The 71,712-nt window shown below is 46.1% G+C and overlaps 3 protein-coding genes across 4 annotated transcripts; 1 reads left to right on the forward strand and 2 right to left on the reverse strand.

The window, feature by feature from the left end:
• Window positions 1-9,194: 9,194 nt before the first annotated feature.
• LOC135260244 (atrial natriuretic peptide receptor 1-like) lies at window positions 9,195-37,399 on the reverse strand. 2 transcript variants are annotated; one of them, XM_064345483.1, is made up of 5 exons: window positions 36,214-37,399; window positions 33,173-33,966; window positions 14,931-15,118; window positions 13,017-13,130; window positions 9,195-9,368 (listed from the first exon to the last, which is right to left on the reverse strand). In XM_064345483.1, the coding sequence occupies exons 2-5, from the start codon at window positions 33,918-33,920 to the stop codon at window positions 9,222-9,224; spliced, it is 1,197 nt and encodes a 398-aa protein (XP_064201553.1). In that variant the 5' UTR covers window positions 33,921-33,966; window positions 36,214-37,399; the 3' UTR covers window positions 9,195-9,221. The 2 variants fall into 2 exon arrangements, with proteins under 2 accessions (XP_064201553.1, XP_064201554.1); XM_064345484.1 differs by lacking the exon at window positions 36,214-37,399 and adding an exon at window positions 35,626-36,027.
• Window positions 37,400-53,939: 16,540 nt separating this feature from the next.
• Window positions 53,940-62,412, reverse strand: chtopa (chromatin target of PRMT1a). Its single transcript, XM_064348535.1, has 6 exons — window positions 62,262-62,412; window positions 61,216-61,306; window positions 59,484-59,634; window positions 58,494-58,680; window positions 56,840-56,983; window positions 53,940-55,667 (listed from the first exon to the last, which is right to left on the reverse strand). The coding sequence occupies exons 2-6, from the start codon at window positions 61,278-61,280 to the stop codon at window positions 55,468-55,470; spliced, it is 747 nt and encodes a 248-aa protein (XP_064204605.1). The 5' UTR covers window positions 61,281-61,306; window positions 62,262-62,412; the 3' UTR covers window positions 53,940-55,467.
• A 238-nt stretch (window positions 62,413-62,650) lies between these two features.
• Window positions 62,651-68,241, forward strand: snapin (SNAP associated protein). The gene is made up of 4 exons (XM_064348536.1): window positions 62,651-62,786; window positions 63,939-63,985; window positions 64,152-64,270; window positions 66,848-68,241. The coding sequence occupies exons 1-4, from the start codon at window positions 62,671-62,673 to the stop codon at window positions 66,953-66,955; spliced, it is 390 nt and encodes a 129-aa protein (XP_064204606.1). The 5' UTR covers window positions 62,651-62,670; the 3' UTR covers window positions 66,956-68,241.
• The last annotated feature ends 3,471 nt before the right edge of the window (window positions 68,242-71,712 follow it).

Here is a 71,712-nt window from a genome sequence, read left to right on the forward strand (position 1 = left end):
AGAATCTCAGGCAATATCCTTCCTACTACACTTTGTGTTCTACCCTGTAGCCAGTTCCGAGTCCACTCTGAAATACGTCCTCTGATTCCTACTGTCTTCATTTTGCTAAGTCTCTCATTACATTACATTCATTACATTACATTCATTTAGCAGACGCTTTTATCCAAAGCGACGTACAAAAGTGCATTTTCATGATCGTAGACAACTGCTGAACACGGGTTCAGTAAGGTACAATTACTTATTTTGTAAAGCTATTTCTAGCCGAGAACAAAGAACACTATCCTGGTCTAACATCTGCAAAGCCAAACTAGGCAGAAGAATAAGCTAGAGTATTAGGACAAATACAATTTACCAAGAAGTGCAGGGATGGGGCAACATGTAACAAGTGACAGGAAAAAGGGTTTTTTTTTTTTTTTTTTTTTTAAATATATATACACAGTGTGGTGTTGGTTATTCTAGGTATAGTCTGAAGAGATGAGTCTTCAGGCCACGGCGGAAGATGGATAGTGAGGGGGAGGTTCGGAGAGGGACGGGGAGTTCGTTCCACCACTGGGGAGCTAGGGTGGAGAAGCTCTGTGATCCCTTTGGGCGGGTGGGAGGGGTTGCAAGACGCCCTGCTGCCGCAGAGCGGAGTGGTCGAGCAGGCACATAGAATTGAGTCATGTCCTGCAAGTAGATAGGGGCTGTCCTGTTGGAATAACCCTCTCATGTGGTACCTTATCAAATGCCTTTTGAAAATTTACGTAGAAGAATAGAATATCATAAGCCTTGTGACACTTGGTAGCTTCTTCAAAGAATACCAGAAGATTTGTCAGGCATGACCTTCCCTTGCGAAAACCATGCTGGCTATCCCTTAGGACGTTGTTATTTTCAAGAAACACGTATAACTGGTCTCTAATGACAGATTCCAGTATTTTATATGAGATGCAAGCTAAACGGACAGGCCTATAGTTTCCTGGATCAGTATGGTTCCCTTTCTTATGTGTTGGTATTATCGAGCCTTGCTTCCAGTATACCTAAGGTATTTCTCCAGTTTCTAAAGACTGTCTAAAAATACCTGCCAGTAGTTCAAAGATGATCTTGCCTAACTCTTTGAGTACACTTGGGTATACAGTATGCTGTCAGTGCCTGCTGCCTTATTTGTCTTTAGTTTATGTAATTTACCCAGTACTTCTTCACCTTCTATCTCAATATCTGCTAAAACATTCTGTACTGAATATGCCTTCCAGTCTATTAGCAACCTCTTCTCTAGTAAAACTTTCAACAAAGTAACTATTTAAGGCATCAGAAATATCTTTATTCCTATAAAGAAATGGTCGTTCTTCATTCGTGATGCACTGGATATCCTCCTTCACTTTCCTTTTCCTACTATAGTATTGAAAGAAATGTTTAGGATTACTTTAAGCATCATGGGGAATTTGCCTTTCAAAGAGCCTCGTAGCTTCCTGTAGTTCTTTTTTAACTTTAACACACATATTACAATATTCAGCCCTATTACTCTCAGTGTTGTCGTTTTTATATATCTTGTACAGTTTTTTTTCTCAAACTGGCCCATATGGCTTTGTTCATCCGCTGGGGAGACTGCTTCTTCAGTGTATCTCTCCTTACCTTTGGAATAAATTTACATTGTGCCTCAAGAATAACCCTGTTAAACCTGCCCCACTTTACATTCACAATCTTGCAGTCAAGAAATTGCACCCAGTCAATATTACTTAAATTGCTCGCATCTTGTTAAAATTGGCTTGTCTAAAATTCATTGTTAATTTCCCAAAATACATCAAAACAAACTGCAGACTGATCACTAGTCCCAAGTGGCTCAATTAACTCTATGCTACAAATTCCATCATCATTACATAGCACCAGATCCAGAATTGATTTCCCTCTTGTGGGCTGATTGGCATACCGTGCAAAAACTGTGAATTATTGTAACTCTGTATTATTTTATGTTCCACGATTTCTGTCTAGTCTTATTAATGTTTTAAATGTAATGTTGATGTGTACTATATTTTGTATAATAAATGAAAGAGAAAAAAAGAACAATTTCATCATCAGAAATCCCACGCATTGAGTTTGACAATGCAGCATTGATTCCAGACAGTTTTTTAAGACAAGGGTACGTATTTTTTCTGCAAGGGTTGGGGACAAACGGAGAGGTGGGAGTTGGGGTGGGGGTGTGGACTTGAATGGAAGGGGGAAATGGACAGGAAGCAGAAAGAACTCAGATGTGCGTGTGACTCATTGCTCACACTGCATATAGCAAACAGAAATAAAAAGAAACAGAGAGGACTTTAGGCGATGAGGCACTGTTCAGGCAATGTGCACTGAGCTTTCAGCCCCGTTTCAACTACTTTAATCTTATCTGTCTGAAATGTTTCTGCTTGATGGCCAGATGCACTCTGGCAATAGGTAATAGCACAGGGGAATGGATCATATATATGTATATACAGTGAACTCCATAATGTTTAGGATAAATACATATTTTTTCTTGATTTTAACATTTTTTAAAAAGTCTTTGTCCCAAACAATAATGAGCTCAGTATACAGTGCAGTGGAAAAAGTATTTGCCCGCTTCCTGATTTCCTCTTTTATTGCGTATTTGACACTGAATAGTTTCAGATCATTATCATTTCATTAATTTAATGAAAAAGCACCCATGGGAAAAAGTAATTGCCCCCTTAAACAGTCTGAACTGTTCAGTCAGCCAAATCTAATTATCAAATAAATTTGGCTAATTGGTTGATTGAGTAACTATGTGGGTGATTGATCAAATAAATGAAATTAGAATTTTAAAAATGTGTTCTGTGTGTTTACTGAGTTTCCTTTTGTCTGATATTACATTTTGTCCAATGACCTGAAACCATTCAGTGCGACAAATATGCGATAATACAGGAAATCAGGAAATGGGGAAAATATTTTTTCACCACGCATATCTGAAACTGGAGCCGGACCGGACGGAAAAAGACACTCGGTTTGCGGTTGGAAGCGGAGGCTGGGGAGACGAGGGCCCTCAGGATGCCAGGAGGCGGAAAAGACAAAAATCAGGGAAGATGAAAGGACCCCACAGACCTGAGAGCAACACCGCGGCCAGCATGAGGCTGTTTCAGGAGAACGTTCCAAATGGAGAACAGAACGCCATCTACTAAATACAGCACACACTGAGTGCCCTCCGACACACACAAACACACACACACACACGCATGCATACACATGCACACTCACATACATGCTCTCTCTCTCACACACATACTCACACAAATGCTCACACACACTCTGACTCTCTCTCACACACACACATGCTCACACACTCTATGTCTCTCACTAACACATACACACTCACATACATACTCTCTCTCTCACTCACACACACATACACACGCTCACACATACATACACACACACACATGGTCACACACACTCTCTCTCTGTCTCACACACACACACAATCTCACACACACTCTGTCTCTCTCTCTCTCACACACACACACACACACACACACACAAATGCAAGCAGTGAAGGAAGGGTATGTTATCGCTTGTCCTTCAGCTTTGAGGTCCTGAGAGGTCAACTGCTGGAGAAACAGGTTCAAAAATAACCAAATTTAGAGCACACTCAATAATTAATCATTACTCTCAAGGATAATGGCAGTAACAAAAAGAAAAACATGATGGGGTAAATCAATATCACTGACAAAAGAATGATTTTGGAAAATTGAATATTCCAGATTCAATATTTGTCTAAATTCCAAAGAAAGAATTCCGAGAACACAATTTTCCAAATATTCCAAGGAGTCCTGAGGAAGCAACAATTTTCCTGAGAATTTGTTCTCACAATACAGCTCACAACATTTTGACATTCAAAGAAAGAGGTTTATATTTATACTTATATTTAATTTAAGAGTTTTTTTGACAGGGTCAATATACATTAACATTTCTGTTATTGGGCCTGTGTTAGCCAGAGAGGCTCATTTTCATGTGCAGTCCCTGAGATACATGCCTTGCATCGTTATCTTGAAGTTGCAGCTCGATGTCATGCCTCCTAGTTTGACTTGCCATTACTTTCTGACCTAGCCTATGCTTACGGTGCGAACTGGACTTGCTGTGGCCATGGCTATGAATGACTGCTACATAATGAGTGTTGTACCTTATCGTACCTGCGTTTTGTAGTTGTTCCAATGACTTTGGTATGCACTTGTACGTCGCTTTGGATAAAAGCGTCTGCCAGATAAATGCAATGTAATGTTGTCGGACTGTAGGAGGAAACCCGCGCGAACACGGGGAGAACATGTAGTCCATGCAGAAAGGATCCCAGCCCACTGGGACTCGAGTCCAACAGTGCAGAGCACAGCGCAACCATGCCCCCCACCTCTGTGAGTATTCACCTCTGTGAGTGTTTACCTCTGTGAGTATTCACCTCTGAGAGTGTTTATCTCTGTGAGTGTTCACCTCTGTCAGTATTTCTGTGAGTGTTCACCTCTGAGAGTGTTTATCTCTGTGAGTGTTCACCTCTGTCAGTATTTCTGTGAGTGTTCACCTCTGAGTATTCACCTCTGTGAGAGTTCACTTCTCTGAGTATCTCTGTGAGTGTTGCCTCTGTGAGTATCTCTGTGAGTGTTCACCTCTGTGAGTATTTACCTCTGTGAGTATCTCTGTGAGTGTTCACCTCTGTGAGTATTCACCTCTGTGAGTATTTCTGTGAGTTTTCACCTCTCTGAGTATCTCTGTGAGTATTCACCTCTGAGAGTATCTCTGTGAGTGTTCACCTCTGTGAGTATTTCTGTGAGTATTCACCTCTGTGAGTATCTCTGTGAGTGTTCACCTCTGTGAGTATTTACCTCTGTGAGTATCTCTGTGAGTGTTCACTTCTCTGAGTATCTCTGTGAGTGTTTACCGCTGTGAGTATCTCTGTGAGTGTTCACCTCTGTGAGTATCTCTGTGAGTGTTCACCTCTGTGAGAGTTTACCTCTGTGAGTATTCACCTCTGTGAGAGTTTACCTCTGTGAGTGTTCACCACTATGAGTATTTCTGTGAGTGTTCACCTCTGTGAGCATCTCTGTGAGTGTTCACCTCTGTGAGTATTTCTGTGAGCGTTCACTTCTGTGAGTATTTCTGTGAGTGTTCATCTCTGTGAGTATTTCTGTGAGTATTCACCTCTGTGAGTATTTCTGTGAATGTTCACCTCTGTGAGTATCTCTGTGAGTATTCACCTCTCTGAGAATCTCTGTGACTATTCACCTCTGTGAGTATCTCTGTGAGTATCCACCTCAGTGAGTAGTCTTCACCTCTGTGAGTATCTCTGTGAGTGTTCACCTCTGTGAGTATCTGTGTGAGTGGTCACCTCTGTGAGTATTTCTGTGAGTTTTCACCTCTGTGAGTATCTCTGTGAGTGTTCACCTCTGTGAGTATTTCTCTGAGTTTTCACCTCTGTGAGTATCTCTGTGAGTGTTCACCTCTGTGAGTATTCACCTCTGTGAGTATTTCTGTGAGTTTTCACCTCTCTGAGTATCTCTGTGAGTATTCACCTCTGAGAGTATCTCTGTGAGTGTTCACCTCTGTGAGTATTTCTGTGAGTATTCACCTCTGTGAGTATCTCTGTGAGTGTTCACCTCTGTGAGTATTTACCTCTGTGAGTATCTCTGTGAGTGTTCACTTCTCTGAGTATCTCTGTGAGTGTTTACCGCTGTGAGTATCTCTGTGAGTGTTCACCTCTGTGAGTATCTCTGTGAGTGTTCACCTCTGTGAGAGTTTACCTCTGTGAGTATTCACCTCTGTGAGAGTTTACCTCTGTGAGTGTTCACCACTATGAGTATTTCTGTGAGTGTTCACCTCTGTGAGCATCTCTGTGAGTGTTCACCTCTGTGAGTATTTCTGTGAGCGTTCACTTCTGTGAGTATTTCTGTGAGTGTTCATCTCTGTGAGTATTTCTGTGAGTATTCACCTCTGTGAGTATTTCTGTGAATGTTCACCTCTGTGAGTATCTCTGTGAGTATTCACCTCTCTGAGAATCTCTGTGACTATTCACCTCTGTGAGTATCTCTGTGAGTATCCACCTCAGTGAGTAGTCTTCACCTCTGTGAGTATCTCTGTGAGTGTTCACCTCTGTGAGTATCTGTGTGAGTGGTCACCTCTGTGAGTATTTCTGTGAGTTTTCACCTCTGTGAGTATCTCTGTGAGTGTTCACCTCTGTGAGTATTTCTCTGAGTTTTCACCTCTGTGAGTATCTCTGTGAGTGTTCACCTCTGTGAGTATTTCTGTGAGTATTCACTTCGGTGAGTATCTCGGTGAGTGTTCACCTCTGTGGTAGAAATTCCGTTTAGAAGTTTAGATTTAAGCCATTTACATGGAGACAGGCATGAATGCTCATATCAAAACGTGTACTCTCTGTCCAGTTCATCAGAAAGGCTGATATTCTTCTTTCAAAAAACAGCGCTGCAGCTATTGGTTCCTCTGAAACGCAATCTATCAATAAATTTTCATTAACAAATGTAAAAATATATCTAAAAATACAGATGCACAAAAGATGACTGGATGACTAGGTCCAGATAACTACATTTTTTTAACATGCAGTTACACAAAAAACAAGGTACTCATGAGGAGTTGAAAGTAAAAATCTTTTCATTTGATGGGCAAATCGGAACTTTTTAAATGTCCGTGATCAAAGCATCATGGAAATTGTTGTCAGGGTCACATTTATTATTATTATTATTTTTTTAAAATTTGTATTATTATTATTATTTTTATAATAATTATTATCATTATTATTACTATAATTATTTATAATTATTACATAAAAAAAGCAGAGTGCTTTGTCTCTTCAAACCCCCTGTTCAAATCACCCGGGCAACCATTTTGAGTGCAGGGCCATTTGAGGCAGGATACTGCCAAGCTTTCCAACTCACTTAAATCACCTGAAACGCTCCCGAAATTACAGACTTTCAGGGAAAATTACCGACAATTGTCAGGAAATGGAGGCCCGCGGACCTGCGGCTTCCTCTGAGCCGCGGGGAATAACAGCTAGCCCTGTTCCGCTAGCGTCACGCCGCGGCAGTTTCTTTCGCGCCAGAGCGGGAGCTCCGCGGCTCCTTCCCGGCGGAACGGCACCGCCTCCCGCCCCCGCCGAACCTCGCGGCGTGGGCGTCGAACCGCCGTTCCTGCGGGGGGGGGGGGGCGCCGCGGGGCTCCCGCTGGCTTTCCGCGCGCTCGCGGCGCCGGCGGCTCCTTCGGGTCACCGATTGGCTAATGAGTCGCCGAGGCCTCCGCTGGCGGCCGGCCGAGGGGGAGGTCGCGAGAGCCCACGGACGCTGCGGCCCCCTGGGAATTCCGTTCGGCGCGCCGGTTCTGGGCGACCAGGGCCAACGCCCGTCTCTGCTTTTCAGTCCAACTTCTGGCCTCGATTGGCCCCAACATTTATTTATACCACCTGACATGTTAGCTGCATTTTTTCATAAGTGCACGGATGCCAGCCGAAGACTACTGTTGTTGTTGTGTCCCTGTATGAAATGTTTTGCTGTGATCTAATGCAAAAGTGGACCCGCGTTGGTGTAAACAAACAATTAGCTCATTTAGCCAGGAAATTGGTCGAAACAAAAAACCTGCATACACACCGGCCCTCCAGGATTGGAATTGCTAGAAGTACAGGTGCCATACTGTCCATTACCGGGGAGTGACTGATTGATCCGGTGAATTAATGTAATGTAATTATAGCACATTTGGAAATCTGATGCACTGTGGACTGTTGAAGATGAGCACATGGGCATGCCCCTCATCCGTACCTCCAAATGGAAAATGGTTCTGAGTGCAAAGCACGCTGCACTCTGCAACACAACATGAGACTGAGCGGGACGTTTATAGTTCCCTTTCCCAGGGTGGCACAGAATGAACACTGGATATTGGGGTGCACATGCAGACCTACAGACACACAAATGCCAGGAGACACACACATGCATATGCACACACATACACACGTGCGTGTGCACACTCTCTCTCTTACACACATGCACACACACACTTGCTCACATTCACTCACTCATTTACTCACCCACTCACTCACCTGCCGCTTCACTCATTCACTCACTCACTTGCACCCACTCACTCGCTCACTCACTCACTTACTTACCCACTCACTCACCCACCCAATCACTCACTCACTCACTCACAACCACTCACTCACTCACTCACTCATTCACTCACTCCACTCACACACTCACTCACTCACTTACTCACCCACTCACTCACTCACTCACTTGCTAGCTCACTCACTTACTCACACCCATTCACTCACTCACTCAATCACTCACTCATACTTACTCATTCACTCACTCACTCACTCTACTCACTCACTCACTCACTCACTCGCACCCACTCACTCGCTCACTCACTCACTTACTCACTCAGTCACTCACCCACCCAATCACTCACTCACTCACTCACAACCACTCACTCACTCACTCTACTCACTCACTCACTCTACTCACTCACTCACTCACTCACTCACTCACTCTACTCACTCACTCACTCACTCACTCGCACCCACTCACTCGCTCACTCACTCACTCACTCACTCACTCACTCACTCACTCACTCACTCTACTCACTCACTCACTCACTCACTCACTCGCACCCACTCACTCGCTCACTCACTCACTTACTCACTCAGTCACTCACCCACCCAATCACTCACTCACTCACTCACTCACAACCACTCACTCACTCACTCGCTCATTCACTCACTCCACTCACTCACTCACTCACTCACTCACGACCACTCACTCAGTCACTCACTCACTCACTTACTTCCAACTACTCACTCACTCACTCACCCACTCACTCGCTCACTCACTCACTTACTCACCCACTCACTCACCCACCCAATCACTCACTCACTCACTCACTCACAACCACTCACTCACTCACTCGCTCATTCACTCACTCCACTCACTCACTCGCTCACTCACTCACTTACTCACTCAGTCACTCACTCACAACCACTCACTCACTCACTCACTCACTCACAACCACTCACTCACTCACTCGCTCATTCACTCACTCCACTCACTCACTCATTCACTCACTCACGACCACTCACTCACTCACTTACTCACTACTCACTCACTCACTCACTCCCTCACTCGCTAGCTCACTCACTTACAAACACCCATTCACTCACTCACTCACTCACTCAGTCACTCACTCACACACCCACTCACTCACTCATACTTACTCATTCACTCACCATGGTAGGTGCGGTTCCACATCCTCTTGGTGATGTCCTTCCCTGGGGGTACCCCGCCCCCACTTAGTGCGAGGGTTTCATTCAGGGCCTGGGCGTACAGCATCACCCCATCGTAGAAGCCCCCCGAGATCAAGTTCATCTGGGGAAAGAAAGGGGGAGGAGCAAAATCCACCTGTGACCTCACTTAAAGTTCATTGATTACATGTTTTGCTTTCAAGTGGTGCGATATTGAATCTGCTGGCCAATCAGGCACTAGCATTCTGCTCTCTTCGGACTGTGATCAGCATACGATAGCCTCCACTGCTCCCTTAGCCACTCTACCAAATTAGCTTCCACAGATTGCATCAGACTTCAGGGTCCATGTCTGCGGAAGTGTGCATTTGGCCGCACCAGGAACACATACAGCTGCACGTAAATAAGTACACATGATTCAGGACAGCACGTCCAGAAACTAGGTTACACAACCGTACAATACCCAGGGTTTCTGAAAGGGTTCTGTGGCTTGTGTTCAAAGGGGAACCCACAAATAGTTTGTGGAACCCTCTGAGGTAAGTGTGAAAAGTGTGAAAGCTGCCAGATTGGACTTCTTTGCCTAACAAAGAACACTCATGCTAGACGGGGTTCCTCTATGGGGACACAGAGGAGCCTTTTGGATCCCTTTTTCAAAAAATATTTTTATGTCAAAATGTGAATTGCTGTATACAATAATTCACATTTCGGCATTTAATTATTAAGGTGTCATGAGGTGATTAGCTCAGTCACCAATAAAAAAGCTGCATTAAAGGTGGAGGTGACAGGTGTTTTTTGTGGTTTTTTGTTAGCAGACACACACAGAGTGAGCAGTAATGGCTCTGGCTTGTAACAACCATATATGGGCGGGGGGGAGGGGGTCTTGATTTGCTGTGTGGAGAGTGAGGTTGTTATAGAAACTGCAGGCGTACTTCGGCCCAATGATGCTTGTGGACTTCTCCCAGTGGTCCAGCTCACCCCAGCAACAATTTCCGAGCGCCAGAGATACGGGGAGAAAAAATCAGAAAGAGAGAGAAGGAAGCGATAGAGAGAGAGAGCTGGGAAGATAGAAATATAGAAAGAGAGAGATAACTAGATTTCCAGCTACTTATATCTACAAAAACAGCCAAACAGATAAAGAATGTAGACGCAGATATTGCAGGTACAGGAACAGACAGACGAGCGGACCTGACGCACGGTCGTTCTGTGACAGGACGGGCAAGATAAAGGGGTGATGGGTGTTGGCGTGAAACAGACGGAGACGCGTGCAAGTTTGATCACGAATCCCGAGGAGACCACACTTATCCCCACAAGTCATTATTAGCCAGCCACACCCTTTCCCTCGCTCCTGGCCCTTCTCTGCCTGTGCAGCTCGAATCATCTCTATTGTAAATCCAATCAATGTCTACTTCTCCTCTTTATTGGAACTCTAATCAATGTCTACTTCTCCTCTTTATTGGAACTCTAATCAATGTCAGCTTCTCATCTCATTTGGAACTCTAATCAATGTCAACTTCTGATCTCTGTTGGAGCTCTGATCGATGGTCGATGTTCGCTTCTCATCTCAATTGGAACTCTAATCGATGTCAACTTCTCATCTCAATTGGAACTCTAATCGATGTCAACTTCTCATCTCTGTTGGAGCTCTGATCAATGATCAATGTCCACTTCTCATCTCTGTCGGGGCTCTGATCGATGGTCGATGTTCGCTTCTCATCTCTGCTGGAGCTCTGATTAATGTCTACTTCTGCCTGCACCACATCTTGTTTGTTGCATCAGAGAGCCTGGCTCTTGAGTGCAGCCTGGCAACAATCTTGCTGGAATTTCCCTTTTGTTTTTGTGCCATAAATTGTTGACAGGAAGATTTAAGCGTATTTCCAAGCAGGAAGTTGTACTTAATGCTTAATGCTGTTTCTATGGAATTTTTCATAGAGCAAGGTTCTGAACTAGCTGATTGCAAATGATTGGCTCATCAGCAAGACACTGACACCCAGAAGGTCGTGGAACACAGACAAAAAAATTATTCTATATCTTGCGCAGATGCAAGATACTTGTCCGTAACAACCAAAGCAGAAAGATTAATCTTGTTCTTTGGACAGGTTTACACTGAGCACCGCAATAGTAAGACAGAGGAGACAAACTGTCCACGATCGTATTTAATCACAGCGTTCAAGCCTTGTGTTTTCTGTCAGCATACACCGCTGCAAACTTATTTCCTAGTTATAATTAGTCTCGTAGGGCAGTTCACAGAAGTCTTATCAGACCCCCAAAAGGAAAACAGACTGTTTACTGCCCTGACAGGGAGTCAGCAGGGTGTGATAGAGAGACAGCGCTCAGTTGCAAAACTTCCTACTGGATCAGCATCACGTGAACCTTCGGTTCTCCATAATACTCTGTAATAATGTTTTGTAATGTTGGAAAGCCGACCTCATGCAGAACAAGTTGTTGTCTTTGGTGGGGTGCTGACTCAGGAACTTGAGAGCAGTGGGTCAGCGCCCAGCCAGGTACAAAGGTTAACCCGGTGTGAAATGCTTACGGAGATAATGCGAGCGGGATCATTAATCTGCAGAGTTTTGTCACGATTGTGTCTTTATTTGACTCGTCAACACAGTCTCCTATGCGTATGCATACAGCCATTCAACTCCACACACACTTTTGCACCATTGTATATTGTAATTATTGACATACTGTTGAATACATTCCATTCATTTTAACCTGGCATTCCCCTTTGACTCTTACCACTGCACACCTAGCAGTTTTAAGGTCCTAGCATACACATAGAACTCAGGGTATCTGCACCCCGTAGTCACTTGCCTATACACTAGTGTCGTTGCAGGATACACACAATTGTATTTATGCAGGCTACACAAGCCAGAGGCACGTCCACATCTGCAAAGATAGCGATCCGCATTGAGCCACACTACTGGCAAAAAGGAGTCTCCTGCTTCTGCGTACAGCTATTAGCACAGAGGAAAGAAAAACCATTAAAACATTATTTTTGGAGTCAAATAATTGAGATAATATTTAATTACTCCCATTCCAGAAGCACCGGGTAAGACTACAGGCTCTTTCTTCGCCACTCAGATACTTCCGCTGTTTGGTTTATCTGAAGGGTTTCTTACGGTCTCATTCAACCGTCTTTGCACAGATGATATATAGGTAATTGCACTTTTTATGTTCACTTCCTGTGCTCAGTGGAAAAAAAATAAAAACTGTACCGCCTAACACCATGTAGCATTCGGCCCACCAGAGAAGCGGTTTTGTCTCCGCTGGACAGCGGGTCAGCTACGAGCAGCACACTGAAAAAGCGGTGGCTGCGTTTTACTTTCTTTTCTTTGTCTTTGTTATTTTAGCTTTCTGTTTTAGTTCATGGTTTTTGCCCGGAATCCATGAGGGGGAAGTATGAAGACGTTAGTGTATCTTATTTTGAGTTTGTGTGGGTACGCTCTCTCTCTCTCTCTCTCTCTCTCTCTCTCCATGCGGCAACCATGGAAAGGTGGCATTAGAGGCAAGTTATGCAGATCACTGGAGTTGGGGGAATGTGATAATTGACTCATGTATCACATGATTTTTTTTACCTCCCAGCGCAAACGTGACAATTGTTTCTTTTCTTTCCACCTGTCGACGGTGTACTGTCAGCTTGACCAAGAGACATTTGCCAATCCTTTTGAGCTTTTCGCTCGTTTGACGCAAAAACCTTTCAAAATAAAGTTAATCTAAGTGTCGAGAGCGGCCCCGTTCCCTTCCGTCCGCAACCCCCCCGCCTCCTCCCACTCACCAGCGAGTCCTCCACCGTGAAGTTGAAGAGCTCTTTTGCGTCGGCCTTCAGGTCCGAAACAAACCCCTTGTACTCGGGGTTCTGTGGCTCCCTGTAGGTCACTATCTTCACGCTCTGCGCAGATCCAGTGGACAGACGGACAGAGAGACAGACACGTGGATCACGCCACCGAATACGGCAATATAAATGTACACACCTTAGCAATACGTTGCAAACACACGGACTTTCTGAACATATAACAATAAGTGTATTGCTGAGGCCAGCTGGCGTGCTTGTGGCTGCATGGAAATGTACAACCAACACAAAACAGAAAGCGAAACAAATCAATCAATCAAGAGATTTATTACAATGTGTTAATCAACAGGTGCCACATGTAAGGACAGCCCAAATTGTATCGCTACTGTTGGAACTCAGGTTATGAAACTCTCAAATAGTCATAAATTCAGAAGTTGCAAAGTTAACTGTAGTCATCACTACAACAGATTCATGATAAGGAAGGCATGACCGAGGGTCAGTTATTTTGGGCCTGATTTAACACAACCAATGCGGTTGGCAAAACAAATCCAATCTTTGTGTGTTCACCTGCTAAAGGTCTTAGTAAATCAGGCCCTTAATGTATAGAACATGTGTTACGGCCTTTGACTTTTCAGAATCTGAATCACGCTGTCTAAAAATGAGATGTCATGGAATATGTGAAAGCACATGCACAAACACACACACACACTCTCAACACGCATGGACATACACACACAGACTCTCAACACGCATGGACACGCACACACACACACACAAACTCTGAACACACACACACACACTCAACACACATGGACATACACACACACTCTCAACATGCATGGACACGCACACACACACACACTCTGAACACACACACACACACACACACTCAACACACATGGGCATACACACACACTCTCAACATGCATGGACACGCACACACACACACACGAACTCTGAACACACACACACACACACACACACTCAACACAGAGGGACACACACACACACACATATTCAACACACATGGACATTCACACACACACACACACTCATGCACATGGGCACACACACAAACACACTCTCTCAACACACAATCATAGACACACATATCATCTGAGAGATTTTCTGAAGTCCAGACGTGTGTTCAAGTTTGCAGCGAACAGTCAATGTTGAACAATTTTAAATGAACGTTCTATTTAATTTGCCACCAATGCATTTTTAATAAATGCGACTGAACAGAGGGTCATTTTCCAGTGGCTTCTGTGATGTTAGACATAACATACATCATACAAGTGCACAAGCATTGTCATGTAGCCCAACTAGACCAGTGAAGAGATCTGCAGAATAGCGTGATGTGCCGAGGAAGTCACCCCTCGATGAGATGATTTTACTTTTCGCTCAAATTTCAGAGTGAAACGGGCAACCTTTGTTCTCTCGGCATCTTTCCTGTCAGCAGTCATTTTGGTTCGCAGCGCACTACCCTTTCAGACCCTTTCAGACTGTTAGGTAGCGTCAGCTAATGCTCGCGGCGAACGGAAAAAAGTTTGAAAATATGAAGTTTATCTAACGCTCATCGTCTTGAACACACGTCAGATCATTCTCTCTTTTGTAGACACACACACACACACACACCCACACACACACACACACAACACATGCACACACACAATCATACACACACATTATCTGAGAGCTTCTCTGAATATCCAGATCATCCTCTCTTTTATAGACACACACACACACACACAAACACACACACACACACACACACACACACTTCCAGGGCAATGTTCATCCATGCGTTATATTTTCCTGTTTTATTTACTGCTCGTAAGCTTGTATCTGAAGTTTCCGATGTTTTCGAGCCGAAGCGGCCGAACCATCGACCCCTCTCACCCGAAAGGCTTCCTTGGCGATGGAGTCATTGGCGTCCCCCTTGGCCCAGGGGCGGGGCAGCTGGGTGACCAGGCTGCGTCCGAACACGTCGATGTAGAAGAAGACGTACTCCTCCTGCGGCAGGCCCTCCTTCCGGAAGTGCACCATCAGGTCCCGAAACGTGTCCCACGCACAGCACACGTACACCACTGCAAGGAACGGGGTGGGGTGGGGGGGGGGGGGAGAGGGTTAAAATGGGGAGAAACCACCCCTCTCAACCGTCCCGCCCTGCCACCAGCCCCCCTGAAAATCACACCATTACATTTTTCAGGTGTGGACCCCAGGAAGAGAAGCTGATTGCCACGGCATCAGCCAATGGGGATCCTTTAAATAAACAAATAAACATTACAGGTGCTTAGCAGGCACTCTTATCCAGGGCAACTGACAAAGCTTACGAATCGTTCAGGCAATACGGCTCTCAAGGCTGTGCTGTACGGTGAATACATTCACGGCTGCGTGGGTGTGGCTAGACACAACGTGAAGCAGAGTGCCTGCAACCCCCGATAACCGGGACTGTATTCACCATACAGCATGGCCTCCGGTGCAGTATTGCCTTTTATAAAATGGTTACACTGTATAGAACCGACTGACAATGTAATATTATTTCTTTTGTGATATTATTTTCTAAGTAACGGTTTACAAACAGACTGTTCGGACTACTGTTACAGTTTTTTACAATTGCTTTGACTCCTTTTGCACAGCAGAATTTCAATGTACAAAACTCAAAATGCAAAGTGCCAAACTGCCTTTCAAAATTCATTTTCTAAGACAGTACATCCTATGCTGACATACAAAGTGTAAAACTGTTAACGCAAAGTGCTAAACTGACTTGCAGAATTCTTACGTTAAGACACTACATCCTATGCTGACATACAAAGTGCAAACTGTTAATAAGTGCCAAACTCGTATAAATCTGTAAAAAAATTGTAATACATAAAATTTTCAATCAAGGTAGAACCTGGTCTCAGCCAATCAGCGTCCAGGACATAAACAACCCGTTCTGTGGTATTACAGTTTTTTACGATTGCTTTGACTCATTTTGCACAACATAGTTTCAATGTGCAAAACTCTTAACACAGAATGCTATACTGCTCATTTTGGGTTCAAAATGTAATATAGCATGCAAAATAAAAATACCAGTGTCAAATCAGAGAATATTATATGCAAAAGTTTATCACAGCACCAGAACATTAGATATTTCAAATAATGAAGTTAAATCATTGCTGCATTTTCAATATACAACAGTCATCATCAAATAATGCTGCCAAACACAAAATCTTTCTGATCAAAAAAGAGTTGGAAAGTGTTCTTTGGTCTTTGGTACAATACTCATCTTGGGCTCAAAATCATATATAGCATGCACAATATAAACAACTGAACCAAATTAGATTGTATTTCATGCTAAAGTTTATCATAGTGTCAGAACAGTGGATGTGTTCATCGTTGAAGTTTAAAAAAAACAGTTATAGTAACAACAAACTTTACTGTAAAGTAAAAAAAAAAAGGTTTTTTGGTGCTTAAGCAGCGTTTTGCCTCTCCGCTGCATTTGGCCACAGAATTTCGTCGACGTCGCATCTGATGTCTTCGTTGGCAAGACAGCGCTGGTAAAATCTTTTAGAGTGCCTTATCCACCCCTGACACTGCTGGGCTGTAATGTCATCGCATGCCTCATCCATGGCCTGAAGGAGCGTTGCCTGCTCATATGGACGCCTATCGTATGCCTTCCACCTCCAGGCCGAGGTGGAACTCCTTGGTGGGGTTCAGAAAGGGGGAGTAAGGTGGACACTGCTCATCTGCCTCCTTGGCCACGACCGTGATCCCGTCCACGACCACGACCACGACCCTGTGCACAACCATGACCCCGTCCACGACCCTGTCCTTCTTTACCAACCTCAACCTCACCGACCTGCTCCATGTTGTCAGAAACTGCCATTTCTAAGCAGCCTTTTATGTAGTGGTGATGAGCTTATCAATTGTGTTGCAATGCTACTCACCTGGGCAAGGTTGTTGGAAGTACTGAGACATGACTACAAACACCTGTTGAATTGATTTAGTGATTTGCATTTGTAGTAATACGCATTTGAACATTGTTATAATATTAGGTGGCTGTATTCTGAGAACGGAGCATATGATTTAGAGTTTGGCACTTTGTATTGACAGTTTTGCACTTTGTATGTCAGCATAGGATGTAGTGTCTAAAGGTAAGAATTCTGCAAGTCAGTTTGGTACTTTGCTTTTTGAGTTTTGTACGTTGAAATTCTGCTGTGCGAAATGAGTCAAAGCAATCGTAAAAAACTGTAATATAAACAGTTGTAGAACCTGCAACCTCCGCAGGGGCGTGCACAGACATTCCGAGGGGCTGGGGCTCAAGCCAAGAAAAAGCCCTCCCGCCCTCAATGTCGGCACACTACATCACTACCACTGTGGCAATTTAATAACAGTAATCATTACTGTAACAATAACAGCAGCAACAACACAACAACAACAACAATAATAATAATAATAATAATAATAATAATAATAATAATAATAATATTTATTTATTTCCCAAAGGGGAATTTCAGCCAAGAAGGACAAAGGGGCAGTGGCTCGGCCCCTGTAGCCAGCCCCCCACCGTCTCTGAGCCTACATTGTACTACCCAGCCACCCCATAAGCACTTTATGTGCCTCGCCAATGGGGTGGTCATGTAGTATAGGGGTCAGGTAACTGAATTTGTTTAGTTACAGGCTGCAAGTCCTACAACTGTTTAAATAAACAGAGTTTTAAAATAGTACTATGAATAATGCTATGAAAGATTCTTAATACGTTAAAAACTGAAGTCGTGTGTGGCTATCTCATAGGTTATTAAAAAAGACTCTAATAAGAGTACTGTAATTTGAGTTTATTGGTAAACACTGTAAAATGTGTATTCAAACAAAAAGAATGGAGCAGAATTGTACTCTGTGCGGATGGAGGTGAGGTCAAAATCAGGGAAACTGTGAGGTAACTACCGTGACTTGTCCTTGGCTACCCACAAGGGAATTATGAAATGGTTAGCGCACAGCTGGACACAAATTCTTTTAAAACAATTAAAGCGGTGGGAAGAATCCCTATTGTGCTGCAGCATAAGAACTATAGCTGAGAGCTGACGTCAATCAAATCTGATCTCTATGAGAACATAAAAAGGGCTCGAAGAAAAAAGTATCGAAAGTATGACCAGAAGGAATGAGTTGGGGTAGTTCATAAAATCCGCTGAACTGTGCTCTGTGTTCTGTAATTGCCGGGAAAACCTGCCGCTCGTTGCTTCCCAATATGTGCTTCCCCCTCCCAGTGGGCTCGGGTTTTCAGTTAACAATCTGTCAAAAGTTGCCGCATTTATGCGATCAAAAAGCATTAGTCAGCCGGAACTTGGCTAACGACCACACGGATCTGTGATCGCACCGCCTGCGTTCCTGTCCACTGCTAGTCAGCGGGCCCGGATCGCCCGCCAACGGCACGCGAAACACTTCCAAAATAACGATCTCCGCGAAGCGGCGGCTGCATCTGCCGACCTCGGTATTAACCGTTGGTATGAACGCCGGACCAGTCAGGGCGGTTATGAGGAATTGACGAAAGCTTTTCTTTCAGTTTTAACGAGGAAGATGACTTATCCATGTGTCATCTAATTAATTAGCGGCGCACATAAATTAGTACAATCCCTCGATGTGAGTGACTCGCTGTTCATGTCCCGTTCCTTTGTTGATTCTTAAAAAGGAAGACAAAGACGTCGGCATATTCATACTGAAGTTCCTCGTTGTGAATACGTGGCTTGGTCTCAGGCCTCAGGTAACTGTAATTTCACGGTAAAAATGTCCGATGATAATTCCGCTCTAATGGAGTACCACACTTGTGAGTCCCATTGGGACCATATGTACTCTGCAAGTGTTGATTTAACATTAAATATTTTACTGTGTATGAATAATACACAAGTTTGATATTGGTAACCTATAGGAAAATAGCGTGCGATATAGCCAAAATGATGGACAGCAACACACTAACTAGCTAACTAACTAACGGGGCTCATTCCAGACATATCCAGGCAAGCCAGGTTTATATCTGTCAGAGAACATCAGCTAATTAACCTTTTCCGGCACAGACCCGGATTCAAAGAACTGATCTGCTGAACTGCGGGCGCTCCCAACGCAGAAAAACCGGAAGGTGAGAAGGTCAGTCGGCAGCGCTGATAGGGTTACCGCTACAGTTCTTTACGAAGCGGCAGTTGGCCACAGATTTAAAGCTGTCGTTAGAGAGCGATACACCGACCACACACCCGCGCTTCTGGAGTTCATGAAGTAAACTCGCTGGCTTTCGAAATGTCACCGCTCCAGGGCACACTTAGGACAAAGACTGGGCGCCCACATCGAGGTGCCAGACGAGCGATAACCGGCGAGCCAGTTCAGCATCTCGTCCAACGTGGGGGGGGAAGAAAACGGAAAAAAAAATAAACCCAGCGTCTTCTTTAACAACGAGGCCTGTGCAACAGAGGCGAGGGGGGAGTCTCTCTCTCTCTTCAGGGATCAAGGAGCCCGTTTCCTTCCTGTTTTCAGGTTTCATGAATAAGTCATGCAGGGGGGCTGAGAGGCTGAGGGGCTGACCTCCTGTGGTTTCGGAGGCTCCGTTTCGAGCGGGCCCAGTCGAGTTCAGGCGCCTAATCAAGAATAAAGGGCTGGCCTTGCCTGGGTCGGGCCCAGTGCGCCTAAGGGGGGAGGGAAAGTCCAATTCCAATCACACGAACAGCATCCAGATCCATGGCTCGTTTGCATATAATTGCAGTTGCATAATTGCCCCCCTGATTGGACTGCTGAGGAACAGAAGGTGAATGAGGACTGATGGTGGGTTTCCCGCATAAAACGGTCCGTATGAGATTTTGTATTTCGTACTGCGAGGTTTTGAGCGTGTGTTTAGCCTGTTAGGATATTTTGCCCTTATTCGTGGAGTCAAATGCAGGATGATGAAGAACACGCTGACAAAGTTTCCTCAGAGAATTTGTTGTTTAATTCAATGTGCAAGGGAGAGACAGACCCAGCACATTCGGGCGCTGAGAGAATCTCTGCCCATGGTGTCTAGATATACAGTTTGCAGTCATACATATCAAAAGGTTGAGTTAAGTGGCGGACCGGAGACAAATGGTCTTGTCCCTTCCTGGGGACCCTCGCAGCCATTTAGCATAGGAATGTGACATCCTTGCCGCAGACACTAGAGGTGTTATACGGAGTGCTTAGCCTTAACCTAAATTTTTTTCTTTTCTTTTTTTTTTTTATAAATCTGGTTCCCCAAAGTGGGGCTGAACACTTTCAGTTCCCACCCTAATTTGAAATGCCAAAATGAGGCATTTCCGCAAAATCAGCCATCAAATTCCAATGCCGATTCGAGAGAGTGCGGACGGCCGCAGTTCTCCTCCTAAACACTTGGTGTCGCCGGTCTACTTCTTTTCACAGTGCAGACTGCAGCTGAGCTCGCACAGAGTGGAGTCAGAGGAAGACCTTTTATGTGCGGCTTTAATATGTAGTCCGTGGGTGTCGGATTGACTGACGGGGGTGCCGCTAGTGTTGAGATGTGAAGCCCTAACTGACTGAACCCTCCCACACTCTGGGTAACACAGTCACCAATTGTGCATGGCCCAGTACTCCCATCGGCCTCAGTCAGCATTGGTACAGTCCGGATTCCTATCGGCCTCAGTCCGCATTGGTACAGTCCGGATTCGCTCCGCATCCACAGAAGGGACGATGCTTAGGCATTTTCAACTTAACTTGCCTTACCTGCATTAAAGTGGCAAGGGCACCATTTACGTATTACATGTAGAAAGGATTTTACTGGACTTAAGGTTTTTGTTACGTAAATGACACTCAGATAACCCCGCCCACTGAAAACCTGCCCTTTTGCCAAAGGGGAAAGCAAGCCAATTTTGGCACAGGCTTATATATGCTTCTTTTTGCAAGAGCAATATTTCTCAGCCGTCTGTGAACGCAAAAAAGTATTAAAACAACACGTCAGCAAAGAGTTCACAGATTTCAGTTTCCTGAACCTTCAAGCTACAAGAACCATGCAACATCTAATCTAGCCTGTTCTCCGAAACAGACCCCAGTAAACCAAGATCAAAAATAAAAAACCAAAAGACTGCTGAATATTCAAAAAAGCCAGGGCTGAAAATGCCAAAATGCTAGGTGAGCCGTAAGACAGAAACGTCAGATCCTACTCGCACCAAACAATGCACAACACCAGGTTCAGGTGCAAAGGGCAGCAGATAGATATCCACTCCAAAATGGCCACCACAGGAGATGTTACTGGCTGATATTAAGCCCCCCGAGAACTACGTTCTTCCTCCTGACTCTGACTGACTAGCGAAAGGAAAGTCGTCTGCATTTTTAAGTTGTTCTATTAGGGAAGGGATGGTCCAGAGAGAAGGGGAAAACATGCCTGCGCTGATTTGGTGAGGTGTGCAGTGTGGTGGTGGTTGCAGATGTGGACTCCCTAATTTGAAGACTAGCAATTTTATGTATTAAAGCGGCCTTATGTTGTTGGAAGCAGGCCTAAGCACTATGATATTATTATCAAAAGATTTCTTATGGTCTTTATAATGAGACCAAACATGAATATGTTTGGAGGTGATGTAGCTCAGCTAAAACAAAAATATCGAAGTTTACTTGATATCTTTAGACAAACATTGGTTAAATCCCACCAGTTGCAATCTTCACCATCAGACAAAGTATTTTCCATGCAACAAAACCAAATAGCACCGCCTTGGTTTCCGCCTGAAACTGTAATTGCTCCAAAACATGTACACTTCAGTTAGCAGGCCTCAGCAACCATTTATCTGTACAGACATTACGATTTTCAATCAGTGATTTCAATTAAATGTCCCAGGTTTGCATTCAAACTCAAAAGGGGATATGGATCCTTGTGCAACATGTCTGGGTCTGTGACCCCCAGTATCATGTCCTGTGTCTCTTCCGGGAGGTAATAAAGTCATAAAACTTTCCAAGAAGAGAAAGCTCTCCAGGACACCCCAGGTCTGTACAGTTGACTTAACTGCCCCAATTCCAGTCACGTTTGTCTAGAGGAAAGCGGGGAGAGTGGCAGAGAGAAAACAAACACATTCCTATGGTCACACAAATGATAGTGTCTGTTTCTCAAGGTCTGTTTCCCGAAAACTAGATATCTAACATCTTTGTTGCGCTCAGACGAGATTCTCTCTCTCAGACGAGATTCCGTAATGAGATCCGGAAGGAATGCCGGGATAGAGGGATTCCGGAATGGGGAGGACTGGACGGCATTCTGACTCCGAGGTCAGCGCTGCCTCTTGGCAGTTTGATTAGAAGTTTTCCACATAAAATGTTTGTGATTAATGGATGCGGGGCACCAGCAGGGCACTATTCATTTTATATGTCATTTCTCTCTTGCAATCCTACATTTCCCACTGGGCAGCAAGTAAAAGAGGTTGGGGGAACTCAAAAAGGGAAAATTCTGAACACAATCTGGAGAATCTATGGAAGCGCAGCAAAACCCGGGTGCAGTGTAGCGTGCTGGTCAGGTATCTGGGCTTGTAACCAGAAGGTTGCATGTTGGATTCCCTGGTATGACACTGCCATTGTCTACTTGACCAACTGTATAACCAAACACTAAGCAACAAAGCAAAAGTTGTGTCTGCTAAATACCTGCAATGTGGAGGTAATTAGAATTTAGTGGTGTTTTTTGTTGTTGTTTTTGTTGGACCCATTAATGAGAGCCATGAAACAAATTCCCTGATTCTTCAGTGGAGGAAGAATAACACGAAGTAATTATCTATAAAAATGATTAATTGTTCATTTTGAAGACATTTTAAAAGCATAGCTGAGCAGCACGGAGAAGTTGTGCTTAAACCTGCTTCCTCCGAAAATCTACGGGCGATTTACGTTGCGGCAACATTTACGACTGGGCCTGATCCGTTAAGAGGGGACCTTGGTCCCGAGCTGCTGGGGATGGTACAGTGGGGAAAACCAGGAGGAGGCTGGGGGGTCAAGGGTCAAGGGTGAGAGGTCAGGTCTGCCAGCATTGGTTCCCGCGCACCGCCGGTCTCTCCCGGCCCCGCGCGACAGACGGACGCGTCGTCTGTCCCAGGGCTCGCGTGCGCGCAGCAGCGGAAAAGATCGGCCGAGCGATTCTGGGCGGCTTATCTCCGGGGCTGCCTTTGGAATTAAATTAATGTCGTAAATCACATGGCGTGGGCAGGCCTCCCTGCCCCTGTCCCGGCTGCAGTGCTCCAGCGTCCCCCCCAGCCCCCCCCCCCCCCCCCCGTCTGCGTCTCAGCTCGGTGCAATCAGACGTGCAGAAGCATCTTGTTTTTCCCCAGCGCCTAACAAACCATCCGCCGCCATTCCCGCCGCGACACCTTCTCTCTTTCCGCAGCACGAAAGCGCCGCGGCTCGCCGGCTCCACCGCTCTCTCTCTCTCTCCCATGGCAACGCCCGCCCCCTGCCCCGCCATCCCTTCTGCGCTGCCGGTGATTTGCCTCCGAGGGTAATTAAGTGGGGATCTGAATTCCTTCCAGATGCTGATCGAGACGACTGCAGCTATGAGGAATCAGCCGAGAAAAAAAACTCAAAGTATGAGCCTGCCCTTTTGGAGCAGGGAAGTAAAACGCTAATGCTGTTTTATTTCTTCATTTCGTTTTTTTTATTTTGTGCGGGGAAGGGGGGGGGGGTGGTTACGTACATATGCACATTTTGTGTGGCGCTTGGAGTGGTAGGTTCTCGATTTCTTGGTTTTGTTCGATGGGGCAGCTTCCTTTTTTTTGGGATTACCTCCACGCGCCCCGACGACAAAGCTGATCTCGAGCCGGTCGGCCCTCTGACGCCAGGCGAAGGCCTATTCGGTCCAAACGCGTGGTGTGGTTCCCGCGCCATAAAGCACTTTAGGAGCACTGTACCAGGGCCACTCAACCCCACGACCAGTGGGCCACAGTGTCTGCTGGTATTTCCTCCAACCACACACTAGACCACCCGATTTCACCGATGAGCTCACTTCCTGAACCGAGGAGGTAAAATAATTTGTGGAATCTGGTGGTGCGGTGCCTGGCAGGAGCCGATATCCACAGACACCGCCGCACTGCACCGTGTGCGGACTGGTTTTTTTTTTCGCTTTTTGATTTGTCATGCGGTGTACCCAGCACCAGCGCAGATTACTGGATGTGCATGTTATTGCTTGTCTACAGCTGCATCGCCCCCCCAACACCCACACCTCCAGCTCTGATTCAGCAGGGTTACTGAACGACCCCGCAGACAGGAGACCCCAACACCCACACTTGCAGCTCTGATTCAGCAGGGTTACTGAACGACCCCGCAGACAGGAGAGACCTGCAGCGCCAGGCCTCCACAGCGGTGTGTGCGGCGTAAATGTGGTCTCCATAGTGACGTGCGGGACTAACCCAACGCCGCCACCACCAACACCCCACCACCATTACCAGCTGGACTACCTGGAAGCATACAAACACACACACACACACACGTGCGCAAAAACATGTCCCATTATGCCAAGGGTTTCAGTACACACAGGCACACACACGCACACACGCACACACACGCACACACAGGCACACACACGCACACACACGCACACACACACAAAAATCTCCTTGTAGACATGACCCATTGTGCCAAGGATTGTGCTCTCACAAGATTGCATTCAAGTTTGGGGGGGGAGAGGCTGGGGTGGTGGGGGCGGTGGGTGTGTTTATGAGTGGTCAATGTAATGCATCTTTCAAGACGGGTTCTTAAATATTTTAGCCTGACGGAGGGTACGGCATTCCTCCCTGCGCCACATGTATGTGATCTTTAGCTAAGAGCAACACTGGAAACTGCTGACACACTGCGTCACTCTGGCCACGGGAGTCACAGAGGCGCCGATTCCTCCCCCATCTTTCTTTCCTGCTGTTCAGGAGGCATATTTATTTATTGGATTCCAGGATTTAGGGGGTTTATTAAAAAACACAGTTCCCCTGTGCGAGCGAGTCCCCAAGAAGAGGTCACTGAATGTACCAGGAGGAAGCTCCGCAGGCAAGCACCTTCCTCCTCACCGGGGCTGTTGGGAAATGAAGTCTACAGGGCGGAGGATCATTTCCCAGCATGCATTCTGGTCAAAAGTTTTTGCTGCTTGACTTTTTTAAAAAAATGTTGATTTTCCCCTCTGTTGGGTTTCCCCCTTGTTTGGATTAACAGACGGGGGCATGCCCGATTTGGACAGAGTCCACAGAGGGGGAGGCTTGCGGACTTCATTTCCCAGCATGCAGTCTGATTAAATGATTGTGCCGCTTGACTTATTTTATTGCCTGTTGTGTTTGCCTCTCATTTGGATGAATGGGCAAGGGCAAAGGAGAGAGGGAAGGCAGTAACCATGACCGCCTCCGTGACCTTCACTTATTCTCCTCCCCCAAACCCCTCCCTCATCTTCTCTTCAGTTCATTCGCTCCAGTCTCCCTTGTTCTGCAAGGCATTATGTCATCTTTTATTTGTGCTTTATAGAGTCTGTACTTTACAGAGCCTCCATCTGTTTCCAAAGGCCTGCCCTCAGCCCACTGGCAGTAAGACTCAAGCTCTTCTCCAGATGAGATAAACCAATATGGCGAACACAGTATTTGGCTGTCTCGATTAGTGATGTGTAACCAAAGATTTCTCATGCCAAGCCACACCAACTGGTGCTGGCTGACAGACGGACTTGGATACTCTGCTGAAGCGGGCTGTCATTGCACTAATTTTGCTTGTAAATGAAAAAAACTTGTTTGGTTTGGATCTGTGCCACCTGGTAACTGACTCATTATTCTTCAGGATTGAAAATTATATTTAGGGATATCTAATGGGGGTGTTTTGCAATTACATGATATCATCAATTATGGTTGGATTCTTGGTCTATCAGAAAATAGGAGAAATTAGGATATTGTTTTATGTATGGCCTCTGAATTAGATGAATGAGTTGTAAACTATGCATTTTAGCCGCATTTGGCAACACATAATCAGCAGGTTTGTAATCAGACCATCAGTCAAACCAAATCTGGACCATTCACAGCATGCAAAGCACATCTCTTGAAGAAATAAAACTTAAATTTCCAAAACTTACCGGATGAGACCAAAGATTATAATAAATGGCAGAATGATAAAAATTGGAGGGGATTACATCACTCAGTAAAGGAAGGACTCAACTGACTATGTTGGCCATGTCTCATCCTTCACTAGTGACTCCTACTGGTCAACCAGTGCCCAAGCAGCCTGCTTACAAAAGCTGGGCACCAGTCGGCTTCCACCAGTCCACTTCAGTGTTAATTAATCCAAAACTAATAGTGGCATGCAACCATTTGCTGAAATGATCCGTTTCCGGAGTTCCTTTCCAGCTCGGTGCAAGCAGGATGCTCACTTCTGCAATCACGCGTGGCCTCTCAAATCTGCAGCTCCCTTTTATTTGTTATGAATGACACTTTCTTAATGAATGACTATTTTCTTAAATTTGCCCGCGTCATCTTTGGTGCTAATTGTCACCATGGTAACGGACTCTTGTTTCCCCTCCCCAGCAGTGCTTACTAGAGCAAGTCCCAGTCCGTGAAACCTTCCCCATCTGCAGGATGGATATTGACAAATGGCAGAATAATAGGGAGGCCTGGCGCTGAGGTCTGTTGCAGACAGCCCTCCTTTTGTTCTAGCAGTCAGAGCCTATTCACTCAGAAACAGCGAAACGACTGAAATAATCACCGCTTGCTTTCATTCCTCGGCCGGGTTAACCTCGAACGCAGAAATCCTCTTTCATTTATTTCACTCAGAATTATTTCGCGTTGGAAATGGTCGTGACGCGTGAGCTATGTTTCCCATGTTCACGCTAAGGACGCGGGGGAGGTCTTTGGGACCGAATCTAAACAAAACAAACCGTAATCTCAACGGTTGGTTTCGGCCTGACGACGTTCTCATCATTTTCCACTCTGCACACTCCAGCTTTCCCAGCACACGGAACATAAAAACCTACAAACAGCCGCTAGAGTGTCTCTACAATGGTGCCAACACACAAGGGAATGCCCTAAAGCAAAGTTCAAGCCCCAGTCATTCCCACCCCCCCACAAGATTTTTTTGTTTTCTTTTCTTTTGCTGCCCACCCCCATCTGATAGCCTCAGCCTGCAAACTCAGTCGCAAAACCGACGGCCCAGAGATATGAAAGATTGATGAACAACTTGTAACGACAGATCCTGTGCAGTTACAAAAAAAATTCTAGAAAATTCTAGAATGGAATTCCAGATGAGCTACGTTCTACAGGAAATAATAATGGAATCTGATAGGGCAGGCATCCCTGGTAAGGAAACAAGCATCAGGACCCCTACCACATCCGTTTTCAGCTCAAGCAATTTCCACTTTTCAATTGTCTGGAAATCCAAAGTGCAATCCACTCGTGCAATATAAAGTGTACCAAACTGCATTGTTTGTATATTGTTGGTATATTGTCTGTATATATTATATCTATTATATTTTTTACTCTCATTACATTACATTACATTACATTTACTTGGCAGACGCTTTTATCCAAAGCGACGTACAAAAAGTGCATTTCATGGTCATAGACAACTGCTGAACACAGGTTCAGTAAGGTACAATGCTTATTTACAATACTGCACTCTCCTTGCTATTGCACTATCCCCTTTGCTGCTGAAACACTGCAAATTTCCCCGCTGTTGGACTTATAAAGGATTATCTTATCTTATCTTATCTTATCTTATCTTAAATAACCAGGGCATCTTGACCGGTCTCATTCCAGCAGATGTACTGAAAGCTACTCACTGTAAAGCAGGCACCTTTCTCACCGACCATTATCCTTCCGGGGTACAGCAATTCTTTTTTGTCCTTTGAAAGGGACACGAGTCTCGGGTCTTAATATCAAGAACCTACAGAGTCTCAAGAGGATAAAAGAGGATCTCTGAGCTGGATCACCGAAATAAATGGGGGGGGGGGGGGGGTGACACTGCATGAGGTTCAGTAGTGAGGCTTAGTGTTGCTTATTGGGGGGAGTAGGACATTGACTGAAATGTACGTTTCATTTCGAGGAGTAACACTGTGTTCTGATTTGTCACCGGCCTATCGATTGCGGACCTCAAACATACACACACGCGTGTACGCACGCACGGACACACACACACACGCAAATACACAGACACGCGTTTCCCACGGCACATATTGCTTGTAACTTCATATCTCAAGCGAGGAGCAGTTCGTTTGCATCTTTGTCGTATTTACTTAAGACGAGGGCTCCAGATTTAAATGACGATGAGATGGAAGTCTCATCGGGCATCCCACAATGCAAGGCTCCATCCGGCTTTTAATGTTTTATTTGTTTTGTTTTCTTTTGTTTTGCTGCAGCTGTAATACCACCCACCCACCACCCCCCACCCCCGCCACAAACACACACACACACACACACACACACACACACACACACAAACACCCACAAACACACACACACAACCAACACACACACACACACACACACACACACACACACACACACACACACACACACACACACACAACACACACACACACACACACACACAACACACACACCACACACACACAGGCCGATCCAGTCAGTCAGCGAAAGACCGCACATGATCAACAACCAGCACGCACCGTCACACCGCCCGCGCTTCGGAGAGTGTCCGAAGCGGAAGCTGAAGGACGCGAACCCTCCCCCAGCGGAAGCCACTGCATCCCACTCTTACACATCACCGGAACGGCACACACAACACAGCTGGCTCCTCTGTGCACTCTCAATAGAGCGCGAATGAGGCTACTGGAGAGTGCCTGTAGATGCCTGGCGAAGGGGACTGGAACCACAGGGGTAGTCACTGACTAATCTGCGTTCGTGGGGCGACATAGCTCAGGAGATAAGACCGGTTGTCTGGCTGTCGGAGGGTTGCCGGTTCGATCCCCTGCCCTGGGCATGTCGAAGTGTCCCTGAGCAAGACACCGAACCCCTAATTTCTCCCAATGAGCTGATTGGTACCTTGCATGGCAGCCTTTCACCATTAGTGTGTAAGTGTATGTGTGTGAATGGGTGAATGAGAGGCATTAATTGTAAAGCGCTTTGGATAAAACCGCTATATAAATGCAGTCCATTTACCATTTAATGCCCTTCCCACATCTTTGAACAGCACAGTGAAAGACTGAAGGTGCAAGGTCACTGCCCTGTAGGTAAGGTCTCACTCCCCTGTAGGTAAGGTCTTACTCCCCTGTAGGTAAGGTCTTACTTCCCTGTAGGTAAGGTTGTACCCCCCTGTAGGTAAGGTCTTACTTCCCTGTAGGTAAGGTTGTACCCCCCTGTAGCTAAGCTCTCACTCCACGGTAGGTAAACTCTTACTCCCCTGTAGGTAAGGTCTCACTCCACGATAAGTAAACTCTTACTCCCCTGTAGGTAAGGTCTCACTCTCCGGTAGCTAAGGTCTTACTCCCCTGTAGGTAAGGTCTCACTCCCCGGTAGGTAAGGTCTCACTCCCCGGTAGGTAAGGTCTCACTCCAGTGGTAACTCTTACTCCCTGTAGTAAGGTCTCCTTCGGTAGCAGGCTTACTCCTGTAGGTAAGGTCTTACTCCCCAGTGGGTAAGCTCTTACTCCCCTGTAGGTAAGGCCTTACTTCCTGTAGGTAAGATCTTACTCCCCTGTAGATAAGGTCTCACTCCCTGTTAGATGAGGTCTCACTTCCCTGTAGGTAAGTGAAAAGCAGAGTTGGGTGAGGGGGCTGTTTTCCTCATTATTTCTGTGGGAAGAGGGTTTGGGCAGGGGGTCACCTGCCAGCACCATCCACAAACAAACAAAACGCACACACACACATACACACACTATTGCCAAGCTATGTCCCCAACCCCCTGCACTCTTAGAAACACTCAGTTTCTGTTCCAGTATCACATGAGCCAAAGTGAGAGGACTTGGCATAACACCACCCCCCACCCCCCCACCCTGTCTTTCCAACAGCTACTTTCTTCAGCTACGGCGATTCATCTCCCTTTAACACTCCCACAGAGCGAACACATCGCCAAGGCACCCATACATCACACACATGCACACACGCAAATGCACACACACACAAACACACACGCACATGAACATACACCCATACACACATGTACACAAACACACACACCCACACACACACACACACACAAACACACACATAGACACACGGACACATGCACACACACAAACACACACGCACACGAATGCACACCCATACACACATGCACACAAACAGACACATGTGCACACACGCACACAAACACATACAAACACACACACACACACACACACACACACACACACAAAGATACCTCCACAACCATCCCTGCCCTTTATGTGCAATTCTCAGCCTCTCACCGTCTCCGCAGTCGCCCCCCTGCCCCATAACTGTCTCTTCTGTCTCCCCCATTTCCCGACTTCTCTACATCTCAGTCTCTCCCTCTTTCCTCTCTCTCCCTCCCTTTCCCAGTATTTACAGTGAGGCATTGCAGGTGTAAGCAACTTAGCTCCGCGGATGAGCTCAGCCAGCGATACGTCAACGCAGCTAATTTTAAAAATGGGTACTAAATGATTCTAGAACTTGGGCCGTTTGCCAGACTTTTGCCTCGCTGGCCAGCGTTACAGCCCCATCTCACTGCTTTCACCAGGCCTCTCCAGTTACTAATTAGATCTGTGTTCCCATAGTATCTGGGTGACTCTTATTGTTAAGGCACTGCTCCAGAATGTGGATGGGCCCCACGGTCCGATATCTGTTAAGGGGCCATTTACAGATCGTGTGTGGATGGGCTCCACTGTCGGACATCCATTAAGGCGCTGTCCCCGCACCAAATGTGGCCATAACATAAATAACGGCAGCTTCACCCAGGGAAAATTGGCCAGGATTACCATACTTAATTGCCCACCAGTGACAGCCCCCCCAAATAGGTCAAATAGGTGCCTACAATCAGGCAGCCACAGGCAAAGGCTCCACACAAAGCATCTTCCTCAGCCTCGTGTCTGTGTGAGCTCAAATTGATGGGCAAGGTAGGTGAAAATGATTGGAAAGAGGGTGGGGTGGGGTGGGGGGGCAGGGAGTAGCTCAACTCATTCTACAAAAACAACCACGTAAGCCTGAGCCTTTATATTCACTGCACCTCAGGCCTATTTCATTCGCTTAAGCCTTTCTTTAGGCCGAACAGAAGCAGGTAAAACCAGCCCAGACCAGTCTAGCTGAGCTCACTATTCTCTCAACATTACTAGGGGGGGTACCATGCATGAATTCAAGGGCTCCTTTTGAGGAAAAAAAAAAAACGGAATGTTTTGTTGCTAAGGCAACAGGGACAATTATATGATTATTTCCTCGTCAATCTCTCAACAGTGACAGGAAGCAGCCCGTTCGGTCAAGCACAATGTGCCCAATCAGCCATTTAGCATTAGTAAAGCCTCCACAGCGTAGCGTAGCGTAGCGTAGTGTTAAATAGCACAGCCCAGCGTAATATAGCGCAGTTCTCTCTGTCAGGTTGCTTCAGACCAACACATTAAGCCATTATCTCGCATTCACTATGTGAAAGTGAAATGTAAAATATCACAAAAGAGAAAACCCTATAGAACTAATATGAATTTTATAACCATAGACAGGCAGTGAGTTGTAAAAAATAGTTTTGCGTCAAGTTGCATTAAGCCAACTATTTCACAGATCAAATTTGCTTTAGTCAATTATCTTCTTGAGTAAACAGAAATATACTTGACTTTAGCCAGCTAGCTGGCTAATGCAGCAGATTTCCTATATTTACTATGGTGAGGTAGCACAGAATTGTTGGTGAGCGTTCTCACTAGTCTAGTGTATAGTGAGAACCCAACTGCATACAACACCTTAAGTTACGTTTTACCTTAGAATTATTCTTAAGTGTCCTTTAAAGTTTAGTGCATTGCATAAAAAAGCCTGAAGTGTTATTTAAGGACTTTCTTAAGTGGCGCCTCAATATTTAAGTGTTTAAAGTGTTTAATCGTCCACTATTTACCTTAGGATTTTTTTTTTATGGTTAGTAATAAATTTTCCTGTCGAAACAACAAGCACGTGCTCTGGGAAAAGAGGAACTGATCAGTTTGAAAATGCTCCAGGTCATCAAGGTGTGACATTTTCCTGCTGTCAGGGTAAATGTAGATGAGGAACGCAGAACACGGGCCGATCCGTTTCAGGGTTTTGTTTCAACTTCTGCACTCAATTATTCAATTAGCTCAATCCTATATCGATCTTACGTTTGCATAAGCATTGTGGAAAGAAAAAAAAGTGTTGTCATATACAGCAAATCAAAGGTTTTTTATGCGTGTGGACTCTCACCTCCAGTCACACAAGTGTCTGTAATAACTGTGTTCTCCAGTTTTTTATTTCTCATGGTTTGAAATGCTAGGCCCTTCCTTGATAACTAATCATATATATATATATATATATATATATATACATTCTATTTCTATGTAAAAATTATACCTATTTAGATTTTTTCTTTTTTTACTTGGAAGCATCAGCTTTCAAACACTTTGTGCAGGGTTTGTATTTCTTTCATTAGATATTTCTTTAATGACTAAAAGTATTAACCACACTGTTATTTATTGAAAGCAGCTGGAGATGTTTTTTTTTTTTTGCTGTTTTACAGTGAACTTGAAAGCGTGTACACGTCTGTGAATTTTTTTGGGACAGCTTGCGATCTATCATAGCAATGATATGTTTTGCCAACATTTAAAAGAAGGTTCAAGGCAAAATTTCAGTTATCTGGATGAATTGACTAAAATCACTACTCATTCGTTGAACACTACTAGCTTTCCTGATATATTTAATATCAATGACCTTTCCAAAACTTTCCAAAATAAAATGAACTGTAATGACAATAAGCTGAATAATGTGCCTGCAAAATTTCGACTTATATATTCGAAAGATGCCCCAGAGAACCAGAAAAGAAATTTCTGCACGCTGGGAAAGTTCTGTTCTGGGAACAAAAAAATTACTAGCTGCCACTCGCCAACTTCTGGATTTTTCTCTTCGCTAAGTAAGTATAGTGCTCAGCGAAGAGTGACAAACGTTTTTATGAACATGCTCAACATAAACAAATAAATGAACAGAATTCTATTTTGACTGAAGAGAACTCGACCACCCCGTCCCCCCCCCCCAGAGCGGTGATGTCACTGGGACTCACCGCGCCCGCTGTGCTTGATGTCCTGGAGGAAGGTGTCGAAGGGGAGGGGCCCGGCCTGCTCGTTGAGCACCAGGTCGGCGGTGGTGATGTTCTCGCGGATCAGCCCCTCGTACAGCCCCTCGGTGGCGAAGTAGCACGGCCGGTCGTCCACCTTGTTGTCGCAGAACATCAGCAGGGCGTGGTCCCGCCAGCCGAAGTGGCGCTGGAGGTGCACGGCGAACTGGCCCAGCTTCTTGTGCGTGGGGCCCGTGTTGGTGATGGAGTCGTAGACGTGCGTGCCGGAGAAGCCGACGGCGGGGGCGCCGGCCGTCACCATGGGCAGCCCCCAGTGCGTGGTGAAGAGGCCCACGGAGGAGGAGGCGTAGTCGCAGCCGGGCCCCACGAAGGCCCAGGGGTCGTGGGAGAACTTGAGGTCGACGGCCACCAGCGGGGCCACCGACTCGGAGCAGATGCCCGCCTCGTTCTCGCTGTTGGCGAAGACGTAGCGCAGGCGGTGCGCGGGCAGCAGGGCGGGGTCGGCGTTGATGCGGGCCAGCGCCCGGCGCAGCGCGGGCCCCACGCGCGGCCAGGACCACGGGTACATCGTGTTGTTGCGCGGCAGGACGACCGCCAGGACCACTTCCTGCTTCTCCCTGGTGGGGGGCGTGGCCGGCGCGAGCCCCGCCCACCAGCTCAGCAGGAACGCCAGCAGCAGCAGCAGCTCCGGCGGCGGCGGCCTCCCCGTTCCCAAACAACGAGAGCGACCCATCCTCCGGCCGCTCCCCCGACTCGGGTTCGAGTGTAATCTAGGTGAGCTGAAACACACACACACACACACACACAAATCAGTGCAACCCATCAGAGCGACCCCTCCGCAGCCAGCTCATTCCCGCCGGGCAGTTTCTCATGACCTTTAACCTGTAAACGGGAGGGTCTCTCCACGGCAACCCTGCAAAAAAACAGGCTCTCATGAAATCATTTACGAAAAAAAAAAAGAGGCAAGAACATTTCTCAGCGAGAGACGGAAGGCTGTCACGTGTTCCACCCCGTGTGAAGAGAAAAGGAAAAGAAAGACGCGAAACGGAATGAAAATCTTCGCCCCCTCGCCTGGCTGTCACCCGTAATGGCGGGTCGTACGGGGGTCGACCGAACGAAAATGGCACCAGACCCGCCACCTGTGTCATTCAGTCTGAGAAAACAACGTTTTTCACACTCAGCTCCGTAAAGTGCATTTGCAGGTGGAACACCCAAGTGCGTCTGTTCATGTAAAGCGCAGGTATGCATCTTGAGTTTTGTTTTTTGATGATTTAGGCCAGGGGTGCTCAATCTTATCCAAAAAGAAGGGCCGGTGTAGGGGGCAGGGCTTTTCAGTTCCACACCTGATTCAACTTATCAACCACTGGAGTCTTTGCTAAGGATCTTGATCAGAATCAGGTGTGTTACTGCTTGGTTGAAACAAAAGCCTAAACCCACACCAGCCCTTTCTGGATAAGACTGAGGACCCCCTGATGTAGGAAAATGATATGGATAGATTCAATATAACTGCAATGAAACTTGTCCTTAGTGAATGTCATTTAGCAAGAGTAAAATCATTCGCTCCTTTCTCTCTTTTGTACCTTTCAGTAACTGCACTGAACACAAAGAAAAACAGAATACTGCTTTGGCCTGGATTATTCAGACATATGGACATCCTGAACTGAGAGATCCATGGCCAAATGGCAAAGCATCAGATCGTTCACAGATTCAAAAACCCGGATTAAAAAAATCACGAACTCCATTAAATGAATATGCTTTCGGTGGGATGTGTTAATGGGTACATTCCCAGTGAGAGAAAATAAATCACACTCACTCCTTCCTGCTTTCCCTCACAGCGTTCACACCTGAACCTCCGTCAGTTCCCGTGCGGAATAAAAAAGATAGAGAAGGAAATGAAACAAGTTGACGCTTTTAATTTGCCAGAAAGAGACTTAAAAAAATACCCACAAGCCTCGGTGCTTTTCTCCTAAGTGAATTCAACCAAATTAACTTAGTTCATTTGTTCCCTGGGAGATGTTGCAATACTCACCACTGTTCATAAAAACTTGGCCAAAAAAAACACACACATACACACACACGCACACACAATCACATTATACACATCATATTTGTATATTTTAATTTTAGACCTTACGTAAATAAAATGAATGCAATTAAAGTATTGAAAAATAACATTTTTCGTTGTTCTTGTTCCTTGTAATGTACATTGTCAAGTGGTATATTAGATTATTACATGTTACAATGGACCTCATAAAACATGGAAATTATTTAATTTAAAAACAAACCTCACACTAATTGTGCATATTACTTTGATTTTGATCTTTCAATAATCTGCAATAAGAAGAAATGTCAACACCTAGGTACCTGTTTGAGCACCTGTTTGAACACATCAGGCTCATAAGGGGAGCTTGTACAGAAGATACGAATTGTAGAAATACCTTGATGGAAACTTGACAATTTGAATCTTTGAGTGACGCTGATGACATAGGAACGCTGACTTACGACTCCATCGCCCATCAGCAGAAATGCGGAGTTGTTTCGAGGAGCTAGAGCTTGTTTTAAGCAGAACCTCCTCTGACACGCAGCCCCCCTCAGTTTCCCTTTGCTGAAACAAAGCAATCAGTCTTTCTAAACCCCAGGGAGCTGTATGCCGCTCTTTGAAACCGGGGTTGATTCAGTCGAACCGCATAAGAGGTTTTCTCTCAGCCGTACCTCACATTCAGCCTTTCTTTCCACTTTAAGGCTGCGAAGAGGAAAGGAAAACAAGCAACGCTCATGCGATAGACAAAAAGAAAATCCCAGAGCGCCTCTCGAATTCAACGCCATAGAACTTTTTCATAGTCAATCTTTCCCCCCCCCATTCACAACAAATACATTTAGACTCCATTTCCACTGGGCGGATACAATTTGAAAAAAAGCAGTTTAAAATCAACGGCTCAATTAACATTAATGGCTTTTGTCATTTGCCAACGGTGACATTAGTGACACTACCAAAATCTGGAGAGTAGAAGGAAAGATCTGATTACCTTTAAACAGAGGTGTCCTGCATGCCAGTGTGGGGGGTGGGGGTGGGGGGGGTCCAGCTGAAGTCTGGAGAGGTGCAGGAGACTTCCCTGCTGTTGCTGGGTTGCCGGATTGTTCTACCGGGAGAAGCAGACAGTGGATGACCCCAGCGCGGTCGGGGAGAAGGGGATCGGGGGTTCTGTGGCCGAACCCGGAGCAGGTCCAAGTCGGAGGCCAGGTGCGCAGACAACAGGAAGAGACGAAGGGCAAGGTGTCTTCCTCCAAAAGTTCCAACTCGCGGTGCGGCGAGGAATCCGTACGCTTTGGTAGACGTGGAACCTCAGCCCCCCGCCCCCCACCCCCCCTCCAAAAAAAGAACAAACCACCAGAAGAACAAACGCTGGATGGGACAATCCAAGGATTTCAGACACAAACTTTTCTATAATGTGGAGAAGGAGCAGTTACTTTACAGTCCAGAGGCAAGAGAGAAAAAAAACCTTCAGTCTGTTTTGCGCTTTTATTTCCGGACGCTACGTCGAAATCAAAACTCCGCCGGTAAGTTCAAAAGTGGACATTGCTGAGCACTCTTTGGGGTGGGGGTGGGGGGGGGGGGGGTGTTCACAGGGCTGGGTTACCTGGACCCCGAAATCAGACTCATCCCAAACCTGCTTCCCTCCAGCAGCTAGAGCAGAAGAATCCCTTCAAACGGAGGTGATGCCGACGAGGCGGTGGGGTGGGGTGGGGTGGGGTGGGGGGGTTCGGTAGAAAGGGCTCATCTGAACCCCTTTTCTGGTAACGAGCAGGAGCTGTAGAGGTGCAAAAACACGACTGACTGGTAGAGCTGCTGAACGACAGAGAGAGAGAAGAGCGGGAGGGAGAGAGAGAGGAGGGAGGGAGGGAGAGGAGAGAGTAGGGAGAGAGAGAGAGGAGGGAGGGAGGGAGAGAGAGAGAGAGAGTATAAATGTGCTCGTCTCAGTGCTGGAAGCTCACTCAGACACAGAGGCTGGCTTCCATTGGATCCAGGCTTCACAGAGAGAAGGAGAGAGAAAGAGAACGAGAGAAAGAGAGAGAACGTAAGAGAGGGGGAACTGCACAGAGACAGAGAGAGGTAAGACTGCAAGGCTTCTCCATCCTTAAAAACGAGTAACTTAATCACCCCACCCCCTCTCCATTTTTCTATCTCTCAATTAGCCTCATGCCACCTCTACGCTCCCCTCCTCTCTCTCTCCTTTCTCTCTCCTCCTTCTCCTCCCCTCCTCCTCTACTCCTCTCCTCTCCTCTCCTCCTCTCTCCTCCTCTCCCCTCCTCTCTCCTCTCTCCTCTCTCCTCTCTCTCTCTCCCCTCCTCTCTCTTCCTCTCTCTCTCTCTCTCCTCTCCCACAGCCCTGGCGCCTTCCGGAAGCACAGCTGGCACGCCGATCGATGAGCGCAGTGAGCGGGGGGAGTGCTGACCCCGCCCCCCACCCGGTTCCACGGGGGGGGGACGACGCAGACGAGGGTGCGAAGCCCAAAGATGCAGCCCAGCCCGGCCCATAAACCCACAGCCAAAACCCAAATCTGACCCTTACCCAGGGTATACGCATCACTCCCCCCCCACCCCACCCCCGGTCCCTGGAGCCCCTGACCCTGGCGTAGGAGTGCAGGATAGGGTTTCTGAAACAGGATGCCCTGTAATAGCACTTCCATTTCTACCCCCCTCTCTTCTCCTTTCTGCTCTCTTTCGAGACGTTATCTCTCCGCTGAGGCACAGCCACTTCCCTCCCAATACCCCCCCCCCCTTTTTTTTTTTTTAATGTCCACTTATAGCTCTGGCCAACACCAGTACCTCAGGGTCCAGTTGTTTTGTGTGTGTCTCTCTCTCTCTCTCACACACACACGCCCACACACACACACGCTAGCAAAAACAAAAACCCATGCTAGCTCACCCACACGCAAGGACACATACAGTTCAGTACAAACACACTCACGTGCTTCAGCACATGTGCATGCACACAGAAACAGGCATACTTGTGCCATACATAGTGTGTATACACACACACATGCGCTTGCTCATGCCAAACACATATCCACACACGCAACACACACACACATGCACACACACACACACATGCGTACAAACACACACACACATGCACACACACACTTCCTCTGTCCTCCGCAGGGCATCCGTGAGCCTCGGTCAAGTTTTTGACTCCCCAAAGCCCCCCCCTACCCCCCCCCCGTCCTTCCGGGAGCCCCCGTGGTCCAACGGCAACCACTGTGGGCGTCAGATACGGACTGAAAGACAGAGAGAGAGAAATCGGGACAGAGAGAAAGAGAGAGAGAGAGAGAGAGCGAGAGAGAGAGAGAGAGAGAGAGAACGGCACTGTGGTGCCAAAGGCTCCTTGGCACTTTACTGGGGTGCACGCATGTGTGTGTGTGTGTGTGTGTGTGTGTGTGTGTGTGTGTGCTTGCGCGTGTGCATGCTTGTGTGTGTGTGCTTACGTGTCTGTCCGTGCATGTGTGCGTGTGTGTGTGCTTACACACCTGTGCGTGCGTGCGTCTGTGTGTGTGAGTATGTGTGTGCGTCTGTGTGTGCATGTGTGCGTGCTTACGCGTCTGTGCGTGCTTGTGTGTGTGCGTGAGCGTGTGTGTGCGTCTGTGAGTGTGTGTGTGCATCTGTGCGTGCGCGCTTGTGCGCGTCGGTGTGTGTGTGAGTGTGTGCGCGTCGGTGTGTGTGTGAGTGTGTGCGTCTGTGCGTGCGTGCTTGTGCGTGTCTGTGTGTGTGTGAGCCGGGCCGCAGCGCGTTCAGCTCTCTGATCCTGTGATGCTGTAAAGCTCATCTCCCCAGCTGTACATCCCAGCACCTCCAGCACCACGATGCAGACAGAGACAGGATGCCGCTCCTCACATAAGACTGCATCCAGCAATGTGAGCGGGAGACATGATGTGTGTGAGAGCGCCTGTGTGTGTGCCTGTGTGTGTGTGAGTGTGTGAGAGTGTGTCTGTGTGTGCCTGAGTGTATATGTGTGTGTTTGTGTGTGTGTGCGCATGTGAGCGTGTGTGTGGGCGAGTAAAACCATTAGCCTGGTTTCTGCCAGCTCCCACACACACTTTCACTCATATACACAAATGCCTACACACACACATCTCAAACACACACACACACACACAGCATTGTACTGCTATACTTGTGAGGACTTCCAACTGATTTCCATTGACTACATTCATTCCGTAACCTCTAACCATAACCCCAACCACTACATGCCTAACTCTAACGCTTAACCTAATTCTAACCGTAACCCTAACCCTAAGTCCTAAACCTAAAACAGCCTCTTGAAAAAGTGAAGACCAACAAAATGTCCTCACTTTCCATAATTTTCCTCATCTTTCTATCCTTGTGAGGACAATTGGTTCTCACAAAGACAGTAGTACAAACACACACACACGCATCTTAAACACACACATCTCAAACATACACACACTCACGCACACATTTCAATCACACACACACACAAACTCTCACCAACACACAGAAGCGCTCTGAAGCAGTCACGCACGAAGGTGCGCACACACACATGCACACAAACACACACAGACACATGCACACAAACACACACAGACACGCGCGCACCCTCAGAACCCTGCCTCTGAGTAATGCCTCCCCATTAAGGCCTAAAGTACCCATAACCCCTTCAGTGCCAAATGAAGGGCAGGATGAGAGAGGAGCCAGGGGAATAGAGAGAGAGAGATAAAGTGACCTGACTCACAGCCGCGTCATCAAAATATCAGGGCGTCCATTAAAGCGCAGGTGGTCGTGTTCAGACGGCACTTCCCATTAACGGTGTCCGCAACCGCGGCAATTAGCCCTTCTTATTCCACGGTAAATTCTCTTCCAGGAACGATCACAGTTCAGTTCTGGTTACGGTGACATTTTATTTGTGATTTGTGAGCACCACATATTGCAAGGGGGGGGAGGGGGGGTTCAGTCGTGGTACAGGACAGACACGAGGGTCTACCGGCGTTTAATTTTCAAACTTAAAAAATCAGCATCCAGGCACAGCCCAAGAAAACAGACAAGGAGAGTGAGTCCTTTAATTGGTGTGTCAAACATGGAGCAGGGACTGCAATCTGCAGACCCTCAAGGTTCTGAATGAGCAGCGTTTGGCCACACGTGGCCTATTTTATATTGTAAATATTAAGCTTGGCCCCGCTGTTGAATATTTTGTGAGGGCTGAAATAAGCAAAAACAAGTTTGCTTTTCTCCCCCTGTCCTATAGGACAGCGTTTCCCAACCGGTGTGCCGCGGCACTCTGGCGTGCCGTCAGGCGAGGTCAGGTCTGCCGTGTGAAAAATCTGTAAAAAAACTTTTTTTAATGTTGGTAATGGTGTTTATTTTTTATGCTTTTGAGAGTGGTGTGCCATGAGATTCTGTAAATTTGGAAAGTGTGCCGCGGATAGGAAAAAGGTTGGGAAACCTACCAACTGATGGGAAAAAAACCAACTGATAAGGGAGAAGGAGGCGCGGCCCGAGCAGATGTACTGGAAATCCAACCCCAGGCCCAGACTAGACGGCCGTTATCTGAGAAATGTTCGGGTGGAGGGAGACAAACTGTCGAGCGTGCGCACTGTAACGCAGCGAGACATTAAGGAGCCGCAGGGTAACAAGTGCCACGATCACCGGTACCACTCCTCCAAAAAAAAAGCCAGTCTCAGGAAATGAATTTAAACTTGGCAGCTCACTCCCTTGGCTACGTAAATACATCACACTAATCTCCGAACAGAGAGGCAGCGTCAGCGAAATCTTCGCGTCTTACGTGAGCTACTTTCATTCAAGTGGCTTCCTAGCTGGGCGAAACGCCGAACAGAGAGCGTAGGCTACTGCCTACATTTCCCATGATCACAGGATCACTCTGTGTTGATCACCAGAGCGCAAATCAAAAGCATCAGCACTCCTCGTTGAGTCAAATCAAGTTTTTTTTTCCAGCTGTTCCATTCTGAAAACTTGCGGTACAAACAAAATGGTGTCACTGTCCTAATAACTGCGGTCAGCACGATTTATCCTGGGGAATTATACGCCAGGGAATGGGCTATGTACGGCAAATTGTGGTCACTCACTCACTCACTCACTCACGGACGACCTTTGAGGGACGTTTTGCGGGACGCGTGCGCAGGTGGTGCCAGCTAAAATGTGTCCGCGGACGTGAGTTGCGCCGTGGGTCTGGACCGTTCTGTGCTTGTTATTCCTGTCGTTACTCCGCAGTCTCTCAAGTGAGGTCTTTAATGGAAGAAAAATCACTGAAAATATCAACACAACAGTATTAGGCCTAACTGCTGGTTTGGGTTGAGGGTGCCTGAAAAACAACAAAAACAAAACTTTAAGCACCAATCATTTAGACTTTTATTTCAAACACATCGCCGCCCTTGTTTGGCCTCCTGTCAACCTAAACTGCAGTGCTTTTACATAAAAAGCATTTGCTTGCTGTGCCTTTTTTCCATTTGGGAGGAACGGTGTCAAACCACAAATGGTACTAAAATGAACTGAAGAAAATGCCCAAGCACGTGGTCATGGTCATATTCTCATGCTCCCATTAGAAGACCATTGACATACCTTACTTTCACGGTCAAAATAAAATATTTTAGACTAGCGCTCCAGACACTTCCGGAAACCTGCCGCTCAAACACACGCAACGCGTTGCGTCAGGAAAATAAGCGGGAGATCGAAAGCCACAGTTGAGACGCTGTGCCAACACATATTGGTAACTGTCTCCCGCAATGTCACTGTATTTAAAAAGCGGTTGGAATATTAAAGAAATCTTCAATCTCATACCACTGCCTCCCCCCCCCCCCCCCCCCCGCCACCCGCTGTGTCTAAATCCCATAATGGCCTGTTGATTGCCTCCCGTCTATCCGCACATCATCGCTGAAGATCAATAATTACCGCAGAGTCTAATTTCAGCCTTCTGCGGTACCCTGGGAGATTGGCAAAGGGTCAAGTGACAATAATAGCCCCGCCCATTGGCCTCCCTGCCCTATTACAATCTGGAGCAAACGTTAGCATTTTTTTTTTTTTTTTTTTAACACAGACATTATTAAAAAGTTTATAGTTTTGTTTGTTTGGGTAAAAGGGTCTGCCAAATAAATGTAATGTGATGTTTGCTTTTTGGCTGGATTTTCATTAGAATTCGGCTGCAGCGTTCTGAAATCAAAGACATTTTAACAGCCATATAAGGAGCCAAACAAAACCAATATTAAGTCTGTTGCATTCCGTAGAGATTATGAATTCATTCATTTATTTTTATTCTGGAGGTGATACGGTTCTTATACTGCATATTACAGGAGGATTGGATATTGGTTTAAGACCACTGGCACAACATTATGGTGAATTAAAGTTTAACACATCAGTCTATATCAGTGGTCTCCAACCCTGGTCCTGGGGAGCTACAGGATCTGTGCTTTTCATTGCGAACGATTCGGGCAAGTGTACTGTTGTGTCGTTTGCGAACCATTCGGGCTAGTGTTGTGTCGTTTGCCAATAATTTGGGCATAGTACATTCAGTGAATGAATCACTGAACTGATTCGTTCACTGAGTCTGCGAACGATAGTCAGTCAGTGACTGACCAGTTCACGTTCGCAAACGAATCGAAGTGATTCGGAACAGCTCGTTCACCCAAACGATCGTTCGCGAAAAGAATCATTCGCGAACGACACAACACTAGTTCGTTCCTCTTGCTGTAGTGAATGCAAGGAGCGAGGAGTCTCTGGGGAGGAGAGTGGGTACTGAGCCACTACATCTCATCCTTTCCGGAAACCATCATGAAATAATCCAACTTCACGTCATCACCTCACCCAACAATCCCCTGGTTCTCGGTCGCCCTTGGCTTGGGCTACACAATCCCCATATAAACTGGTCCACCAACAAAATACAGAGCTGGACCTCTTTCTGTCACAGCACCTGCTTGAAATCCGCTCTAATGCCAGCAGAGGTCACTGTTTCTCCACCGGATGCACCTCCCGACCTGTCACTCGTCCCCTCCGAATACCACAATCTCGGAGAAGCATTTAGTGAACAAAAAGCACTCACCTTACCCCCTCATCGGCCATATCGACTTGCTTCCTGGAGCTCCTCTACCCACCAGTAGACTCTTCAACCTGTCTCGCCAGACCTGAGACTAATGGGAAGCCATGGAAGACCTACATTCGAGGGACTGCATCATTTCCGCCCGCCTGGTGTCATGTCCAGCCACTACATCTTCCCCACCTTAGAGGTAAGCGGGATTCTTCTTCGTCTCCAAAAAGGACAAATCACTTTGCCCCTGCATCGACTACCGTGGACTTAATAACATCACGGTAAAAAACAAGTACCCTCTGCCTCTGATTAATTCTGTGTTCGAGCCCCTCCAGGGAGCCGCCATCTTCTCCAAACCGGATCTCCGTAATGCACACCGCCTGGTCCGTATCAGAGAGGGCCACGAGCGGAAGACGGCCTTCAACACCCCGCTCGGACACTTCGAGTACCTGGTGATGCCCTTTGGGCTCACCAACGCACCTGCAGTCTTCCAAGCCCTCGTCAACGACGTCTTCCGCGACCTGCTGAATCACTCCGTCTTCGTTTATCTAGATGACATCCTGATTTTCTCCCGCGACGCGGAAGAGCACGTACAACACGTAAGACAAGTACTCCAGAGACTATTAGAGAATAAGCTGCTCGTCAAAGCTGAGAAGTGCGATTTCCATGTCGATTCCGTCTGCTTCCTGGGCTACATCATCGAAAAGGGCCAAATAAGGGCGGACCCGGAGAAGATTAAAGCCGTAGCGGACTGGCCCATCCCCACTTCCGTTAAACAACTACAGCGATTCCTGGGATTCGCCAACTTCTACCGGTGCTTCATCCACGACTACAGCCGAGTTGCTGCACCCCTGACCCAGCTCACTTCCCCAGCTAGCCCGTTTATCTGGACCCCGGAGGCAGAAACCGCTTTCGTTAACCTGAAGAAACGATTCACCTCAGCTCCTGTCCTCATCCATCCTGATCCGACTCGCCAGTTGATCGTTGAAGTAGATGCGTCCGACACAGAGGCGTGGGAGCTGTCCTGTCCCAACGCGCCGCCGCGGATCAAAAGCTTCACCCCATGCGCATTCTTCTCCCGTCGACTGACCCCTGCGGAAAGAAATTACGACATTGGCAACCGGGAGTTGCTCGCTGTCAAACTCGCTCTAGAAGAATGGAGACACTGGCTAGAGGGCGCTGAACACTCCTTTGTAGTTCGGACCGACCACAAAAACCTAGCCTACATACAAGCCGCCAAACGAGTCAACTCCCGTCAAGCCCATTGGGCGCTATTTTTTGGTCGATTCAATTTTACCCTCACCTACCGGCCAGGGTCCCGTAATATCAAACCAGATGCCCTCTCCCGGCAATTAATCTCCGATTCCACACCCGCCAGCCCCGACAACATCCTCTCCCCAACCTGTTTAATGGCTGCGGTTACCTGGGAAATAGAATCTCTCGTCAAGGATGCCAAAAGACGCAGCCTGACCCTCGGAGAAGACCCAACCGACTCCTGTTCGTACCCTCTGCTGTCCGCTCCCAGGTCCTGCAATGGGCTCACACATCCCGCTTCGTCTGCCACCCGGGAATTCATTGCACCCTAACCCTCCTGAGACAGAATTTCTGGTGGCCCTCCATGAGCGCGGACACTCAGGAATTTGTGCTCGCATGCTCCACCTGTGCTCGCAGCAAACCATCTCACCAGCCACCTACCGGTCTCCTTCGTCCCCTTCCTGTCCCGAGCCGACCCTGGAGTCGTATTGGCTTGGATTTCGTGACGGGACTCCCACCTTCCATGGGTAACACCATCATACTCACATCATACAAAACCATCGGTTTTCCAAAGCCGTTCACTTTGTGCCGCTAAAGAAGTTGCCCACCTCCTCAGAAACTTCCGATTTACTGGTTCACCATGTGGTTTGACTGCACGGGTTTCCGACCGATGTGGTGTCTGACCGTGGCCCCCAATTCACTTCCCAAGTGTGGAAAGCCTTCTGCCAAGCTCTCGGAGCGTCTGTGAGTCTCTCCACGGGTTACCACCCACAGACGAATGGACAGACTGAGAGGGCCAACCAAGACCTCGGGGTTGCGCTCCGCTGCATCGCCACTCGCAACCCTACTTCCTGGAGCAAACGCCAGGACTGGGTGGAGTACGCGCACAGCTCCCTAAAGAGCGCCGCCACGGGCATGTCTCCTTTCAAAAGCTCGCTCGGCTACCAGCCTCCCCTGCTCTCGGCTCAAGAGAAGGAAGTTGCCGTACCCTCAGTTCAAGCTCACCTGCGCCGCTGCCACCGGGTGTGGAGGAATGCCCGCGCCGCCCTGCTCCGCTCCATCGATCGCAACCAGCGCATCGCTGATCGCCATCGCACCCCAGCACCCGAATACCAGCCAGGACAAAGGGTTTGGTTATCATCTAAAGACATCCCTATACTGCACGCATCCAAAAAACTCCAACCCCGCTTCATCGGGCCTTTTGAGATCGATAAAATCATCAACCCTACTGCCGTCAAATTAAAATTACCTACCTCCACGAAGATTCACCCCACCTTCCACGTTTCACAAATCAAGCCAGTGTCCGTCAGTCCGCTATGTCCGCCTGCCGTTCCCCCCCCCAGATCATCGACAACCATCCAGCTTGCACGGTTCGTCGGTTATTGGACGTCCGCCATCAGGGCCGGGGTTACCAGTACTTGGTGGATTGGGAGGGATACGGACCAGAGGAACAAAGCTGGATTTCCCGAAAACTTATTCTGGACCCTTCCCTTTTTAAGGACTTTCATTTCAAAAATCCTGGGAAACCTGGTGGGTCGCCTGGAGGCTCCCGTTGAGGGGGGGGGGGGGTACTGTTATGTTTCTTTTTTTTTTGTTACCTTTTAGTTAACTATCTGCTTTTCTCCTGCACGATCTTTGTTTCGGTTTTTGTGTGGGCGTGGTTTTTTCCTCTTACTCTCTCTCCCCTCAGCTTATCACTCCCAGCTGTCCTGACCGCATTCTCACTTAATGGCTAATCAGTCATTTCATTCACCTGTTCCCTGTTTGCATGTTCACGCTCTGTTCATTATCTCTCATTTCACACACCTGGGTTCCTTGGTATATATTCTCTGTTTCCCTGTTTTTCTCTGCCAGATTGTGCCTCCTGTTTACAGTGCCTTTCCAGCGTTTACCTCTCGTTAGTCTGACTCGTGTTTTGATCTTGCCTGTTTACCCGACCACCGATTTTTGCCTGCCGACTTTGTTTTGCTGATTTCCTGTTCTGACCTCCGTCTGTTTAACGACTTTGATTTTTGCTTTCTGATTCTGTACTTTCGCCCAGGTGGATTTTTCTGGTTTTTGATCTTTGCACAAACTGACTACGAGACTGCCTGCTGTATTGTGTACCTTTGAATTAAACATCTCTTTCGGGAGTTTCGACACTCAGTTGTCCGAGTCTGCATTTGGGTCCACCACACCTTGACCCGTGACAATTAAAGGAAACAAAAGCTGAAGACGGCATGGGCATCGCAAAGGACGGAGTCCAGTAGGCTTGAGTACAAATTCCTGAGCCACGTACCATGCTATGCCATTCAGGGCATGGTTCTCACCGTGATCACCAAAAAGCACCAATTACACATAGCCTACAACACAGACCTTAGGCTGCCCTGCCTTGCTTATGCAATTAAATGCACTTTGCAAGTTTTCTGTTTCCTTTTATATTTTTATGAAGGATTGCGCATCTGTCCGCTTTCAGACAGCTAACAATATCTTAATTATTGACATTGGCATTTAGCAGACGATCAATCCAGAGTGACTTACACAACCTGAGCGACTTTTTCTTTCTTTTCATTTTTTATTTTTACATAGCGTTTACATTGCCTCCATTTATACAGCTGGATATATACTGAAGCAATGCAGGTCAAGTAACTTGCTCAAGGGTACAACGGCAGTGTCTGTAACCTTTAGGTTACAAGACCAGCTCCTAACCCAGTGGTCTCTAACCCTGGTCCTGGAGAGCTACAGGGTCTGCTGGTTTTTGTTTTCACCTTAAAATCAGCACCCAATTGAGACCCAAGACACCAGGTGAGTTGAGTTAACTGTGTAATCAACTTCTCTAATTGATTCATGAAGTGCAGAGTCACTATGAAAACCAGCAGACCCTGTAGTTCTCCAGGACCAGGGTTGGAGACCACTGTCCTAACCGCTTCGAGGTCCATGGCCTCGGAAGAGAGACCCCAGAGACCATGCGTGTTTAAACAAAGCACTCCCAGAGAAAGCAAGAGCTGGTGGTAAGCGGCCATGTTTTCTGAATCAATCTAAATATCCATCGCATTAACTGAATTATGTATGCAGTCAAACGTGCTGAATTGTTGTTCAATGATCAGTTTATTTTCATGGTGCAGTTAACATGAACTTGATAACCTGTTTGCTTAAACTTGTCAAACTGCATGAAACTGGGGAAGGATTTCTTTAGTGAAAGGTATTGAGTAGGATGCAGTGCCAATTTGAAAAACGTTTTATAGCGAGAAACCTAATCACTTTGTCCTCTATGTCTCTATTATTTAATTTGGAAAAGCCCTAACTCAGAATGAACTAACTGGAAGCTCATTTATCAGAAAAACATCATATGGCGAAAGTCTGGGATTTACTGTAAGTAAAGTTCTTGGACACTTAAATTCTCAGAAATGGGATGAGTTTTATGGGAGGGAATGTCCTGACACTCAAAATACGGAGGGAAAAATACATCTGTGAAAACAAAAGGTCTTGCTGTTTCATGGCAAAAGGGGCTCGTTCACTCGTTGGTGCTGGGTGCTCACTATTTGTGTTTTTACACATGAGAAAATTACAAGCAGAGACTTTGCAGCGAAATTTCTCCAGTCCATGGTTTGTTTTTTATAATGGAACACCATGGCTTAGCCTATTCATGAAATGAGGGCCGTCTGCAGCCGCCCGGTATGACAAAGTCTGACGTCAATCGGAGGGGATACGGTGAGCTCTCTCACTAACAGCGGGGTACCGGCGCTTCAGAGAAGGGCATCGACCGCCTTTCAATTACCCTTTAGTTTGAAGCTCGCCAAAAACGGACGTCTGCTGCAAATTAACGGTCCGAAAACAGCTTGAGAGGTAGGAGTGGGATATAGCAACCATGGGGTACTTGATAAACATTTTAAAAACATTGAATGCCACGGAAGAAGAGTTTATAGGCCTACTTTAAATTACTATCACGCTCATATTATTTAGTGTATTGTTTAAAGTCAAGAACTTGATAACGTGGACTGTCTTTTGTCTTTTGAACTATAGCGAAGCTGGGATAATGCTTCAGTTATTATCAATTATAATAGATTAAGTACCATATAGGCAAATGTAAATTATAACATAGGCCTAAATATTAGCCTAATGGTCAAACTGAGACAAATGTACTCAGGAGTAGAGTAATTTGCTAAACATTGGGGCATGCCCCGTACCTATACAGCACCAAGAGTTTGGCACTTTTCATGGTTGCCTACAGAAATGACCTCAATGACCACAGACTCTCAGCCCTTACAAACATTAATTTTGGTTCCTTCTGACCCCGTTTCAACAGACAGAATTCACAAACAACTTTCACAGGTCCACACAATAAAGCCCCACACATAGGGGAAATTTGCGGTTTTTCTTTCTTCTTTTTCCTGCCTCAAATGCTCCTCGCCCTCAAAGAATATGTCTCCTCATTGGTCATTTTAGGTACATCAACCAATAAAAACATTGAATACAGACACAAAATATATACAAGTGTGCATGTTTAAACTGGTAACACTTTGCAGCTCTGATGTCTCATTCCTTTGTAGCTCACTGTGTAGTGTGTTTGCCTTTGGAACTCTTTGCATGACTGAAAGACTGGGCTTCAAATCTCTCCCCCCCTCTGATTAAAGCAAATCTCTAACTCATTATGCTGGCTTACTAAATATATAATTCCACTTTTGACATTTTCTCTGTGTTTAACGTTAGCTACCTTGCTAATGAGACAACAGACCAACTGTATAACATAAGTACACATACAGGCGCCTCTGGCATTGATCTCTAACGACTGTGTTGCGATTCGGTCTGCTCGGTAACGTTACCGGTCATATAGAAACTGCCGCAAAATAATGATTTCACGCCAGGTATGTCCAGTTTCTTTAACTAAAAAACGGTTCACATTCACCTCTGCCCCTGTACTGATAATTACTTTTTAATTAGGTTACTGTAGCTTTAACCCTGCAACGCCACATTTCTAAATTCATGTTAGCTCTATAGATCCTCTGCAGACAAACAAACAATTAGTCGGTCTGGCTACCCAATGTTTCCTAAATTGTTTCAAGTCAATTTGGGAATTTAGGAAACATTGGGTATCATTGTTTTGGAATACAGCTTGTTTAATTTGTGTGAGGTAAGATAGGCAATATTGTTTCTAGTACAGTAACTTGGTGTAATTTTGATATCAATACTTTTAATGGCAGGCCTAGATTTTGCCAGTTTGAATGAATGACTTATAGACAGTGCTTTGTATGTGTGAGTAACTTGGCATTTTTGTACGTTGAAAAAACATTTTTTTCATCAGATACAGATTACCTGACAGCGCCATTTGTGTGAATGACCCCTGTCAGCTTGTCTTTTTGCTTTGCTGTATCTAGGCTTCTTAGCATCTGTCACTGCAGCTGCTAACAAGCAACAAACGCTTCTGGAATCTGATCCCAAACCACAGGCCACACCCACCCCTCCCCACACAGAAAATAATGCCATGCCCAGAAAAACGTCCTGAACACATTTTAGAATAACAAATACAGGTAAAAGGTGCACAAATTGGGAGAATCTAAGACATAGATTGCCAGTGCATCATAAATATACCTTGGCATGGTTATTTTATAATATTTTCAAGTAAAAAATAGTGGTTGATGAGAACATATGCTCTGCAAGTCTTTTGACAGTCCACAAAATCAAGATTATTTTTGGTTGACTTGTTAAAAACAAATAGGCTACTGTAAGAGCAGTGCCAAGCAGTTTAATCTACATGAGCCCAACACCTGATTCACAAATCCAATGTTACTTGTGTAAAACAGTCAACAGATCCGTAGCAATACTTTCACTGGCGTGTCTTGCTTTTTAGAGTGGCAACATGATCCTTTATGTCTCGTCTTGTTCTGTACCATTTACCACGAGATTATGCACATATTAATGGTCATTGGGACCACGTAAACACAGTGACAGTGTTCAGTCAGGACCAATGGCTTTTAACGTTATTATCTTGATCAGCGTTCGAGACAAAACAAGACTGATGACTGTCTACCGGAAATGAAGGGACCAGGAGAATGGCGGGAACAACAGTGTAATAATTACAGGCCGTTAAAGCTATTTAAAAACACTGGCAAAAAAAGGCTGATGTTTTCATTTTTTCAAATATCCTTACAAACGTCAATAAAAAAACGTTTCATTGAAATTTTTAACTTTCCAGGCTCTCTTTGTGTATCTGACTGAATAGGCTTGTCAGTATGCATTCATGATATTAAAACATTTGCATAAAGAAAAAATCATCCAAAAACAAGGCAATATCTAAGATAGCTCTGTTTCTATCCACAATACACACACACACAAAGAGGGTGCCATAGACTGTTTCTATTTTTCATTTTAAAAACGCAAAAATCTTTCACACAAAATGAAAGTCAAATCCCTGCTATTGTGACGTCAGCCCAGATCGGGAGGAAAGAGGGAGAACGAGGTTTTGTTCATTTTAATATTTTCGTACATTTCTATCGTCTATGTGCTTTTTCTCTCCAAATTTTGGAATGCCCAATAGTATTTCTAGGCCAGTGATACCTTCATAACCCGCTGCATCAATCTGTATGTGTGTACTGCCAGCCAGGAACTAATACCGGACTGCTTGGCACATCCACACACTGGAACAGTGTCTTAATAGAACTTGTGTTTGCTCAATGCTAGATAGGCCTGTGCATCTGAAGGTGTGTGTGGATGGCTGTAGTCCAGGTGTGGGTGAGAGAGAGAGATAGGGGGAGAGAGAAAGGGAGAGAACTGGGGAACTGTATATTTATATTTATCCCATAATCATCCCCCCTGCACAATCTAAGCCCCCAACTTAAAACTCAACATTTGCATTGGCCCTGCATTGCATCTGTGATGGTCTTGTCTGAATGACACCAGTACTACTGTCCTGCAAGGCCTCTGTCGCAAAATAGATCTTTGTCTCAGTGAGATTTATTGGTTAAACAAAGCATTAACTGCATTCCGTAAAGAAAAAAAGATAGAAAGATAGAGAAATTGTTTTGTAGCCTATGCTGATGCCGGTCACTGTAAGAAGTATAGTATGACGCAAGTTTTAACGCTGGTTCTGTGTAGAGGTTCAGAAAATAAGACCATGGCGCCATCGTGTGGATATTCTGAAGTCCATCAACGTCGGTATTTTAAACCGAGTCTTAACCATAAGTCTCTTTATCTCCTTTTAACTTAGAATGGTACACGCTCCACTGACAGTTGTAAACACCATAAAATCTCGTATGCGTAAGTAACTAAATTAATAACAATTAAACGTAGTACGACGACCCACCGTTTGGTAAATGACGTAAGTGAATTTCATACAATTCAATGTACTATTTTTGGATGGGAAAAAAATTATATATAACATTTTTTGGAGTTGGATTAAATTATCTTTACCAGACGCTTCCAGCTAAAGTGATTTGCGGTTTATCGATACAAGAGACGGAAAGCTAGCGGTGAATTTAACAAAATAGACACCCGTAAAGTAACGTAGCTTCTGTGCGTATCATAACCTAGTCAAAGCTTAGGAGAAGTCAGTTGGAGAAAATTACTTAATTTGATTTAAACCCAAACGATGAACATGTTTTTTCTTTATTGTGGATTTACTGGAATAAATTTCACGAAGCGGGATTCCAACAAACACATTTCTCAATTTCTCCACTAGATGGAGTGCTGATCTAAGGTATTTCACAAAAAACTGCGCCAATTACTTTCCGTGAAGCAGAGTGGCGCAGCGGAAGCGTGCTGGGCCCATAACCCAGAGGTCGATGGATCGAAACCATCCTCTGCTATCTTTTTTTCTTGCTTACTTCAAAAAGTAGAACTATGCTTATAATGTCCCGATCTGCGTTCATTTTCACGATTGTTCTCGCTCAAACGTGATTCTGTTTAGTTAAATAATAGCGCGAACAACCCACAACGGATTAGGCCACCTGAGTTTTTTATTATTTTTTTTTAACTTTAAGTAGAGAACAATTCAATTAATATATGTGCATTTACTGAATAACAAACCAAATTATAAACATTTTTTTATTTTCTATCTACAATACCACAAAAAGATGAGTTTTACTTTAAAATGATCATGGACACGATTTAGGCACCTCTGGCTTTAATTACAATTAAACAAATTGTTGGAAGTCGATCCACTCATTTTGCCAAAGGGGTGGGAGGGAGGTGGAGGGATAGTTAAATTTACTGAAATCTTATGTGTGTATATATATATATATATATATATATATATATATTTATATATTTTTTTAGACCACAAGTAGTCTAATGCCATTGGCCTCTAGTTTCAGTAAAACAGGCACTAAAGCTGCAAGAAATATGGCAAAGAAGGCGTTGGCTTAGAAGTGCAGGGCCAAGTAACCTTATTGTAGCAAGGTTCTCCCTCTTAAGAAAGATTTCCAGGTGTGGAGTTCAGCATACACTCAGAAGGGTCCAGCCGATGGGCAGTAGTGTTAACAGAAGACCAGGAAGATCAAAAGGCAGTAGACAAATATCTTGTGGGGCCTAGCAAAATAAACAACAAAAATTGCGCCCGACTACAGGAAGAACTCTATGCAGCTAGCGAGAAACCAGTTCCCCCGGGTACTGTGAGAAAGTTATATGATGATCTTAACTATGATCTGCCTTTTCCCAATTAGTGTTGGTCCGGTGTTGATAGTGCTTGGGCCACTGAAGTCTTCATCTTGTTAACAGCATGTAGTAGGGCCTTTTCCTCAATAAATGTGCATTTAGTAACTACATTTCTCAACCTGAAGTTTTTTTTTGAACTGCAAGAGTACTATATATATATATATATATGTGTGTGTGTGTGTATATATATATACCGTCCATAATCTAAATTATTTTAACAAATACAGCCCAAGAACATCTTCAGTTCAAGCTCTACGATTTCATCTGAAACATAACTGCGGACGATGTGGTGGCATTCACAGGGTATTCAATCACGGGGTATTTAATGTCAGAAGTTTAGTCCTTTATGGAAATACATATTTGAGCACTGTTCTAGTTGGTAGATAAAGAAAATGTAGAATACATAGTAGCTCCACAGTGAGCGCCGCAGACAGAACAGCAGTGGGCGTCGTTCCAGTAACACGCACACGCACGCACGCACACACACACACACACAGGGCGCAACTGCCAAAACAGTTTGAGCAGTGCAGGCATTTAGTTGATTTTACTGCACAGCATCTCACTGCCCATTATTTATTTTAGAACACACTTCATGAAAAAACATACCAAGGCCAAGAAAAACCAATACTCACGTTCATTTTCCTTTCCTCTGTTCAGTACATTGGTATCTATACTGTTCAATTAAAATGTAGCCCCAAATTTTCATTCATTTAAAGATTTTCTTTTAAATTAAAGGGAATATGTTACTCAGGCTTACCAGTCAAGAAAATGGTAACAAAAATGTGTTCGGGACACAAACTGAAACAAATACAACCACCATTTAAAATATCTATCTTTAATAAACAATGCAGGACCCATATTAAACCAATACAAGTGTTCTGGATCTATTCTTGCTGAGTACAACATGTTTTCTCTTGCTCCTTCTCCTTGAATTCACTTTTTGTACAAGGTATTTGTCTAGTTTAGCATCCGTAACAAGTTCAATTCTAGCTGTTTTGGCGATTACAAAGACGGGATTAAACAAAAAAGGTAAAATACATTCTTAAAACAAAATCAACCGAGTAAAAGGAGAGGTTTCACCAGGTACCCCAAAATGACACACCCTTTCGGAACGGACTTCCCTCACCGCCTCCCAAGGGAGTCACTCGATTCGCCGGTAGGGGAAGATTCGAGAGAAGCGGCTCGTCACTCTGTCCACCGCTGAGCGGGAGAAGAGTTTTATTCAGGAGGAACAATGCCGGCAACCCAAGAAACATCGGCCGCAGGGACTGACGACTACATTTCCTCCATGTCAAGTCAAGATTCAAATACAAAACGTAACCGAAGCAATGAGACGAAAATGTAAAACTCTGCTCGCCTCTCGAACCATTCATATAAATGCAGACTTGACGGTCACATCTTTGTGGACTTTAGCATCTGTCCCTGACCAGAGCCCATGAATCAAAGCATTAAGTGTTTCCAAAAAATAAATAACATTTTGAAAAAGTACAATGTAGGCAGGGATTTGAACATTTTCTTTTTTTTTTCCCCTCCTCAATGATTTTTTTTCCTCCCCTTTACACAGATGGCTACCGTTCTAGTTTTTCTGGGACAACACAAAAGTTTTAAAAAATTTAAAAAGCGGAAATAAAAAAGTCAGTTTAAAATTACAGGGTGAACAAAACAAAACAAAAAAAAACAGTGACTGACGGTTGGAAAGGGGGTCACAAAGGGGGTCAGGCTCGTTTCACCATGACGACAAATCAAAGGGCTGTGACACAATGTTTAGCGGAGGCTAGGTCCGGTTCGGACACCTCGAGATCCAATGAGATTCCGTTCCAGATCAGGGTCGCCCGGGCAACAGCAGGCTGTGTCGGTTGCCTGAAGCCTCAGAATTCCCCCCCATAAAGACTCCCAGGCCCCGTTCATTCAAGTCCACAGCAGTTTGTACGCGTTTGGAGCGTCTACACCCAACGATGCTCGGTGCTGCAAAACCCTCAGAAATGATGACTGGGAAACAGTTCTGTACTGGACTTGACGACAGCAGGACTCTGTAAGTGGGTGTGTGTGGAACAGGTCAGTGCACAGATGGGTGTGTGTACAGATCGCGCGCGCGCGCACGCGCGTGTGTGTGTGTGTGTGTGTAAAACATGGAGGCCTTGTCCCATAGCTGTCCCATAGTATGTGCGTTCCCCGGGTGGTCACAGTGAAGGCATTCGATGCGACAGGTCGGCAGGTCAGCAGGTCAGCGCACACTTGCAGTGTCACTGTCAGTCGGGAAGTGTTTGTGTGTGCGTGTGTGTGTGTATAGGAGTGCGTGCGTGTGCAGTCTCTGTGGGCGTGGCCTCTGTCCCCAGGGGGCGGGGCTTTACTCCATGCCGTCGGGGTCAGCCTGGGCCATGTAGGCGTCCAGCTCGGCGTCCAGGTGGCCCTTGGTCTTGGACATGTAGGCGTCCAGCTGGTTGTCCAGCTGCTCCCTGGTGACGGCGGGACGCCCCACCCCCCGGCCCCTGCCCCGCCCACGACCCCGGAAACCACCGCGCCCCCGCAGGCCCATTCCTCCACGGCCTGGGGGGGAGAGAGAGAGAGAGGGCGGTCAGTCACATGGCGGATTTGCATGCTTCCTACAGCAGCTGCTAGAGAGCCCACAGATGAAATACATCTCACACTCTGATGCATTTCGAATGCTGTGCCGGCATCTTGGCCTGATATCTCATCAGAGACTTCTGAGTTAAATAAAATACTAAATAACTAAATAAAACACATCACATGCTTTTAATCCCAGTGATTCCAGACCTCCTCACACCAAATGACTACATATGGGTGCATTTCAGAATACTGTATACAGTAATATTACAGATATCTACAATATTAATACTGTGTAGGTGCACAGTACTGTTTTAATACTGTGTTGGTGCACAGTACTGTTTTAATACTGTGTTGGCGCACAGGTCAGTTTTAATACTGTGTTGGCGCACAGGTCAGTTTTAATACTGTGTAGGTGCACAGGTCAGTTTTAATACTGCGTTGGAGCACAGTACTGTTTTAATACTGTGTAGGTGCACAGGTCAGTTTTAATATTGTGTAGGTGCACAGGTCAGTTTTAATATTGTGTAGGTGCACAGGTCAGTTTTAATACTGTGTACGTGCACAGGTCAGTTTTAATACTGTGTACGTGCACAGGTCAGTTTTAATACTGTGTACGTGCACAGGTCAGTTTTAATACTGTGTTGGAGCACAGTACTGTTTTAATACTGTGTAGGTGCACAGGTCAGTTTTAATATTGTGTAGGTGCACAGGTCAGTTTAATATGTGTAGGTGCACAGGTCAGTTTTAATACTGTGTACGTGCACAGGTCAGTTTTAATACTGTGTACGTGCACAGGTCAGTTTTAATACTGTGTACGTGCACAGGTCAGTTTTAATACTGTGTTGGAGCACAGTACAGTTTTAATACTGTGTAGGTGCACAGGACAGTTTTAATACTGTGTTGGTGCACAGGTCAGTTTTACTACTGTGTAGGTGCACAGGTCAGTTTTAATACTGTGTTGGAGCACAGTACTGTTTTAATACTGTGTAGGTGCACAGGTCAGTTTTAATACTGTGTAGGTGCACAGTAGAGTTTTAATATCTTGTAAGCGGTAAAGTATGATAATTCTAATCGTCACTGTACAGAAAGCCCAAGTAAATAACGGCGTACTTTGGTGAACGTGTTCGGCGCACTGACGCTCTTAAACTCACCTCTGGGCCCCATCCCGCCCCGGCCGACTCCGCCCCCTCGGCCCATCAGCGGCCCCCCGCGGCCCACCAGCCCGCCCCGCTGGCGCAGGCCCCTCCTCAGCCCCATGCGCCCGGGGCCGCCCCGCCCACGCATCGGCGCCATGCCTGCGGAAAGGAAGAGCAGGGACTAGAGCTCCGCTCCAAATCGCATCGCTACTCATTCATGCAGCGCCTTCGCAGGACCGCAATACATCACAAAAAAGTGCTTCACAGAGAGAAGATCCATAAAGGAGCTACAGCAACACAGAAAACAGTAAAAAGACAATAAAAAGAAACATCAATAACAAGAATTCTAGCAATAGTAAAATACAGCAGAGGTAACAGATGTAAAATCTGGTAAATAAATAAGAGGTAAAAAATAAATACATAAAAAAAGGCAATGACAGTGAAGTAAAAATTACATTTTCTCCAAGAACATTTCCCCCGCCTATCCCCCCCACCCCCACCCCTCTTCAAAGGACTTATTACCACACTGATAGTGAACAATGAACAGTGAAGAGTGCCCCTTCCCACACGTACGCTTCCCCCTGCTGAACCGGTTCACCCACGTGCAAATGTACAGATGCAGATAAGCAAATATCAATACGTGGCTCTTGTGTTGTAATGGGGCATGCACGCTGTAAAGGCTGTGGCAACTCATTTCCCTTAGAAGGACAACAAAATAATCCATCCATCGTGTGAGAACTGTCACGTCCCCACCCCCTGCTACCCCCATCCCACCTCAGGCTATGACCATCAAACCAGTAGGAAGTGGTGGGGGGAGGGGGTAACTTTCACAAATGGGGGTGAACACCTGTCAGCTCTTCCCCCACAATCTACAGCCTGTGTTGTGTATGTCTCTGTGGGCGTGTGCTTGTGCATCAGTGGGTGTGTAGTATGTGCGAGCATGTATGTGTGTGTACAGTATATGTGTGTGTATAGTATGAATGTGTGTGTGTGTGTAGCACTGCATAGGAGACAACCCATACCTGCAGTGCTTTGACTGACAGCCTGTCCTGCAGCGACAGCTGCTGTCTCGCCACAGTGCCCACACACACACACACACACAGCTGTTGCTGGGGGGGGCGTCCGTTTGATGAGAGAAATGCCACAAACTGACTGCAGGCCCTGAGGACTAAAGGCCTGACCTGAGGCGCACACCAGCAACTCAACGGCATTACATCACACCCAGGATTACCCCCACAGCTGTGCCGAGCCTGGAAACCCCCCACGGCAGCTGAACCCGCTGCCCGCTCGGCTAGCGACGCACAGCTAGCCACGCACGGCTAGTCACGCACAGCTAGCCACGCACGGCTAGCCACGCACGGCTAGCCACGCACGGCTAGCCACGCTCGGCCAGTCACGCTCGGCCAGACACGCATGGCTAGCCATGCACGGCTAGACATGCACGGCTAGCCATGCCAGCAGCACTGCTACGTGCTAGCCAGCACGGCTAGCATCACAGCTAGATATGCACAGCTAGCCATGCTACCAATACACACAGTAATGAAGAGGCTACAGAGCGCCTTCCCTACTCACATCTATTGAGCACAGCACAAACTAAGACAAGCCCACTTACAGGGGTGTGATAAACAGGGTAAAAAAATGACCAGATTAAATTGGGGAGGAAGCTCACCTCTAAGAGACAGGGCTCCCCTGAAGCCGCCCCCCCGGCCCCCGCGGCCTCGGAGTCCTCCCCTCGGCATCCCGCGCAGTCCCCCGACGGCGAACCCCCGGCCTCCGGGACCCCCCCGCATCAGGGCGCCCATGGGCCGGCCCAGCCTGGCCTGGATGTTGCTCTTGCCCAGCCGCTGCTTCAGGCTCTGAGAGGGGAAGAGACCATTCGGTGGGCGGAGGGGTGCGGGCCGACGCTCGGAGCCCTGAAGCCCTAGCGCTTCGGCCACCACCTGGGTGAGGCAGCATCACCATGCAGGGCCTGCAATTCGACTGATTCTAACAAGGCGGCGACAGCTCATCCCAGCTCCGCTTCTGTGGGGCTAATGGACATTTTCACATGCTAAACTCAAGAAATGCTGGTTTCCAATGAGGGCAGTTACCAACGGGATACATCCACTTCTACAAAAAATTATATTTTCCCCCACACTACTAGACTTTCTGGAATAGCATGGATGCCACCCCAAGATACAGGCCCCACACATACCCATATGCCTATGCAGAATTCATCGAAGCTCTCATAAGCTAGCAAGAAGAGCAGTTGATTTTGACGCGGCGCTAGTCAGTCACGTAGCTAGGCAAGACGACAACACTCACTGAAAGGGGACATTCTTCACAAGAAGGCCCGCTCGTCCCACCTACTACACCGACCACTAACAGCCGTCAAACACCAAGAGGCGAAGGGCAAGGCTTTTGGCTGCATCCATTTCAGAGGTCCTTCACCCCTTTAAGGTGTGAGGTCACAAACACACGATCGGAACGTTCTTAACGAAACATTCTACTGCTGACGCAACAATCGCTACCGGCGACGGAAAGCGACGGAGTTCTAGAACACTGAATAAGAACGTTCCAAAAAAGGCTACTCTTAAGCTCCCTCAACACCTCACCAACCTGACGGCCTCAGGGGGAAGCTCCCGAATTGTGCTGGGCCCCTCCCCTGCGCTCCCCTTACCTGCTTGTGGTGCAGGGCGGCCTGCACGGAGGGCCTGTTCTCCATCTGTTGGGCCAGGCGGCGGTTGCGGGCGCTGGCCATGTGCTGCTGTTGCATGGTGGCCCTGACGCTGACCGGCGTGGGCTGTTTGTTCTTCAGCATGTTAGTGAAGCTTGGGGAGGGGGGGGGGGGAATAGAGACGGAGGGGGGTGGAGGAGGGGGGGGGGACAGGGTTTCAAAGCAGGTCATCCAAACACCGCGGAGGCACCCGCACAGCCGGCAGCAGCGAGGCACCAAACGCCCCGTTGCTTTTGCTTTGCAATTCTCTCTCTCTCGTTCTTCTGTAGCCTGAAACATCAACTGAAACCTGCCTTTTTTTGGGGTGGCCGCCGTGTGACTTTGTGAGAGAATAACAGACAGTGACAGGCGGAGGGATAGAGAGAGGACAGACAACAGAGCTGAAAGAAGGCAGAAACAAGGCACGAGGAGAGCTGAAAAACAACAGAAAGAGAGAGAGGACCAAGCGAAGAGAGGGGAGGAGAGAAACAGACAGAGAAGCTGAGAGAGAGAAAGAGCAGAGGCAGAGAGAAAACAGCAGAAAGAGGGAGAGGACAACAGAGAGGGGGAGAGAGACAGAGAGAAGGACAGAGGCAGAGACAGAAGAGAGGCAGACAGAGAGAGAGAGGCAGAGAGAAAGAGAAACAAGCAAAGGTAGATAGAGAGAGAGAGACAGAGAGAGACAGAGAGAGAGAGAATCAGAGAGAAAGAGAAACAAGCAAAGGAAGATAGAGAGAGAGAGGCAGAGAGAGAAGGTAACATCAGGTGTGCCACTTACGGGCCTCAAACTGCCCTGCAGCGATGGCCATGTGCTCTGCAGCAGAGGCAGGGGAGGAGGCCCGGGGCGAGGGTGGCGCCCAGCCTCTTACGGCCCGGACCGTGCTCTGCGGCCTGCTCGCACGCGACAGGGAGGGAGGGGTGTGGAGGGGGGGGCGGGAGGGAGGGATGGGGTGACCAAGCACGTCCGGGCCAGGACTGAGCGCCTGGTTCTACACCAAGAATGAAGCAAAGAGAGAGGGGGAAAACAAACAAGAGGCAAAAGCCAGAAAACGAACGACTATGCCACACACTTGGGGCCGAGAGAGAGAGCGAGCAACGGGCTGTGCCTGCAATTTCGGGTGCCGTTTGCCCCGCCCCGCCCTCCCCCGTGATCACACGGGTGCCAACTGCCCTGCAGGGCAGCGGGCGGGGTGGCCCGGGGGCATGCGGTTACATAGCAACCGTCAATTCCAGAACAGACACCTTACCCTTCCACATCACCACCACCATCATCATCATCATCGTCACCATCATCATCTGACCCCTCCCCTCTCACCTACAGTGTGCACTGCTCACAAAAGACAATCGCCCCTGAATTAAAGCGTAACCATTTCAACGGTGTCCGCATCGCGGTTTCCCACAATGCTTATCTCTCTTTCCACCGCTCCTCGGCTTCGTTCCGTAACGAAGAAGCCGCCGGCCAGCACTCTTCCGTGAGCAGTGCGCACGTCCGGGCGGGAAGGCGGTTTCTCATTTCTGCTCTTCTGTTCTCCCCCCTCTTTTTAATTCTCGAGCCGCACATTTGTGTGGTGCGGGCGAGAGCTCGGCTGCCGCAGGGGGGGTGGGAGGTGGGGGGGTGGGGTGGGTGTCTGGCTCTCTAAGTACCCCAACGCGTGCCCCCCGCTCCAATACTCGGTCAGTGTGGCGTGCGTCTCACCGCTCGTTCAGCGACACCTTGGTGGTGCTTTTCAGCACGACTTTTTGAGATGAGGGGGCGCTCATTTTGTCTTCACTGAACAGACAGGTTCCTGGTGGGGGGAGGGGGGGGGAAGCAAAGAGAAACAGATGGGTTAATTTTAAAAAGGGGCGGAGAAAAGCTGCTTCAAGGGCCTCCACCCTTTAAGGTGTGCAATCAAATATGTGATTACAATGCTCTTAACTGAACATTCTAATGCTGATGTAACGATCACTACTGGCAATCGAAAGCAATCGAGTTCTAGAACATCGACATAGAATTTTGGAGAAGAAAAACATTCCAAAAAATCCTTCAAAGGGTTAAGAATGCAAAGCTAGCCATCCGTCATATGCTCGTGACATACTAACGTTACCTGGTTCAATAACCGTTAGCTATATTTCGAGGCCTCGACTAGCTCGGTATTTACAGATTAACCCAAATATAAGGAAGCTAGCCATCTTTAAATGAATGGCTAATGCTGTAAACTATAACCACCTAACTCACAGACTAGCTAGACTGCCCTCGGCAGAGGCAGGTACAAATATGTACGGGTTCATTCGTTTGTAAAGAAGCCATTAACGTTTGCTATCTTAGTCCATAATCAACCAAATTAGAACGTGTATCGATAACATTAACCGATTTCATTTCAACAATAAACACATCAGTACTAATAAGCCACTAAGGTTCACGAAATAAACATTAGTTTAGGAGCTAGTCTACGATATTGAAATGTATCGATAGCTAGAGCTAAGCTATCTATAGTAACTGCGCTTCGTCGTTCGATGGCCAAGTAAAATGTTCAGCACAGTAGTCGCCCATTTACTTGGTCTACAGTTATACGGTCAGATTAGTATGCTAAATTATCGTGCCAATCCGCTAGCTAGCTAGCTAGCTAACATGACTAGCAAGACAACAAATTTTTAAAGACCTTGCTACCGCAGTAGCTGTAACGTTAGACTAACTAATTATATTCAGTTAGTCTATATGTTATTACTGGTAACGTTGGTGAAAACAAAGACTCAACTTACTTGTAGAAAACGTTGAAACAATTATCAATGGTGAGTGCGGAGCTAAGCAGATGGAATGAACTAAGACTTCTTGCTAGCCGAGGGTATAACTTAGCTATACTGCCTAGGTACGTTAGAAACGAACAACGTTGTTCTGAACTTTTTTTAGTAGAAAGACAGCGGTCACACCTCCTTCACCCTAAGAAGAGCAACTTCTTTGTCAAACGTTATCAGCTGTATATCTGAGCTATGAACTAGCTAGCCACCTAATACTACAGCTGCCTTGCGTCCGTGCCCCTATCCGTGATAAAATGGCGACCCTCAAAACCGCACTGGGGGAAAATGGAGTGACTTTACGTCTGTCTACGTCACGCGTCGCGAGATCTCCGGTAGAAAGTTGATCAGTAACGCCACGGAGAGGAAGGGAAAGATGGCAGCGCTAGCAGTTGTCGAAACGCCTTCGGGGAAAGATGTCATTGCGGAGGGGCTTCTCGATCTATTAAAACCAGCCGTGCAGCAGCTCGACTTGCATGTGCACTCCGTCAGGTGAGTTGGTCCTACACCGAAGTGCATTTGCTTGTTAATTGTTGTTGTTGCGCGAATGAGACTACTGATGCTTGTAGCTGTGACAGTTCCTTGTTTCATCCAGTCTCGTGATTTGTTCACGGGTTCATGCAAGGCTTAGCTGACTCACAGGGTGAGAATGCTACCTGCCTGCTAGCCACAGCTAGGTAACTACTAGTGTCTTTTAACACACATTTAACCGAACAATTGTCTTGTTACACTTGGGGACAGTACACAAACTACATATTACAAACCAGGACCAATCACCTACCTTCTATTTGCAATGACATTAAATTGACTTCATTAATCAGATAGCCCTTGGTGTCAAAGATGTGCATAATATTAATACGGCTTTCAATGTGAGCCTTTTCTGTCAGGGTTGATTTTGCTATTCTGTGGAGTCATTGGCAGTAAGTTTGCATTCATTCCTAAATCCACAAAACTGTTTGCGTGGGCGGCTCTGGTCTGTTTGTTTTGAGGAAAATACAACGCTTCGTAATTCAACACACTGTGAGTAATTCATTGAAAAGTTTTCCAGTGTATACTGGGGGTGTAAACTCTGTAGGGCTGCAGTGTCTACAAGTTTTTTTTGTTTTTTTTTACTTCTTTCAACCAGCATCCAATGTTTGGGCTGTAAACAAGGTGTATGGACTTTTTTTTTAGCCAAACAACAACTTAAATGAATCACTTCTGCTGAAACTGAAACCTGCAGAGAAAAACAGCACAGACACTGTGGCCGCCAAGGACTGGTCTAGACTAGAGTCTAGGCAGTGGGAAAGTGGTGAACCTAGACAGGATGAATGGCCTGTTGCTGTCATTAAACATTCTTATGTTCCTGTGTTGTCTCTTGCTCTTGAAGTGTTGGACATTCCCCTTGTTCACCTTCCATGTTAAATTCTACAGTAAATATTGTGTCAGGCAGAAGCCTCTCCACAGACACAGCCCTTAGTGTTCTAAACGTGTATCGCAGTGCATCAGTCCAAACTTATTCTCACATGCATTGGTAATATGTAGGATACTATATTTGATTCCAGTCTTCTGGAATTTATATTCGCTAATTGTCCATCAGCTTACCCATCATTGTTGTCCAATTATTGTTTTTTTTTTTTTTTTAAATATTTGTTGCTCTTTCAGAGAAAGCCAGGTTGAGCTTCGGGAACATATTGATAACTTGGCCACAGGTAAGATATTCGGGAGTGCCAGAATGGAGAAGCTACTGCAAGTTAGGAGATTTTAGCTGTATTTGTAATTGAGGCTATGAAGTTGACATGCTTTATTCCCACCTTATTTTTCATGTTATTTTATCCTCCTCTTTACATCCTCCCTTCCAATATATTACAATGTCAGAGCTGTGCAGAATCAACGAGCACCAGAAGGTGGCGCTGGACCTGGAACCCTATGTGAAAAAGCTGCTGAACGCCAGGCGCCGGGTGGTGTTGGTCAACAACATACTACAGAACGCCCAGGTCTGTGGTCAAGCCGTGGTCACATGGTTCTGCATTGTATTCATGTTACGGCATTTGTATTTACAGAAATGGAATACACTGCAGTGTACTGTAAATATATAATAATAATAATAATGATTATTATTATAAAAAATCCTTGTATTTTTATTGCATATTCTCACACTGAAAGTGCTTTACAGCGATGAGGGGGAGACTCGCCTCAACCACCAATGTGTAAGCGCCCACCTTGGTGGTGCCCGGCATCCATTTTGTACCAGAACATTCGCCACTTATCAGCTGATGTGGAGAGGGAGTCAGGGAGAGGACCATTTTACTGCTGATTAAATTGGGAGATGATTAGGTGGCAGGATGAGAATTTAGCCAGGACACTGGGGAACGCCTTTCTCTTTGCGATGAGTGCCGTGAGATCTTTAAAGACCACAGTGAGTCGGGACCTTGGTTTAACGTCTCATCCAAAGGACGGGGTCTCCTACAGCACAGTGTCCCTGTCACTGCACTAGGGCATTGGGATTTATTTAGCCAGGGGGAAGATTGCCTCCTAGCGGTCCACCAACACCAATTCCAGCAGCAACGTAGTTTACCCAGGAAGTCTTCCATCCAAGTACACACCAAGCCCACACTTCTTCAGCCGTTCAGCCGAGGCACGGTACATGGTGGTATCGCTCCTTGCAATGTGGGCTACTTTGGACAGATGATAACAAACATATTTTGTAGCAGCGTATTTATACATATAGTATACATATATTGCAATTAAGGCAAGAAGCAATTATGTGCGTACTTGCCCGTATATTGTGAATGGTGTCTGCTTTTTTGGTGTATGATAAAGGAGGTGTCATACTACAGGAAAAAAAAGGGTTAAATAGAATGTTTTATGATGTGAGTCATGTACATGCGTGTACGGTTTTGTATTCTGAACTTCACCCTGTAATCCCAGAGGTCATTGTTCCTGCAGACAAACAATGCAAGACTGAGAGCCCAGCATTTCCATTGCATGCCCTGTTCATTTTTTTCCCTTAATTTTTCCGATATTATATTTTCCCCATCAGCTGGCTCTCTGTTCGCTTCAAAACTGAACCGTCATTGTAGGCCAGCAGCTCTTAAACTATGGGTCGGGACCCAAAATGGGTTACGGTAGTTTTTGGGTTGGGTCCCGGAATGAGTCCGTAGTCCACTAGGCTGTGCTAGTGTGTGTATTTGACGGGTCCATGAAAGGTAAAAAATTAAAAATTTTGGTCATGATATTAAAAGTTTGAAAACTTGCCATGTAGGCCGATCGGCGTACGGCCAGCGTGTGATTGTGTTTCGAAATGGTCCTGACAGGGTGGCTGAGGGGCATGGCCCGCAAGGTGGCAGAATCTCCCCCCGCATGCGACCCGGGGTTCGACTGCCTGCCGTGTCACTTCCTGCACTGTGATCCTGTTTGTAACACCTCTCTGCTTTCCTCTGCCTGAATACAGAGAGAAAATGCATTAAGAGGACAAGCTGTGTACTCTCCTTTAAAAAAAAACAAAAAAAAAACACACATAATAATAAGAAATTGCGCTGACAAGCCAGGCAGCCTTAGCTAGGCAGAGGCATGGCTGCATATGGTGCTTTGTGGTCCTTTAAATGGAGGATGACTTGCAGAAATGGCGAGCTTCGCTTTCACTTCTCCATCGTGCCACTGTATAGCTCCAGTACTACTGCAGGTACTAGGATTGCAAGGTGAAAATCCTGGGCCCAGGTCAAAATTATATTATTTTATTATTCCAGGGCCTAGGACAATAGTAGTTACCATAAGCTCTACAGACTATTGCCCCCTCCCCTCCTTCAGGGCCCGGGATAACGAACCCAGTTGCCCCCCCACATTAAGCCTTGGTAAGACTGCGTTTTATTGGTACTGTAAATGACAGGATATCGTATAGACGAAAATATCCCGTAAAATAGAGAGGGAGAGCTGCACCATTGTGCATTTCAACAAACGAGAGCGGAGATGTAAATGTTAGAATGTCTTTGTTGTGTGGGTAAGAACGCATCAACAAAAGACCAACGCGTTATAAAGGGTTTCTTCCGATTTTCCTAACGAGCATTGTTCAAAGGCTTCTAATCCTAGAACCTAGAAGCGTTCTTGGGTGTGTTTCTTTCCTGTAAAATGTATATTCTCGCCAGTGGTTCTGCTCCTGCCTATGCCAGCCAAATGAAGTACAAAATCGTAGATGATTTTTCAGATGCAATAAATGTAACCTTTTTCATGGAGAAAGGGCTGGGTGACTTTTTTTTCCTTCTGTAACATACTGTATGGATGCTATTAGAGGTGTGCCGACTTGGCAGAAAAGACAGGAGAGGAACGCTTCAGGTTTTAAAGAAAGACTGAGTCTGACTAGGAATCAGGGACACTCCACCAGTCTGATTACTGCACACAATGTGGAACACTGACTGTGTTTGACACACCACCTGACCCCCCACCCCCCACCCCGTCTCTCTCCACTCCTCCCACCCTCAACCCCCCCCCCTCACTGACTGTTTTATACACCACCTGACCCTCCGCCCCTCCGTCTCTCTCCATTTGTCCTACCCCCCCCCCTTCACCCACCTCAGGAGCGATTGCGACGGCTGAACCATAACGTTGCCAAGGAGACGGCGCGTAGGAAGACCATGCTGGAGACTTCTGGAGCATTCACCCCGCGGTCTCCCAGCAAGCCGTGACGCGAGCACCGCGGGGGCGGCGGGGGCGGCGGCCGTCGAGCGGGCCGCGCCTTTGGCGCACCGCGGACGCGATGATGCAACAGACGTGAAAGACCGGGGGCCCTCGCTCCCCTTGAACGCTCCGGTCTGGTCCGTCGTTGACAGAGACGCAGAAACCCTGTGCCGTGGAAGCACAGGTACACTGACAACGCCCCATCAGGGTGCCCGTGAGGCGCTAACGTTCACTAGCCAGCCGCAATGTGATCATGTGATGTAACGCTGTCCATGTTAATGCATATGAGTACCCACGATGCAACTGTTTGTTGTTTTTCTTTGTCCCCACTGTGCATATCCCCTCCCCTTAATTACATGTCTGTTACCTGCAGCAAAATAAAACTCTTAAAAACACTGGCGCACATTAAGCAACGGTTAAACGGATAACAAGTTGGGGGAGGGAATGAAACTCAGCAGCTGAGTTCAGCTCGTCTCCCTAATTGACTGTATAAGGAAGTAAGTGTTTTTATTGATTCATATGAGCACTTCGATTTTTTCATAAGCATTTAGATTAGACGTCTCCTGAAGGAGCTCTCGTGGGGTGCAGTACCTGGCTTCGGCCACAGTGGGGCATCATTTGCCACTGAAAAAAGGCAGGTCTTTTCTTTTTGTAACTTTGGAAGACTTTATGATTGCTATTTTTTATTTTGCTGTAAAATATGAAATTCTTTAAATAAATAAAAAAACTTTTCAGAAGCATACTACCAAATGCAGGAATCTGTTTTTAACGAGAATCAACTGCATAAATCTGCGTAGCACGCAGATTTGTGCGTCTGGTAACGGCTATAGGGGGTAATCCTTTCTTTGCATGCATCTCTGGTACAGAGATCCATGCGAGGGTTTTGATTTTGATGGATTGGGTGTTCTTCTCTGCACTACTTGATTCTGTCTTTCTTCAAGCATGCTTTGAGGCCTGTATCGATTTTCTCTTAACACAGGCAGTGTTTGGCATGTAGTCAAGGATATGGGGGGTGTGGGGGGGGGTGCATGGGGGCAGCAGGGGGGTCCTCTGAAGCCTTTCAGCTGTGCACACAGGCATGGGCCTTAGCGGCGAGCTACATGCACACAGAAGGATCGGAATAGAGGATGCTGGGGGAATTCAAAACCGAGGGATTGTTTTGTATCCGTGTTCCATGTAATCGAAGGCTAGAACCGGGCCCCTGTTTTCTTAGTGTCCTGTGGTGAATGCTGTCCGGACTTTGTCACGTTTAGCAGATACGCAGTGTTGTGAATAAACCCGTTGAGCCCCATCATTTTTGCAGTCTCTTCCTTGTCATTAATGTCCATCACACCCAGTCTCACGCGGGGTAACTCACAACAATGCAATTCAGTTGACAAACAAGAGTGAAGAAACCTATTTAAATTACCTTTAAAATAAAGTTCCCACAGTTAAGTTTTAAATGTGCCCAATAAGAAAGATACATGCAAATGAATGTGTTTGAAAACACATTTACTTATTTTTAAACACATTTAAATACTTTTACATTTTGTACTTGCACTTGTATTGGCAATTGACTCCAATTTTTCTGTGACTTAAAAAAAATTTCTTAAAAAATTTCTTTGTCGAACAGTGTTCTTCAAATCTTGTTAGAGACACGTACTTGGAAGTCCTACCGGATAAGAACATTGCTAATTGCCTATGTGTAGATATAAAACGTAGTCTAAATAACAAACAGGCAAAGCCGCAATCAAAAGTGTAAGTAGGCTGTGAATTGAAAGGTAACCTCAGGCAACTTCTGAATTAGTCACAAAAATAAAACCCAGTGTTTACACCATTCAGATATGCCTTTCAAAGCCCGGAGCCGGGGAAGAAATTAAGGACAAGTGAACGCAATCCTTGCAGTGTGTTACCACAGCAGGTTCACTGGGATTCGACTGAAGGCTGCGATCGCTAAGATTTAGCGCGGAGGTTGGGGAGAAAGAAGAGAGAGAGCGCCTGCCAGCATGAGATGTATCTCAGGGGGACGAGCGAATGGCAGAGAAGAAGAAACTGAGAAACTAATAGACTGGGAGGAGGATAAATAAGCTGACAATAAACGACGGGAGCGGTTTCCGAGCAACTCAGAAGTCCGTGAGAGGGAAGAGAAACCGTATCGAACACACGGAGAAGACAAAAGGCAACTCTGAGCAAAAGGGGACGAGAATAAAGAACAGGTGAAGTATAAAAACCAGGAGGAATGAACAGAATTAGAAAAATAACCGAGTTGAGAATTGGCTGAAGGCCGAACGAGTTGATGGTTTGTGGTGCGGTTGTTCTGAAAAGGCATGTCTGTTACTGCATAAGGAGAAGAACCAAGAGCTTGACAAAGAATATGGTTCTGCAGGGAGATGGGCAAGGCGAGTCCCGGTTTTTGACAGGAAGTGAAAAGGTGAGACTGATCCAGAAAGTTCAAAGGTCAGTGAAGGGTGTTGAAAGAGTAGAGAGAAAAAACAGGCCCAGCTAAGAAGTTCAAGATGGTGGAAACCAAGGAGATGAATGATACACTCACCAAAATCCAAGAAGAGAATCAGATAGGCAGAAAAAAAACACTATTGATCAGCTACAGAAGTTATTGGTCTTCCATCGCCTGGGTTACATTTTGATTGGCGGGTGCTAGTCTCATCCATGGTTACTGTGGTTTCTACATCTTCCAGCATCCTGTCTAAATATGGGAAGTCTAATAATTACTTGCTAATTTACACACACACACACACACACACACACACATAAATCCTTGCATGAGATAATAGAACAAATGGTTTGTAACATTATTTTATGTGTATAAATAGTTAAACTGATTTTTTTTTTACATTCCCCACTGTTCAGTTGCAGTGGTCAGGCCAGTTATCAGGGAATTTAGAAGTTTGGGATTTGGAGATGCAGACACGAGTGCCTGGCTAAGAGTTTGCAATTAAATTGCTGGACACTTTTCAGACATCCCTGAACCCATCTGAGATGCAAGGGACACTGGCGGTCTGATGATGCATATCTAGGTTGCAGGAGCATTGTCCCGAGCCCTGGAGGGGTGTTGGGGCAGGGGGGGGGGGGGACCCAGGGTCTGCAAACTTGTGGTAAATATTATTGTCCCATCCTGGGAATAAAATATGATAATATAATTTTGTCCTGGGCCCAGGACTTTCACCCAGCAGCCCTACTAGGCTGACTAGGCTGTGATGGCATTCAGACTTCCACACTGGGAACAAGAGAAGTAGCTATTAGGAATTTATGCTTCTGTAAGACTAACATGCACAACCTTTGTCTCTGTAAGCTATTACTAAGTAATTTAAGCTGACTTTTAAAAATGTTAAAAGTCAATCCTGCTGTTCCAGGGTATTCATTTTCTTTGGCTCTCCTGGGCTCAGTGCATGACCCATAGAATGGGACTGTGTGTGCAGATGTGCTATATCTGCCCAGAATTACACTGAAATGCTAATTGGTCTGAATATTTTAACAGACATTACAGCTCTACGCTTTCAAAAAGGGTGTGATAATGTCCAACACACTTTTTGTGTTACTACTTTTGTGTTACTTTCAACACGCGTTGTGTGAAAGTTACTACTTGTGTGTTACGAATATACAATCTGTTATGTGTTACAAAGGGAGACTAAGCTGTGTTGAAAGTAACACAAAATGTGCTGTCCTAGACATGGAAGTCTGTTTTGAGAGTGAATTTAATGTTTTTTATACCTACACAATGTCCTGCAGCAAGTCTAAATCCTGACCTTTTTTCCTCTTTAAAAATAATTTATAGCAGTCTCACCTTAAACCTGGTTTTGACCATTTTTATTTTTTACCAAATAATTGTCCATTATTAGAAAATCTGAGTCATCGGATTCATCATCAGGAAGAAAATTATGTCAGAATTATGGTCCGACTGAATAATGCTGTCTTCTTGAGATTTTCATAAACAATGTCTGGGTTTGATTTGCCAGTTCAACATACACTTAAAACATCTGTATATATCTATATATTACATACATACATACATACATACATACATACATACATACACACACACAAACACATATTGTTTTGTATCACTCAAAAAGCACTTACTGTCCTGATTTCCACCGTGATCCTCAGAGAAAACTATAAAATGCCAAAAATGCTAGAAATATGTCCTATTTAAATGCCAAAAGGCAATTATACCTAAACAAAAAGGTAATTCATTTGTTTCAAAACTTGGAATCTGACTAAATCTAGATCAATCTATGATTACCTATGTAATCAATATGAATCTTTCTTTTTTTTTTTTGAGTTCATTATGTTGTGTGTGAAAAGTCCATCATAACTAATGATTTCAAAATTTATGTTAGGAAAACCAAACAGTTATTTATTTGAACCTGTACTCCTAAAAAATATTAACTGTGGTTTAATAAGGGCTCGCTCTCCTCCCGCGCGCATGGCACAATGACCTGAATTTTGGACGATAGGATCCTATTTTAATGTGTTCATTCTTGCAGCTTCAAGTACAGACTTGTGAGACTTATTGCAATCTTATTGTTTGTGACAAAAAGAAACCTTCGATCGAAGATCAGAAGACAGTTAAGCGGAGAAGGGGTAGTAAACTACGATACAAGGATTCCCCCAGCTCAAACTCGTCACAGTTTTAGTCAACGGTAGCTAGTGTGGAAGAAGAGTGGAGCGGGGGGAGCGGATGGCGGGGGGTGAAGTAAGCTCGGCGGCGCCACCTTAAAAAAACAGCCGCGCCGACCTGTCAATCTCGATGCGACCCAGACAGACC

The sequence above is a fragment of the Anguilla rostrata genome, chromosome 8 (assembly GCF_018555375.3).
Source record: "Anguilla rostrata isolate EN2019 chromosome 8, ASM1855537v3, whole genome shotgun sequence".
NCBI lineage: Eukaryota > Metazoa > Chordata > Actinopteri > Anguilliformes > Anguillidae > Anguilla > Anguilla rostrata.

What these genes read in the sequence shown, in the direction of transcription:
- snapin (XM_064348536.1), top strand. Translation starts at nt 62,671, where the DNA reads ATGGCAGCGCTAGCAGTTGTCGAAACGCCTTCGGGGAAAGATGTCATT. An exon ending in TATTGATAACTTGGCCACAG is followed by an intron (nt 63,986 to 64,151) that starts GTAAGATATTCG and finishes TTACAATGTCAG; the next exon opens with AGCTGTGCAGAATCAACGAG. An exon ending in ACATACTACAGAACGCCCAG is followed by an intron (nt 64,271 to 66,847) that starts GTCTGTGGTCAA and finishes CACCCACCTCAG; the next exon opens with GAGCGATTGCGACGGCTGAA.
- LOC135260244 (XM_064345483.1), bottom strand. Translation starts at nt 33,920, where the DNA reads ATGGGTCGCTCTCGTTGTTTGGGAACGGGGAGGCCGCCGCCGCCGGAG. An exon ending in CATCAAGCACAGCGGGCGCG is followed by an intron (nt 15,119 to 33,172) that starts GTGAGTCCCAGT and finishes CGTTCCTTGCAG; the next exon opens with TGGTGTACGTGTGCTGTGCG. An exon ending in TCACGGTGGAGGACTCGCTG is followed by an intron (nt 9,369 to 13,016) that starts GTGAGTGGGAGG and finishes TTCTTTCCCCAG; the next exon opens with ATGAACTTGATCTCGGGGGG.
- chtopa (XM_064348535.1), bottom strand. Translation starts at nt 61,280, where the DNA reads ATGAGCGCCCCCTCATCTCAAAAAGTCGTGCTGAAAAGCACCACCAAG. An exon ending in AAGGTGTCGCTGAACGAGCG is followed by an intron (nt 59,635 to 61,215) that starts GTGAGACGCACG and finishes CCCCTCCCCAAG; the next exon opens with CTTCACTAACATGCTGAAGA. An exon ending in CCGCCCTGCACCACAAGCAG is followed by an intron (nt 58,681 to 59,483) that starts GTAAGGGGAGCG and finishes TTCCCCTCTCAG; the next exon opens with AGCCTGAAGCAGCGGCTGGG.